This window comes from Camellia sinensis, chromosome 15 (genome assembly GCF_055761805.1).
Source record: "Camellia sinensis isolate YWXY chromosome 15, ASM5576180v1, whole genome shotgun sequence".
NCBI lineage: Eukaryota > Viridiplantae > Streptophyta > Magnoliopsida > Ericales > Theaceae > Camellia > Camellia sinensis.
Window position 1 is genome coordinate 64,696,808 of NC_138975.1, and position 72,089 is coordinate 64,768,896.

Sequence of the window (72,089 nt, forward strand, 5' to 3'; positions counted from 1 at the left end):
TAGTCCAATGTGAAAGTCCTCTAATGAGAGGAGTCAACCTAAATGGTAGTTTAGGACATGAGAGGGATTATGCCTTTGACTAGGAGGAACCCTTAAAGAAGGTTAAAGCCATTTGAGCACAAACCCTACTTCATGCTTAAACACAATCTTAAGATCAAACATCCCTCAAAACAAATTGAAAAGTGAAGAAATGGGGGAGGTTGCAGATGTTTTTAATGCTAAAATGGAATGACAAATAAGACTATCACATGCAAACAACTCATGTACAACATGTTAAGAGCCAAAACAATGAAGCTAGTGAAGGACACAACACTAGAAGCATGCAACACAATGCTCAAATGATCAAACCATCCCAAAACAGAGCTACACTATGCCAAAACAGTGGGCTAATCAGGCTGAAACTAAGGCACAAAAGAGTAGAAGATCATGCTCACAAAATGGCTCACAAGCAATGCATAAAGCACAACTCCCAAAAGCATTTAAAGAGTGATATATGTGAGAGTGTGACAGAGGGATATGCTCTGAAATCACATGCTAAATGATGCCACATCATGCAAATAACTCAAATAAAGCATGCTAAGAGCCTTAAAACACAAAGCCAGTAAGGGCCATTTACACTATAGCTATACAAAGCAAAGCACATATGACCAAAACCACTTGAAACAGAGTTAGAGCATGCTAAATTAAAGCCAAAAACATGCTGGAGTCAAGCTAGCATAAGTTAGAATGATAGGCTAAAACATCAAGCACACTAGGCTAATAAGCAAGATTGCACAACAAGTGTAAGAAGCAAACAAGAGGTGCTCCAACCAGCCAAAAATAGAGTTAAAATATGTTAAAATATGTCCAAAAACATGCTTGGACTAAGCTAACATAAGCCATAAAAAGATGCTACTTTGTAGTGCTAACAAGGCATGGCATAGAGAGACAAGGAGAGAAGGCCACCCCCTCCTATTTTGGACCTCTAAACGAACTTTCCACCACTGAAATCCCTCTGGAATTCAATGGTTTTAAGGCCAAAAAATATGGACTCAAAAGCTTTTAAAAGAAGGCTCAAAAGGTTTACAAGCCAAGGAGCAAATGGAGGGAACCACCCCCTAACCACACAAGGTTCAAACCAACCTTTTAGAACCTTAAAAGCAGAGTATTTTGAAGGTTAAAACCAGCCTCAAAATAGTGTAAAGAGATGGCCAAACACTTAATTAAGACAAGGTTTAAAAGGGGTAAATTCTTACCATTGAAGCACAACAGCAAAACAAATCTTCTTCTGAGCCAAAATCAACTTTAGAAGCTCCAAACAAGCCTTAAGAAACCTTAGCTCCAAGATAGGGGTGTTTGGTTAAGGGGTTGTATGCAAATATGTGAAGAAAAATCACTTCTAAGCACAATATAGCACAATATATATATATATATATATAGAGAGAGAGAGAGAGTTTAGAGAGAGAATTTTCAGCTCTGAAAATTTGTAACCCCTAAAATGGGAGAGAGGCCTCCCCTTATATAGAAAATGCAAGCAAAAGCTTGCTTGAATCCATCCATACACGTGTATGGTGGAGGCTTCCAGTGTTTAACGGCTGGCACACAAAATATCTAAAAAAGCAGAAAAATGGCTGTCGGCCATCATTTGTGGCCGACCGGCCATCAGTGTAGCCGACCGGCCACCGCTGATGGCCGATGGGAATAATCCATGGTCGATGGGTTGTAGGGCTGGCTGGTAGGCTATCCTATCCCCCAGAAGCAAAGCCACAAGTTCTTGGTACACAACCAAGCACATAACAGACAAGTTGAGAGGTCCGAAGGTGAGGCACCCCGCCAAGGACTTCAGGAGTTCAGAATGAACACGAACATGGATGATCATCGAGTGTTCAAACGACGACATCCAAGTCTTGAGGACGGTCAAAAATGGGGTGTCTACATATACATATATGGATACACATATATATACTAACACATATACCAATACATCATATACGGTATACATATACATACAATACACATATATATACAAAATATATACATATATCTCATTCCCCTGTTTTCTCTCTCTCTCTCTCTCTCTCTCTACCCCATTTATCTTCGTCAAGCACCATGTCTGGCTCACGATTTCAACAATCATGGCGTGCCTGACCGATAGCAGCTAGACTGGTCTCGTTTGTCAAAGATTGCCTCAGCAATCCCTCTTCTCTTGGCCTCTTCTTCTTCTCTATTTTCTTTTTAAATCGAGGCCTGCGAGAGAGACAGAACATAAAGTTGCAAGCTTTCTCTACCATTACTCTGCCAATTCTATCTTTAGCGGCATTACTCTCTTCTGTCATGGCCTCATCCCACCGTACTCTTTTCCTCTTCCCAGACCTTAATAACTTCTCGATAGAGATTGCTGACACCAAGTACTCTGAGCCTCAATAGTGTGCTCTTGCCCCTACCCCTGTTTCCAGTTTTCTAACACTGTCAGTTGAGTAAGTGATGGCAGTGCAGTCTGACAATGATGTCAACTCTTATACATTAAAATCATGTGTGGAGATTGCAACCGTAGCCTCTAATTTGTCCCGCTAATTCTATAGCAGCACAAATGAGGTGCATTGACTGAAAGCACAACTTTCGCTTTTCCATAACATGTTTCAAGATGCTCGAAAGGAGATTAACCAAGTGAAAAAACAAAATACAGTGCTAAAATGCCAGACAACCTCCACAGCCCAATTCGAAGCTCCTTGGCGATACTCATTTGATGGACGTCAGAGAGTCATCTCTTTTGGAAGCTTTGCAAATGCTGAAGTAGAGTCTTTAAGAGCTTCCAAGGGGTGAAGATGTGGTGAGGAAACTAATCAAGAATCAAGCAATGAAGCCATTTGCAAATGACATCGGTTTGCAATCGTCGGGCTACCACCAGTGATCCAAGAACATTTCTCAATCTTTCTTTTTATTTTCTCTATTTTTCCTTCTTTTTTTGTTTTATTTTTTTTCTCGTGGATTGTTTCTCGGGAGTGGGCACATAGCTTTAACTCTCTTTTGTACCACTTTGATTAGGGTTGATCCTTGACATTAATAAAAACAAGTCTGTTTTACAAGTTTGAATGGCATGAATGGCACAACACTAAGCATGAAAACCATTTGTTGTAAATTTTGTAATTGAGAATGGTTGCATTTTGATAATTTCTGAACTGAATATTGAGCCTATAACTGACCAAAACAAAAAATAAAACTTAATGAAAGGAAAACAAAGTAAAAACCAACCTAAACACACCCCTTTAAGCTTCCTGGAATAAAATGGGCACAAAACAAAATATCACCAGTCGACCGCCCGACTGAGACAACTACTGTGCATTTTCTGGCGAGTGCCCGACTTTAAATAAAAAGTACAAGTTAATGTGACCTTGGTAATGAGGACTCGAGAGTGCGTGGAAAAGACAGAAAACCTGACTTGACTGTGCCCCTAGTTCATCGTTTTGAATTTTTTCCTTTTGGTTTAAAAAGAGTTTAATCAACATAAGAGTTTGCTTAGCATGCTTGCTCCACATCTCCATTTTGAAATCATGTACGTCAGATTGTGAGCACTAAAAACTTTCTCTTTCTAGTCCAAAAATGGTTTAGGTTTTGTAAAATTAGAATAATTGTTGAGAAAATTAGTCAACTTCATTAAAAGTCCTTAAAATCTATTTTTGCAAATGACCACTATTTGACCAACATGAAACAAACCCTTGAGATGCACAGTTGAATCTATCTTGTAACTGAACCTGTCATGAAGGAGAAATAGGACAACTAAATCAAACGGGATGAGCCAATCAAACATAAATAGGATAGCCAAGTCGAATAAAGATACACCAACCAGATATGGACAGGATAAGTGGGTTGATAAATGAATAGGGCTGAACTTCAAGATGAAGTTGCCTACGTATCCCAAAGATAGGAATCAGGCTTAATGTAGTTCCTGGGGTAAGGCTCACTCAGGAATTAATAGTCTCGTTTTGTGCTCTAGCTTTTACCAAAGTCGCCCTTCCTGGTTTACGACCTTGCGAGCTTTTTTTTTCTTTTTTCTTTTTCATTTTTATGCTCTAACTTTTGCCTCAGCCGCCCTTTTGGGTTTTCGACCCAGCAAGCCTCTCAAGGATAGTACTTCTTCATCTTGTCCATGTTGATTGGTTGTGAGAATGAGAATGATTGCTCCACCTAGCTAGATTGACTTGATGATGTAGGGGCGCATCTAATTGGGCCTCAACTTGCCCCTAGGGTCATAGATAGGAGCTCGATTGTCCTTCAGCACCAAGTCCCCTTCTCTCAAATTCCTGGATTTGACTTTTTTCTTGAATGCTCTGGCAATCTTGCGTTGATACCCCTGGACGTGGTATAATGCCTTTAATCTTTGCTCGAACAGCATTGGTTCCTCAAATTGGTTCTGTTCCGAATCAACTTCTAGTATCTGAAATTCAGCCATAATTCTTAACAAGGGCACTTCTATCTTAATTGGTAAAATAGTTTCTATTCCATATACCAATGAGTACGGGGTTGCCCTGTAGACGTTCGAATTGATGTCCTATATTCCTAAAGTGCAAAAGGCAGTTTTACTAGCCAATCTCTCTAGGTTTCCACCATCTTACGCAAAATGGTCTTGATGTTCTTATTTGCAACTTCAACGGCTCCATTGGTTTGTTGCCCGTAAGTTGATGACTTGTGAAAAGCCACGTTATATTTCTCAAGTAGAACTGCTACTTCTCCTCTGAAGTGTGAGCCATTGTCTGAAATTACTTTGTTCGTCACCTTATATCTGCAAATGATGTTATTCCTGATGAATTTGGCCGTATGCGATGCTTTTAACACTGAAAATGACTATGCTTCGACCCACTTGGTGAAATAATCAATGACAACCAAGATGAACTGACGCCCATTTGAACCCTTCGTCGTGACTGCCAAGGCGAAGTCATGTTGTAGAGTTTTGATGGAGGGATATTAATGTAATTGGGGTGGATTTGACATTTGTGGCATCTCCTAACAAATTCAATACAATCTCTCTCCATGGTTAACCAGTAGGACCCCTGTCTAAGGATCTTTCTAGCCAGCATTATACCGTTCATATAGGCTCCACACTCTTCTCCATGGATGGCTTCCATGATACGCTTTGTCTTTTCTCCCTCTACACACAGCTTATGCATTCCCAAATGACCTATTTTGTATAGCTTATCTCCACAGATGATTAACTAAGTGGCCAGATGTTGTATCCCCCTTTTGTCCTTCGCATTTGTCTCTTGTCGGTATATACTGCTTCCCAAAAAGTTCCAAATATCAAAGTATCAGGGGTTTTCATCTTGGACCTCTTCTATTGCAACTACTATTTCATATACGGGCATATATCTTTTTTCTATCAGAATTGTACGCATCTTAACCCCAACTGGTATATCTATCATGGAGGCTAGGGTTGCCAACGCATCGGTAAATCGGTTGTTCTCTCTCACCAGGTGTGCAAATGTCAGTCTTCCGAACCTCGGGATCAACATGTCCATGGTTTGATGATGGACTTTCATTTTCTCCTATTTAACCTTCTAGTCTCCATTGGCTTCAGAGACGACCAAGTTCGAATTCCTAATCACATCCAACCTTATTACCCTCATTTCTAGAGCTACTTCCAGTCCGGTAATGAGCGTCTCATACTCTATTTTGTTGTTGGATACCCTGAATTAGAGTTTGAAAGCTAGTGGGATATGGGAATCATCTGGCGCTATGAGCAACACACCTATCCCATAGCCAAACTGATTGGATGCTCCATCAAAGTACAACTTCCAAGTGTCTTCTTCCATCTGCATGACCTCCTCATTTGGGAATGAATAATCCATATCTTCTTATCCTTCAATCAAGTGATCAACCAAAAATTTCACCACAGCCCTTCCTTTAACAAATTTGTGAACGATGTACTTGAGGTCAAATTTAGAAAGCAAAAACAGCCAATGAGGTAGCCTATCGATAAGCGCTGGTTTCTCAAAGAGATATTTGATGGGGTCTAATCTTAAAACCATAATTACCAAGTGAGCTAACAAGTAGTGTTTCAACTTCCTGGTGGCCCAAACCAAAGCAAAGCAAGCCTTTTTCGAGGAAGTGCAGGAAGTCTCGCATTCAAGCTTCTTACTCAAGTAGTAGATGGCCTTCTCCACTTTCTTGTCTGACTCTTGTGCAAACATACATCCCATGATTGATTCAGCCACTGATAAATATAAAATCAGCGATTTTCCTGGCTTAGGTGGCGATAACATAGGCAGATTTTGCAAATACTGCTTAACTTGCTTGAAGGCGAACTAACATCAATCATCCTATTGGAACTTCTTTCATTTCTTCGACAGACCAAATAGTGGTTCACAGGTCAAGGTTAATTTAGAAATAAACCTCCTTATGAATTGCACTTTGCCCAAAAAGCCACACACCTCCTTTTCAATCATTGGTGGCAATATTTCTAAGATGACCTTAACTTTAGATGGATCAACTTCAATTCCCCGTTGTGTGATCATAAATCCTAGCATCTTGCCTACAGTTACCCCAAAGGTGCATTTCTATGGATTTAGCCTTAGTCTATATTCCCTAATTCTCTTAAAGAATTTCTTCAATGCATTATAATGGCCTTCTCGATCTTTGGACTACATACACCTTTACTTCCTTGTGGATCATATCATGCAACAGCGTGGTGGCATCTCGCTGATAAGTGGCCCTGACATTTGTCAAACCAAATGGCATGACCTTATAACAATACGTCCCTTATGATGTAGTAAATGCAATGTTTTCTTTGTCCTCTGGAGCCATAAGGATCTGGTTATATCTCGAAAAACCGTCCATGAATGACAGTGAGGCATGCCCTTCAGTGAAGTCTACCAATTCATCAATATGTGGCAAGTAATCTTTCAGACTAGCCTTATTCAAATCTCGAAAGTCAACACAAACCCTTATTCTGCCGTCTTTCTTCATGACTGGCACAATGTTGGCTAACCAAGTTGGATACTTGGATACAAGCAAGAACCCGACATTGATTTGTTCAGTAACATCTTCTTTGATTTTCATGCCCAATCCAAATGAATGCTATGAAGCTTTTGTTTGACAAGTTGGGCATCAGGATTAATAGGGATCCAATGTTGTACAATCTCAGGATCAATCCAGGCATATCCTCGTAGGACCACACAAAAACATCTTTGAATTCTTTTAATAAAGTAGCTAATTGCTCGCGTTTCTTTGAAGATAAAGTGGAAATTTGGACTAAGCGAGGATCTTTCTCAGTACCCACATTTACGGAAACAATTTTGTCGATTAGCGGCTTAGCACGCCTTTCTTCCTCCTAATTGATTAAATTTTTCAAAGCCCAAGAAATTTTTTCCTCTTCGTTTTCATCAAAATTTGGAAAATTATGATCAATGTTATGAACTATAGGCACAGAGAAGTAAGCAGAAATCATAACATCTTCATTTAGAATCTCAGGCTCACTAGTTGACACAGACTCAAAAGAAGAAGAAAAAACAAAAGAAGACTCTAATATCTTAGACAAACTCAAATTTGACTCCAAACCAACAAGGCCAGCAGACTCAGACACAATAACCCATTCAGAATTCTCAATAAAACGTTTTTCAACATGCCAATTTGCTTACGTGCCATTCACTGCATCCATGATGAAGCTTGAGCAATCAACAGGTGGTCCTTCGCTAATCACAAAAATAGTCATATCTCCCAAGTTCATTAGTTTAGTACTAGTATCAGACTCTTTCAGCAAATCAAACAGTGTCAGACCCAGGATGTCCTCTGTACCGCCTTCAAAATTGAGATCACTGTCTTGACTGATGTCGATGCTTGGATCTGCCTGCTCCTCGTCGCTATTAGAAAGCTGATGATTGAAGAAGATTTCAAACTTGGAATATCTCTTCTTTTATTCTTGGTCAATCCATGGCTCCGAAAACCCCTACAAAGGGAAATCCTCTCATTCCTAGATAAAGCGCCCGTTCAAGGTTCCAAGACTTGGCTTATGGACCAACTCAAAATGTTGCCCAGTTCCCTTTGCCTTGATCTTCCCCTTAATCTCTTCATTTTTCCTTTTCCAATCATCTGCTGTAGGTGCATACCCTAGTCCGAATGCATACGGGTTTTGCTGTACTTCACCGGCTGTAGCAATACCTTTCCTGCCACTCTGTCCTAACCCCATCCCAAGAATGTAACCTAATTTTCTCATGAAGTAGATTGATTGGGCACTGATGTATACACCTTCATTTTCTACCATGAGTGTTTGAACTAGCTGGGCCTCTACCAATGTAAAACCTGAGAGGAATAAATCCTCCTCCCCATGTTATATTTCTAGCAATGTCGTTGTGACTTATGGGGGAGGATGAATGGATGTGTTTCCAAAGACAGTGGCAATTCCTCCGTCATATGGGTATTTTACTAGTTGATGTATCATGGATAATACAACATTCATCCGATGGAGCCACTATTATTTGCACTTTGACTATCCCTATAACTTCTTGGCTAGTATTATCATAAGCCTGGATCAACTGAGTAGTGTGTGTAAAATCTGTCGGCTTTAGCCCTATCGTATAAGTAGTGCGCGAAGGGTAGACATTGATAGCTAATCCAATGTTAATCAGAACGATCGAGATCCATTTCTTTCTACACTCTAGTGACACATATAAAGGCTTATTATGTCCTAATCCTTCAGGTGGTAGCTCTTTGTTAGAGAAGATCATCACGGGAGCAGTTTCTCTTAGGATATTAGCGACACAAGTTATTCTAGAGTTGTGTCAATTGACAGCTTAGCCTTACTTAAGGCTAACAACATCACTTGTCGGTGTTCCCAGGAAGCTATGAGAAACCCCCAAATGGAGATGTTTGCCTGGATCATTTTTCACTATTTTAGAACCAGGTTTTCTTCCACTTATTTCTCTTTCTCAATTTCTTTGTCTTTGCTTGAAGGCTCTCCTTGGTCTAGGCGTGGAGGCTTGAAGTAGCTCCCACTCCTTATCAAATGATCAATTTCTTCTAAGTACGAAGTCTCGTCAGGCACATTGCTTACCCATTCATCGTCACTGTGGGCAAGCTATAGGTCATTATCATCCCATTATTCGCCTTCGTTGACTAAAACAATTATCAGGCTTTGGTCGAATCATTCTAATAGTATACTCTGGTTGGCTTTCTGGTTCTTTTTCTTTCTCTCTAGAACTCGTTCCTTTAGTACTGTCATCAGATTTTCCAGTGTCAATTTTTGGTTCATCGTCTTTTGTCTCAGTTTCTTCATCAAAGACTTCACTACTACTTGATCAACCATGACTGGCATTGGAATTTCTCAAATCCCACCATCCTATCTGTACATTCCAAAGGTCTAATTCTTCAAAGAATTGGAAATTGGCCAAGTCTTCCACTAGGTCGACTAAGTCATCCAACCCCTGTTCAAGTACATCGTTTCTGACAACATTGATAGAAAATGAGTCAAGCAAAACAACCTCAGGCTTCAATTGACCAATGGGTGTAATATATTGGCTAGGATCATAGTCTTCCTCCAATAGTTTTACAGCCTCAATCAAAAGTACTTCGGTTGTTTCCTCTTTAGCTTTTACCACTACCACTATAGGGTTCTTGGATTTTGGTTAGGTTGGAGGTACATCCATCATGCACATATTAGTGCTCTCAGGAATGTGTACCTCGAGTTTAGGTAGATGAGAGGGTGTGATATAGATACTAGGGTCAAAGGTGGGTGATAGTGTATGGATAAAGTTGAGATGAGGAGTTAGTGAGGCTCTGTTGTGGGGTGGCAATGGGTTGGTAGTGACATTGGGTTTTGGAAGTTATGGGGGAGCTATGACTTTATTGTTAATGAGATCTTGAATCTCATGACAAAGACAGAAACAATAGTCGGTATTGTGTCTAGGCTATCGGTGGAAGACACAGTATTTGGTAGGGTATTGTTTGGCTGGGAGAGGATCTGAAAGAGGTCGAGGGTCACGAGGTTTGAGATACCCTCTTTCTACCAAGATCTTCATGGCTTCAGTAAGGGACATATGGAATGGGTTGAAGGTTCTGGTTGAGGCTTGGGTTGAGTTTGTTGTTTGTGGATCGGCATTAGCAAAGTGGTCGGCTATTTTGGTGGTGGTGGTAGTGACTGAGTTGGCCTCAGAAGATTTATGTGCCATGTTTTTACTGGTTGTAGTGTTTGGATTGTAGCTAAAGGTCTTCGTATTGGCTTTTTATCATCCACTATAATTCCCTCCTTGATGGCGTCTTCTATCTAGACTCCCATTTCATGCAGTTCTTTGAAAGTAAACAATAGAAGGACTATCATTTTTTGCAACATTTTTCCATACATATTTCTTACTACTATGCAGATTTGATCTTTCTTTGGTGGTCTGTTAGTAATCATCGCCGCCTTGGCCCTCCATTTGGCAATGAAGGCTACAAATCCTTCATTAGGTTCCTGTTGGGTTACTTCTAACTCTTAAGTGGTTAGTTCAATCTAGGTGTTGTATGCATATTCGATAACAAAAGCCTCGACCAATTCTTCCCAACTTCATTTCACCGAATCTTCTAATTTAGCATACCAAATGGCAGCTACACTAGATAAATTTCTTCTAAACAAGGAAAGTTTTTGAGGCCAAGTCAAGCCCATTGGTTTTAGGACATAAAAAACAAGGCGAATATGGACCATAGGGTCATGAGCTCCATCAAACCTGTCAATGTGTGGCATTTTAAACCGTTCTAGCAATTTGGTAGTTGTTTCCATATAACCATCTTCAATGTAAGGGATAGAGCTGATTCTCTACGAACTTTTAAACAATTCTCTAACTTGTTCAATTTTAGCATAGTCGGATCAATCTCATTTATTTCCAAGAGAAAGCGCCCTCCCGTTGGTTGTGGAAGTGGAAAAGGTCCTCCTGATGATTATGCAGGAACCCTCAAGTCTTCTAGTAAGTTGGATTCAGGAATTTCCTAAGCTGGTGGAGGTCGGATTGGATGAGCCATTGGAGGTGGTTGAGTAGCGGATGCCCCAGATTGGCGTTGCAATTCAGTAAGAGCAGCACCATGGGTGGCCACTATATTGGCCATAGCATCCAAACTTCGTTGAAGGGCCAACAACATGTCTACTATATTTTTTGAAACCTGGGCCATCACTAATGCTCATGAACTGAGTAGGGATGATCTAGCTGGTGAAGAAAGGTTACTCTAAACAGTTAATGAGGCTTTTGCTTTTCTTCTTCGTGTAACCAGTGGCAAAGAAACTAACACTGGCTATCCTTGAACCAAATCTGTAGTTTTATGGAGTCTACCAGCGTGAGTCCATAGAACTTGGGGGATATTTGTCTGTTCTGAAGTTATGGTGCCCAACTACCTCGCAAATATAAAACGAAACCCCCAATCAAATTTCATCAGCATTTCGGCTCAACCGATTACTGCTAATTCATGCTGAAAAGCTGAACTCAACCCCACCAACCGAAATTCTTGAACCATTCAACTGAATTTGAGAGAACCCCTGTATAGATCCTATACATTGCATATAGCAGAAAAGAGAACAAACACCTCTATCAAGGCTGGGGTTACCCTCTCCTAGATTTGAAATGATCTAGGGCTTCACTAGTCAAACAAGTGGTATCATACATCTTAGAAATGGAAGAGCATCCTGTCTTAATTTTGGAAGGTACTATAGCTTGCTAGATGTACAAGGTTGGCTCTACTCTAAGGGATGAAGTCAAGGTGACGTTACCAAAGAGTCCTTTAGGTCATAACCAATGAAGATCATAGGAAGTCAGAATAGTCAATATAACCTCTCTTCGAAGTCTGAGAACCTTAGATAGCAGAGCAACCTTTTTGACAGATCTCAAAAGGTTATAACACAAGGCCTTCAAAGTAACGTGAAGATAGGTATAGTGTCACAAAAAGCTTGCCTGTGCTCCCGCCAATATCTGGGCAACACTAGGACTTTAAGGACACCAATGCATGCAATGCAATGAACATATAAGTGAAAATAAAAGTAATATCATGGAGTTCGAATCAAGATATCATAAAATCCCTAGCAGAGTCGCTAAAAACTGTAAGATGCCCAGGGGGTACTAGTGCGCGTTAAATAGTTCGGACTCTCAACTTCTTTGATCTAGTCTCACAAGTGCAATATGAAACATAGATGAGAGTCCATATTTGGCAACTTTTATGGAAACTCCATTTTAATACAAAATCTTTGCCAAAAATGGACTATATCACCAGATCTTAGAGTCACCACCTAACACTTTTAGGAAAATTAGGAAACCCATGACTCGTGCCAAAGCCACTATTCGTTGTAACGAAGGATGCTTGGCTCGGAACCTTAAGTATGAAATGAGAAGGTCATTAATTGAGCACCCCTACTCACCCTGATCAAAGAATCGGCCTATATTAAACCATGATATGAGTTTTATCAACTTTATATGTTCATATTCTTGATATTAAATAAATCCTACAATTTACTATGTGAAGCATACAAGTATAGACTTTGCTGCCCACTTTAAAACAACTTGATTTCATGTAGTTTGAAAGAGTTTGGGAGATGTACAACTCAAAGAAATTGAGTTTACAAACATAAAAATCAACATCATTCCAAATTAATTGACACAACCTCCATTCATTGGCTTTCATATAGTTATATCAAGTAAGCAGGTAGCCTCATGGTAGGATGCTAAACATAGTAAGAAAAACACACACAAACAAGATGTTAAAGGATAAAAACTTACATGTTAACAGACATCCCGTGAATAGCTACAAAACAAAGTTAGCGAAATATGCATGATCTTATATACAAAATCCTAATGCAATTCACTCATGAAATGCAACTAAAGATTCGACTTCTAATATATGACATGTGAATTATCTCAAGAACATGAGGTAGTGCACATAATCGCATAGAAATTGATTAAATCCACAAATGCAAACTTAGGTGAATCAAGATGCATGAAACATGGATGCAAAGCATGGATTTGATGAAAAACAAAATATGATGCTCGTGCACAAATAAGGAAAGCAAGTAAAAGAATGTGATAGAAAGAAACGGAGCGGGAAATTTTTACAACACTTGAAAGAATAATTACAAACCAAATGAGAGAGAGAGAGAGAGAGAGAGAGAGAGAAAGAGAGAGAGAGAGAGAATATTACAACAAAATGGAAACCTCACAAAACTCTTAAACGAAAATAAAAACAATAGCTTTATGCGCCTCAGACACCATGGGAAGTTAGTATGCTCAACGCCCAAAGACTACTCCATTCAATCCAAAAGAAGTTAGCCAGCCGACCGGCCAACTAGGCTTAACAAAACCTGTCATGTTGCAACACTAAGAAAAGAACAAACAAGGAATATATAGGTGGCTTAATTTAACCACTCCCGGTAAGATCACAATAAAACTAATGTGAAACTAAAACAAGAAAACAAATATAGGATATAAAGTGAAAGAAAAGGAAGAATTGAAAACTAATTACTTCCAGCTAGATTATAACAAAACGATATGAAATGAAAGAAAGAAAACAAACACTAGATAGAAAATGCAAAGAAAATAAAAGAATTGAAAATTCACCTTCCAAAGGAAGACTAAACTTCTTGATTTCCAAGCTTCCTCTTGATTACCCTCAAGGTTATGAATTGTGTTCTTAATCCTCAATTCAAAAATTTGGAATGTGAGCTAGAACGGTGGTTTCGGGTAAGTGTAGGAAATGAGTGCTCGATTCATTAACTTTGCAAAGACTACCCTCTCTTTGATCAAAGCTCTAGAATTTAACTATAATAACATGACGTGGATGACTTTTGTAATAGGAGATGAGATATGGTGTATGGCTTGAGAAAATGGAAGTTCACAACTAACACTTAATTTTGGCTAACTCTTGAATTCAAAGCTTAAAGTCTCTTTTTCTCTATCACTAGCCTTCTCTACTCAATCTATTCTCTTTCTCCTCTTAACAATCTGATGTATACATATAGGCAATACAAGTGGAGAAATGGTGGCAGACAAGAATGGAGCATTAATGAAGATAATGGAGCAAATGGAGCATTAATGAAGATAATGAAGTAGATGGAGCACTAATAGAGCTAATGTAAGACAAAAGTGAAGCATTACCTTTAATGGATTAAGCACTAGGAAATGAAGGATGAGTATACATGTATTCAATGCATAATGGGTCAGAAAAATGATTTGTGAAGTGCCTCACCCGAACCAACACAGAAACCGGTGCAATCTGTCTCTAGGGTAGTCGACCAGCCGAACGACCAAGCAGTCGACCGGCCAAAGAGGAAGTTTGCTGTTTTGCTTCGGTTCAATCCAACTTCGCTTCGATTGTTCGACGGTGCTTAAACACTTGGCCAGAGTAGGCTTAGGGTTAGAAACAAAGCTCAAATTCTCTCTTTTTTTTACTAAGGATTTTGTAGGAAACACATTCTGGTTGTTATCAACTGGTAATCAAAAGAAAGTGCGCAAGTCTTAGGGCCGGCCAAAATGGGCTATCTACAAAAGCCGACTTTAAGAAGAGGAAGAAGAAGAAGAAGAAGAAGAGGACAAATGGAAGGGCAGTGGGATACGATCGAGGTCATATGTATCGACGCCACTGTCGTTGAATTTTTGAATTTAGACCCGACGCTCGATGCTTTAGCATAGGGAAAGGCCAAGAAAAGCAGAAGAAAGAGAAGCAAAAAAAAAAAAAATGATGCTTGTGCTTCAACGGAGCAAAAAAATAAAAAAATAAAATAAGATGGAAATAAAATATAAAAATAAAATAAAAAATTCCAAAAATATAAAAAAATAAGATACAAATAATAAAATAATTTAAAATATATATATTTGTGTTTATTTTCTCGCCCTTTTGCAGGTTCCATTTCTTTTAAGTTAGGGGGTATCCTTCTCCTACTTCTTGGTGTGATGTATTTTATTTTGTTGTGTTTTCTGTCCCTTTCACCATTCTTGTCAGTCCTTTGTGGTTTGTGTCATTGAGGACAATGTCATTTAAGTTAGCGGGAAAGGGTTTGGTTTATGTTTCTTTTGTTTTATTTTCGGTTGTGTTTTTTATTAACAAAAAATTATTTTAAAAAATGTATTTTTTGTATTTATTTTTTGTCTTTGTGACAAGAAGATGTCAAAGAACTTGATAGAGAGTTAGTTAGAAAATAATCATGGTTCACATTGATGGTTAATTGCTAGTTTTGGAATCTGTATTTTTCATTCGTTTCCTTATGGTGTTTGGACACTAATTTTAGTGAAGGCTAGTGACGCGAGGACCCTAGAAATCCAAGAGTCAAAAGCCAAGCCTCTTCATGGAAAAAGTTCTCCACCCAAGAAGAGGAGAACGAAGAGAATATCTTACTGTTTGCAAGGTAGAATTCCACGTGACCAAACAAATCTAATTTCAAAAGAAATCAATGAATGGACTAAAACAAGGCAGAGTAAAACCCATGAATGTGGGTTTGAGATGTTCCTTTCCGATCTACTTTTAAGCTACAAGGTTAGGGTGTGGGAGATCATAGGAAATTGGATTATGGATAAAGGAACGTACCATTGTTGCCAAATCATTTTCAGTGTTCCTATTTACCGTAGACATTATTAAGGGTTGCTTGGTTTAAAAAATATATATATAATTTTGTTGATTTTGAATTGTATATTTGTGTTTTGTTTTTAATCTTTTCGCATGTAAAATGATATAAGCACTTATATGGTGAAAAATTTAAACAAACCTTACTCTGGGAATAGCTGAGTAAAGCAAAAGTAATTTTGTTTGAGAAGTGTTACGGTAAGGATACAATTGACAATTTTCATTGAGGTACTTTATCACAATAAGCCTTGGTATTTTGCTCTAAAAGACCATTTTCTTTCTTTCTTTCTTTCTTTCTTTCTTTCTTTCTTTTTTTTTTTTGCAATTTTTATTATTATTATTATTATTATTATTTTGTTTCTTGTGTTGTTATTTATAAAAAAATAAAAAATAAAAATATTTTTGTTATTTTTCTTGTGTGTATAAAATTTTTGTGTTTTCTTTTATAAAAAATATTTATATAATTTTTTTTTGGAGCAATGATTGTATTGTTCCTTCCTCATTCTGTGCTAGAGATTATTAATTTAGTTGTAATTTTGTTCCATTAGAATTATAATTTTGTCTTAGTTCGTTACACTATTTCTCATTATAATACTCATTTATTTCACGTGCACGTTACTACATAGATATTACTTGACTGATTTGGGATCACAATCTTTGAAAATCTTGATGTCTAATGCTGAGACTATAACCCGTGTGAGATTTTGAGACTATCATTCTTTTTGGAGGGTTATTTCATATTTGCTCTTAATTTTCTTTGGCAGCTCATTATGTCATTGTTACGTCTCATTATTCTTTCAATTGGTCAAAAACATTGAAATCATCATTTTTATGCCATTTTGTCCTTGTAATATATGGATCATGCTATATTTTGAGAAATGATTTTAGGCCATCTTTCTTTGTTTGAGTCTTATTGTTAAAATAATAATAATAATAAAATAAATAAATAAATAAATCTTGTTTCAATTACCACTTGTTAGCCCATTGAGCCTATACAGAAAACATTTTTATTCATTTAGCCATTTCTTCCGGTGTCTCAAGAATGAATTCCATCTGCTATTTTGGAAGGAAGTTATCTTGTGAATGGAACAAGAAAACTGTAAAATAATAATAATAATAATGTATTTACTTCTATGTTTGAAAAAAAAAATGATGAAAAAAAAATAGCATGGAGAGTGTTTAAAATTGGTTGCAAATCATTAAAAGAAAAAAGTGAAAAGGGCAGGTTATGTATGTTGCATATGTTTAAATTCGTTTCTTGGATATCTATTTTTCACCTTTACCCAATTCTATAAATAAAGAAGTCGTGGGTTAGTGAAGCAGTGATTAGGCTGGAGATGTGGATGATCGTAAAAGTACTACCAGTTTTGTGTTTTATCTTAGAGATACAACTTTTACTAGTCCTCAAAGAAACAACCGATAGTAACTCTATTGACATGTGAAGCAGAGTGTAGCTAGTGCTACAGGAGAATGTCATGCTCTCTAGTTAAAAAATTTGTTGAAAGAAGTTCAAGAACCACGACAAAAACCCACCGAGATATATGCAGATAACAAGTCAGCAATCCAGTTAGGAAAGAATCCATTTTTCCATGATAGAAGCAAGCATATCAACAGAAGATTTCATTTCATACATGAATGCATAAGAAAACAAGAAATCTAATTGATACTCACAAATAGTGAAGATCAAGTTGCAGATGTGAGAACCCGAATATAAAAATTAAGTAAATAATTAAATAATAATATTACAATCTCAAATATTTTTGTGGTGAATTCTAAGGTGCAAATTAAATATTATTGGAGGATGTTTTAATTAATTTTAAACTTAAAATAAATTTGTGGTGAAAGCATTTAATTTAGAGGCAAGATTTATTATAAAAAATATATATATAGAGAGAGAGAGGAGGGTGTGACTTGAACTCTAGACCACAAGGTTAATATATAAGACTCCTACCATTTGAGTTACATATAACTTATACATATATTTTGTATATTTATTTATTTATTTGACCTATGTGTGCCTACTACTAGTATAAAATAAAATAAACACAAACCCTACTCTATTATTTGTTCACCACATAGGGCAACAACACAGCAGTCACGGGAGAAGGTTTGAGAGAAGGAAAAAAAAGAAGAAGATGTTGCAATCAAAGAACTTTTGGGTGTGTTGTGTTGTGTGTGATCATCAAAGGTTAGCCCTCTTAGGTTTTCTTCTCTTCTTTCTTTGTTCTATCCTTATTCTATAATTATTTTATTCATTCATGGAGAGGTTGTAGGTTTATGTATTGTGTATATAGATATCCTATTAAGAAACTTGAGGAGCTAAATTTATGTGTAAAGATTGGGTGTAATTTTCAGTCCAAAAAAAAAATTCTGCACAGAATTGCAAACTTTAAAAATCAAGAAACCATATCAAACGGATGAATTTTAATCTTAAATTTTTACAGTAGATCAATTACACATTGAATTGCATATCTGAATTTTTTCATAATTTTTGGGAGTCGAAATCCATATAAATTGAGGTATTCAAATCTGTCCAGGAAACCAGTCCGAAACAGTAAATTCGGGATTGTTGTTCTCTTTGGGTATAAATCCAAAAATTATCAAATTAGTGTCATTAGAACCGGTTACGAGACTAGTTTCGTATGTTTTTGGCCTTGCATTGATTGCTCGTGTATATTAATAGAACCGTCAATTTCTTTAAAGTGCTGCAGAAAACAACCTGTTTGGATATAATTAATTGTAGGAAATTATTTTGATAAGCAAATCAAGTGAAACCAATTGGGTTTGAAACTTAGGATATATTAGATCATATCTGGAGGTTATTAGAATTTTTCGAATAGAGTGGAGTGGGTTTTGAAATTTTCAAAGTTAGCAAATAGGTTGGGAAGGCTTGTTTGAAATTCTGTTTTATCTTAAAGTTATTTTTAGTTAAGTTTCGATCGGAACCTATGTCTTGGGTGATTTTAGACCTTGAAGAACATGAACTTAGGTAATATTTAAGAGTAACGGTGAGTTGGGTTGAGCCGTGTTAGTGCGCTTTAGTTTGGGGTTACTCAGTTCGTATTCTTTAGTATTTTTAAATTAGCAGTGACGTGTAGTTTTCATATTGGTTCAGGGCACTAGTTGGACTTTCATACTCTATTCGAGGATTATATTATTTCGTTTCCAGGTGAGTAGTTTCATGCTACGTATTTTTATAAATGTTCCCCTACCCCGAACTGTTGGAAAAATTAAATTGTTGTTTTATGATTAAACTGTTTTGATAAATTATTATATTATCAATTGAATCAAATTATTTCTGAAACATGTGTGAACTTGGCATACTGTAAACTATTTGTTTTGGTCTCATGTTTATAATGATGAACTACCATGTTTTGCGAAACTGATGTGTATTGATTATTGGGACCATGTGTGTATTTAGTCCAGGGAAATTATTCCACTGTGTGTGGTGACTCTGGCCACTAGGGAACAGATCCGGGTTGGGCCGTGATGACTCTAGTGCTCAACGATTGTAAGGAACAGACCTTTAAAAACAACTAGGTGACCTTCAATCGGATCGTCTTTGAGAAAAGGCCCAGGTGCCACCCTGAGGATGACTCTTAGTTCGGTATTGGATCCAACGGGGCTTATAGCCTGAGAAATGTGTGGCAGATTATTTGTTTTTATTGGTACCCAGAAAATTATTGGTGTTCATGTTATAATCTGTTTTAAGTGGAAAATGTTGTTTATCATGTTCTTGCGAGACATGAGTATTTTAAGTGTTGAACTGTGGAACCATCTTTTTGAAACAGATTGTATTTACCAAACTGTATGCCAATCTAGTTTCTGTGATATATATCTTATTTTGGAATTGAACCCTGTTTTCAAAACTGTATTTACTATCCATGTTGCTACTCACTGAGCTATCAGCTGACTTAGTTGTTTACCATTTCCAGGTGTTAGAAGGACTTAGAGTGGACTCATGGCGTAGCGGGGACTCAATTGCATGGACCTCTAGGGCATTCCTTTAGTTTAGAGTGTTATGTCAAATTTGTGCATATTTATATTTATTCTTATCGAAGTTCATTTAGGATTATTTTTTTTATATGTGGGTTGTTTATATCCCATAAGTTTGGATGGTTTGTGATTACGGTTGATTTTGCCGTTTATAATTGTGACATGTCTGGATTGAGTTTTGGTTATTTATTATTGGACTATTGTTCAGTTGTTCAATATGATTGGATTTCGTGTTTAGGCTTACGTGTGCCTTGGGCTAAGTCCCTGTGGGCCACGGCCGGTCATGCTCGGATTTGGGGTGTGACAATTATGGTATCAGAGCTATAGATTTATCAAGTTACATACCTTGCATTTCATCATTTAGACGAGGTCCGAGTCCCTATAGTCCTTAGTAGTGTTTGGTTAAGTTAGTTTTGTTTAAGCTTGTGTTAAATCGTTCTTGATTTCATTTTGAAGGTTAAGAGTTGGCACCTAGATATCTACACTGATTGTCTATTCCTGGTGAGCCTTTGATGTTTGTATTACAGTGTGTAATCCATTAGGAGAAACAGTAGTGTTGGGAGATGTCTGTAGATCTTGTGAGATAAAGATGGATGGTTGGATTTTTGCAGTGGATTTGATTTCTTTAGAGATAAAGGATTTTTATGTGATTTTGGGGATGGATTGGTTGACAAAGCATCATGTCTCTGTTGATTATTTTAGAAAGAGGGTAGTTTTTGCTATGTTGGGACAACTTGAGTTTTTCTTTCAGGGCGATAGGAAATGGTCTCCTATCTGTTTTACTTCTTTCCTTTAGGCTAATCGAATGTTAAGTAAAGGGTGTCATGATTATTTAGCTTGTGTGGTGAGTATCGAACAACCAGAGTAGAAGTTAGAGGAGTTTCCTGTAGTAAGTGATGTGTTGATGTTTTTCTAAAGGATCTACCTGGTCTTCCTCCAGACCGTGAGGTCAAATTTTCCGTTGACTTGACCCCTAATACAACACCTATCTCTAAAGCACCCTATAGAATGGCACCATTGGAGTTGAGGGAGTTACAAACTCAGTTATAGGAGTTGTTAGACAAATGTTTAATTAAGGCTAGTGTTTTACCTTGGGGAGCACCTGTGTTGTTTGTGAAGAAGAATGATGGGTCTATGAGGTTGTGTATTGATTATAGAGAACCAAACAAAGTCAAAGTGAAGAATATGTATCCTTTGCCACGTATTGATGACCTATTTGACCAATTGTAGGGAGTTCAAGTATTCTCTAACATTGACTTGAGGTTAGGCTATCACTAGTTGAAAGTAAGGGATGAGGACTTTCCTAAGACTGCTTTTAGAAACCGTTATGGGCATTATGAGTTTTTGGCGATGCCTTTTGGTCTCACAAATGCAACAGCCGCATTCATGGATTTAATGAACATAGTATTTAAACCCCAACTACATAAATTTGTGGTAGTGTTTATTGATGACATCCTAATTTAATCGAGTAAGGAGGAGCATGAGCAGCATTTGAGGGTAGTACTGCAGATCCTTAGGGAGAAGAGATTGTGTGCAAAATTTAAGAAGTGTTAATTCTAGTTGAGCAGTGTATCCTTTTTGGGTCATGTAGTGAGTGAAGATGGGGTATTTGTGGATAGCATGAAAGTGGAAGCAATTATTGATTGGCCACGACTTACTTCTGTGACAGAGGTACGTAGCTTTCTAGGGCTTGCTGGATATTATAGACAGTTTGTGGAGGGATTCTCCCGTATGGCTTTGCCATTTATAAATCTCACTAGGAAAGAGGTAAGTTTGAGTGGAATGATAATTGTGAGTGTAGCTTCCAAGAGTTTAAACAAAGGTTGATATCAGCTCCAATCCTTGTCTTACTTACAGGTGGTGGTAGTTTTGTGATTTATAGTGATTCACGATAGGGTTTAGGATGTGTGCTCATGCAACATGGGAAGGTGATTGCTTATGCGTCATGATAGTGGAAAGTACATGAGAGAAATTATCGTAGCAGTGATTTTCGCTCTTAAGATTTGGCGACATTATTTATGGAGAGTCATGTGAGATTTACATTGATCATAAGAGTTTGAAGTATATTTTCACACAGAAGGAATTAAATTTGAGGCAAAAATATATATATATATATATATATGGCATGAGTTGTTAAAAGATTACAATGTGAATATTTTGTATCATCCGAGAAAGGCAAATGTGGTGGTAGATGCCTTGAGTAGGAAAGTAGTAGTCGAAGATGTAGCTGCTTTGTCTATTGAGAGTTGTTTGGTGAAAGACATGAGATGTTTGAGGCTTGAGGTTGTTACGCCTGGTGATAGGGCTTATTGTAGTCAATTGAAAGTTCAGCTGACCTTGAGAGAACAGATTCGTATAGCACCGGAGATTGACCCCCAGTGTGAGCGTATTAAAGGAAAGATGGCAGAGGGTAAGCATATAGACTTTGTGGTTAGTGATGATGGGTTGCTTAGATTCCGTGGCTGAATTTGTGTTCCTGCTGGTGGTGATTTGAGGAAGGAGATTATGGTAGAGGCACATAGTTCTAGTTATAGTTATAGCATTCATCTTGGAAGTACTAAGATGTATCGGGATCTTTATGAACATTTTTGGTGGAATGGTATAAAGGGAGATATTGTAGAATTTGTGGCTCAATGTTTGGTGTGTCAACAAGTTAAAGTAGAATATTAGAAACCTGCGGGCAAACTACAACCCTTGCCTATACCAGAGTGGAAGTGGGATCATGATACCATGGACTTTGTGTGTGGTTTACCTCGTACTAGTAGTAATCACGATGCAGTTTGGGTAGTTGTTGATAGATTAACCAAGTCAGCACATTTTATTGCAATATGGATGACCTATTCTCTAGCTCAATTTGCACAGTTGTATGTGAAGGAGATTGTTAGATTGCATGGTGCATCTGTGTCAATAGTGTCAGATCGGGACCCTCGTTTTGTGTCTACGTTTTGGGGTGCGTTACAGTCAGCTATTGGTACTTGGTTAAATTTTAGTTCAGCTTATCACCCTTAGATAGATGGGGTATCAGAGAGGACTATTCAAATCCTTGAGGATATGTTGAGGGCTTATGCTTTGGAGTGGAGAGGTAATTGGGATGATTATTTGCTGCTCATGGAGTATGCGTATAATAATAGTTATCATTCTAGTTTGGGAGTAACTCCTTATGAGGCTTTGTATGTGAGGAAGTGTAGGGCTCCTTGTGCTGGTATGAGGTTGGTAAGAGGCAAATGTTGGGACTTGATTTGGTGGAGGATGCTACACAGAAAATTATAATCATTAGAGAGAGATTATTGACTGCTCAGAGTAAACAAAAAAGTTATGCTGATCATCATAGGAGAGATTTAGAGTTTCATGTGGGGGATATGGTATTCTTGAAAGTATCACCATGGAAAGGAGTCATCAGGTTTGGAAAGGAATGAAAGTTGAGTTCTAGATACGTTGGACCATTTGAGGTATTAGAAAAGGTTAGTGAGGTTGTGTACCGTGTTGTTTTACCCCCTAGGTTGGCAGGAGTGCATAATGTGTTTTACGCGTCTATGCTGAGGAAATATGTGCACAGTCCGTCGTATGTGATAGATTATGAGCCGCTTTAGATTAGAGAGGATTTTTCGTATGAGGAGATGCCTGTTCAGATTTTGTATTCAGAAGAGAAAATGTTGCGTACAAATGCCATTAAATTGGTTAAGGTACTGTGGCGTAATCATCTAGTTGAAGAGGCAACTTGGGAACGCGAGGATGAGATGCGCAAGAAGTACCCACATCTATTCTCATGATTTACTCAGGTTAGTTTCGAGGACAAAACTTTTTTTTAGGAGGGGAGAATGTGAGAACCCGAATATAAAAATTAAGTAAATAATTAAATAATAATATTACAATCTCAAATATTTTTGTGGTGAATTCTAAGGTGCAAATTAAATATTATTGGAGGATGTTTTAATTAATTTTAAACTTAAAATAAATTTGTGGTGAAAGCATTTAATTTAGAGGCAAGATTTATTATAAAAAATATATATATAGAGAGAGAGAGGAGGGTGTGACTTGAACTCTAGACCACAAGGTTAATATATAAGACTCCTACCATTTGAGTTACATATAACTTATACATATATTTTGTATATTTATTTATTTATTTGACCTATGTGTGCCTACTACTAGTATAAAATAAAATAAACACAAACCCTACTCTATTATTTGTTCACCACATAGGGCAACAACACAGCAGTCACGGGAGAAGGTTTGAGAGAAGGAAAAAAAAGAAGAAGATGTTGCAATCAAAGAACTTTTGGGTGTGTTGTGTTGTGTGTGATCATCAAAGGTTAGCCCTCTTAGGTTTTCTTCTCTTCTTTCTTTGTTCTATCCTTATTCTATAATTATTTTATTCATTCATGGAGAGGTTGTAGGTTTATGTATTGTGTATATAGATATCCTATTAAGAAACTTGAGGAGCTAAATTTATGTGTAAAGATTGGGTGTAATTTTCAGTCCAAAAAAAAAATTCTGCACAGAATTGCAAACTTTAAAAATCAAGAAACCATATCAAACGGATGAATTTTAATCTTAAATTTTTACAGTAGATCAATTACACATTGAATTGCATATCTGAATTTTTTCATAATTTTTGGGAGTCGAAATCCATATAAATTGAGGTATTCAAATCTGTCCAGGAAACCAGTCCGAAACAGTAAATTCGGGATTGTTGTTCTCTTTGGGTATAAATCCAAAAATTATCAAATTAGTGTCATTAGAACCGGTTACGAGACTAGTTTCGTATGTTTTTGGCCTTGCATTGATTGCTCGTGTATATTAATAGAACCGTCAATTTCTTTAAAGTGCTGCAGAAAACAACCTGTTTGGATATAATTAATTGTAGGAAATTATTTTGATAAGCAAATCAAGTGAAACCAATTGGGTTTGAAACTTAGGATATATTAGATCATATCTGGAGGTTATTAGAATTTTTCGAATAGAGTGGAGTGGGTTTTGAAATTTTCAAAGTTAGCAAATAGGTTGGGAAGGCTTGTTTGAAATTCTGTTTTATCTTAAAGTTATTTTTAGTTAAGTTTCGATCGGAACCTATGTCTTGGGTGATTTTAGACCTTGAAGAACATGAACTTAGGTAATATTTAAGAGTAACGGTGAGTTGGGTTGAGCCGTGTTAGTGCGCTTTAGTTTGGGGTTACTCAGTTCGTATTCTTTAGTATTTTTAAATTAGCAGTGACGTGTAGTTTTCATATTGGTTCAGGGCACTAGTTGGACTTTCATACTCTATTCGAGGATTATATTATTTCGTTTCCAGGTGAGTAGTTTCATGCTACGTATTTTTATAAATGTTCCCCTACCCCGAACTGTTGGAAAAATTAAATTGTTGTTTTATGATTAAACTGTTTTGATAAATTATTATATTATCAATTGAATCAAATTATTTCTGAAACATGTGTGAACTTGGCATACTGTAAACTATTTGTTTTGGTCTCATGTTTATAATGATGAACTACCATGTTTTGCGAAACTGATGTGTATTGATTATTGGGACCATGTGTGTATTTAGTCCAGGGAAATTATTCCACTGTGTGTGGTGACTCTGGCCACTAGGGAACAGATCCGGGTTGGGCCGTGATGACTCTAGTGCTCAACGATTGTAAGGAACAGACCTTTAAAAACAACTAGGTGACCTTCAATCGGATCGTCTTTGAGAAAAGGCCCAGGTGCCACCCTGAGGATGACTCTTAGTTCGGTATTGGATCCAACGGGGCTTATAGCCTGAGAAATGTGTGGCAGATTATTTGTTTTTATTGGTACCCAGAAAATTATTGGTGTTCATGTTATAATCTGTTTTAAGTGGAAAATGTTGTTTATCATGTTCTTGCGAGACATGAGTATTTTAAGTGTTGAACTGTGGAACCATCTTTTTGAAACAGATTGTATTTACCAAACTGTATGCCAATCTAGTTTCTGTGATATATATCTTATTTTGGAATTGAACCCTGTTTTCAAAACTGTATTTACTATCCATGTTGCTACTCACTGAGCTATCAGCTGACTTAGTTGTTTACCATTTCCAGGTGTTAGAAGGACTTAGAGTGGACTCATGGCGTAGCGGGGACTCAATTGCATGGACCTCTAGGGCATTCCTTTAGTTTAGAGTGTTATGTCAAATTTGTGCATATTTATATTTATTCTTATCGAAGTTCATTTAGGATTATTTTTTTTATATGTGGGTTGTTTATATCCCATAAGTTTGGATGGTTTGTGATTACGGTTGATTTTGCCGTTTATAATTGTGACATGTCTGGATTGAGTTTTGGTTATTTATTATTGGACTATTGTTCAGTTGTTCAATATGATTGGATTTCGTGTTTAGGCTTACGTGTGCCTTGGGCTAAGTCCCTGTGGGCCACGGCCGGTCATGCTCGGATTTGGGGTGTGACAGCAGACATATTTACAAAGCCCCTCGAAATAACAAAATTTCTGAAGCTACGAAAAATACTCAGAGTTACCTTATTTGGTGATTCAAGTTTAAGGGGGGGAGGGGATGTTGGAAAGTAACTTGAAGTCTCCAAAAGCAGCTTAAAGATGGAAGAATGAGATGAAAAAGCATCAAGAATACTCTTGGAAAAGCTTGAATATGGTAGAAGAGAACTAACCAAAAGTTTGATGATTAAGATGAAACTTCATGGAAGCTACCGTCGACTATGAGTTGTAACTAGGGAAGAACCTTAGCTCTTAAGCTATGGAATTCAACACACGGTTTGTACACGGAAACAAACCTATAAATAGATGATGATTATTTGTTATATAGAAATAATCAATCAGAATAAATAAAAACCCATAAGAGGTTTCTAATGGTGGGCTTCTATATATTTTGTATGAAGTTTTGATGTCTCACACAACACAAATGAATGAATTTATTTTTACAAAATAACAATACAAATCTGTGGGTTTTTATCTCCCACCTCTCTATCTCTCAAACCTCTTATGGGTTTTTATTTATTCTGATTGATTATATCTATACAACAAACTATCATCATCTATGGGCATAGAGTAATATGTATAATGGAAAGTCTAGACATATCCGTCGTAGACATAATTCCATACGACAACTACTCTCTAATGGAGTTGTCTCTCTAGACTATGTAAAGTCTAAGAACAACATTGTGGATCCGCTAACCAAAGGGTTAACTCGAGAGCTAGTAGAAACGTCATCAAGAGGAATGGGGTTAAGGCCCTTAGTTAATATTACTAAAACGGAAAACCCAACTCAGTTGAATGGAGATCCCAAGATCTAGATTCAAAGGGACAACCTAATTGTGTGTAACGGGTGAGTCACTGAAAAGGTAAATCCTCTTACCCATTCCTTTATTCAGTGATACCTATTTATAGGTTTGTTTCCCTGTACAAACCGTGTGCTAAATTCCATAGCTTAAGTGGTAAGCTTCTTACCTAGTTCCAACTCATGGTCAGTGGTAGCTTCCATAAAGCTTCATCTTCTTCTTTAAACTTCTGGTAAGTTGTCTTTTACTATTTTCAAGAAGCTTCTCGAGAATACTTGAGGATTCATGTTTACTCTCCAACATTCCCCCTTAAACTTGAATCACCAAATAAGGTAACTCTGAGCATTTTTCGTAGCTTCACAAATGTTGTTTTGAGGGGCTTCGTAAATATGTCTGCAACTTGATCTTTACTCTTTGGGTGTATTAATTGGATTTCTTCTTTACTTATGCATTCTCATATGAAATGAAATCTTGTACCAAAATGCTTGCTTTTATCATGGAAGACTGGACTCTTTTCTAACTAGATTGCCAACTTGTTATCCGCATATATCTCTGCGGCTTCTTGTTGCGGTTCTTGAACTTTTTTCAACAAATTTCTCAACCAAATAGCATGACACGCTCCTGCGGCAATAGCTACACTCTTCTTCACATGTCGATAGAGTTACTATCGGTTGTTTCTTTGAGGACTGCGTAAAAGCTATATCTTCGTGATAAAACACAAACCCGGTAGTACTTTTACGATTATCCACATCTCCAGCCCAATCACTGTCACTATATCCTACTAATTTGAATTCATCCGTAGATGAGTAAAACAATCCGTACTCTATTGTGCCTTTCACATACCATAGGATTCTTTGGGCTGCTTTCAGATGTGGCGTCTTGGGTTACTCCATTAACAACTAAGCCTACTGCGAACAATATATCAGGCATGGCTGTGAGATATCTTTTGGCTTCCAACTAGACTTTTGAAATACATTGGGTTACCCTTATCTCCTTCATCATACTTGGACACCTTGTTGCTTCTATTTGTTGGTGTATCAACAACTTAACAATTTTCCATGCTAAACTTCTTTATGACTTCTTTGCATACTTAGTTTGTGATACAAAAATTCCTTCATTACTTTGCTTGATTTCTATCCCCAAGAAAATTGCCATGAGTCCGATGTCTGTCAACTCAAACTCTCGTGTCATGGATACTTTGAAATCTCGACTCATGATGAGATTATTGCCTGTGAATATTAGATCATTGATGTAAAGACAAACAAATAGCAAATCTCCCCCCTTGTTTGCCTTGAAGTATAGAGAATGTTCATATAGGCATTTAACAAACCCATTTCCAACAAAATACCTGTCAATTGTTGTATTCCATGCCCTTGGTACTTGCTTCAAGCCATAAAGCACTTGCTTTAACTTATATACTTTATCTTGTTCGTCTGACTTCACATAGCCTAATAGCTGTTCAACTTACACTTCTTCTTTAAGATAACCATTTAAGAATGTTGATTTGACATCCATTTGGTATATTTTTCATTTTTTCTAAGCTGCTAAAGAGATGAAAACTCGTATCGTTTCTAGGCGTGCTATTGGAGCAAAAACTTCATCATAGTCTATGACATATTGTTGTTTGTAGCCTTTCATGACCAATCTTACTTTATATTGTTTAACATCCCTTTTAGCATTTCTTTTTGCCTTATACACCCATTTGACAACCAATTGCTTTGTGACTTTTTGGTAAGAACATAAGTTCCCAGGCACTACAGGTGCATTTGTTACCCCAAATGGTATGACTAAAAATTCATAATGTCCATATCTAGTTCGGAAAAGCGGTTTTCTCTATGTCTTCCACTTTGATTTTTAGCTGGTGATACCAAGATCTAAGGTCAATTTTAGAAAACACTTGTGCTCCCTGTAATTGGTCAAATAAGTCATCTATTTGGGGTAATGGGTATTTGTTCTTCACGGTTACTTTATTCAATTCATGGTAGTCTATACATAACCTCAAAGACCCATCCTTCTTCTTCACAAATAAGATTTGAGCACCCCAAGGTGATGTGCTTGGACAGATAAATTTCTTGTCGAAGAGTTCCTGGAGTTGAACTTTCAACTCCTTGAGTTCCGAAGCTGACATTCTATAAGGGATCTTGGAGATAGGTTGTGTTCTAGGTACTACATCAATTGTAAACTCAATCTCCTTATCAATTAAGTCCCCGGGCAGGTCATTAGGAAACACAACAGAAAAGTCACAAACTATAGGAATAGTCTATACACTGGTACCATTCGAAGATGCAGTCATTACATAGTACAAGTAGCCCCGACAACCTTTTCTCAGCAGTTTCTTGGCTTTAATAAATAAAACCAAGTACGGTGGAGGAACCACGCCATTTACAGTAAAAACAAATTCGGGCATACCAGGTGGTTTAAACACAACAGATTTACTCACATAGTCAATGGTGGTGCAGTATTTAGTCAGCCAATTCATACCCAGAATACAATCAAAGTGATCAATGCACAAGGGTAGTAAATCAACATACAATGTCATTTCACCAATTACAATATCACATGGTGGATAAACATAAGCACACATCATAGAACCCCCAGTCGGTGTAGACATAGATAACAAATAATTCATAGGTTCTAACAGTCTAGTTAATTTTTGAGAAAAAGCATGCGATACAAATGAATGCGTAGAACCGGAATTAATCAGCACATAAGCATTCTGAGCACAAATAGAAATTGTACTTGACACCACAGACTTAGTGTTCTGTATATCATCAGGGACCAGAGAAAATACCCTTCCTTGTCTTAGTGTTTCGTTCCTGGTGTTACCCCTGGCATTAGTTCTTGTATTGGTTCTCGTTACATGAGCAAATTTGGTGAACTTGCTGTTGGATGGTTTGCATTATCGAACCTCATTGGGCAATCTCTAAGCATGTGGCCGGTCTTTCCACACCAGAAGCATGCACCCGATGCACGATGGCACACGCCTGTATGCTTTCTTCTGCATTCAGTACAAGTTGGCTTAGACCCACTACTTTGGCTCGAACTACTTGAAGTTCCAATATTTTTCTTTTTGTGTGCAAAGAATGAATGGCCCTTCCGAAAATTGGATCCAGATCTTTTGCTTCGCTATTAAATTGTTGGTGTCTTAGCTTGGTTCTTTGCCACCAAAATGGCTTCTGCCATTAATGCCCTATTGAGCACATTCATATACGTAGGTAGGTTGAGGACTCCTACTGATCTAATATCTCAAAATCCAAACCACTTTCAAATTTCTATGCTTTCTTATAGTCAGTATCCACCATATATGGGGAAAACTGAGCCAATTCAGTAAATTTGGCTTGATACTTAGCCACTGACAATTTGCCTTGTTTGAGTTCTTGAAATTCAGATACTTTCCGATCTCTGAAGCATTGGGGAAAATACTTCTCATAAAAGTTCTCATGGAATTGAGCCCACGTCATGTTTTCATTTGGCATTTCAAATTAGTAACCACCATCTCTGGGCTTCATCTTTTAATGTATAAGTGGCCAAGAGAACTTTTTACGTTTCGGAGCAAGGAAATACTTCGAACAATTTTTCCATTTCCAGTAGCCATGTTTTTTCCTTCAGCGGTTTAATACCACCCACGAAGGTTGGTGGTTTCATCTTCATGAACTTCTAAGTCAGGTTGATTACATCACCGTAATCTGGCTCATATTGTGTTGGTGGAGGTGGGGGAGGCAAGGGTTGCTGCCTCTGTTGTTGTGTCATAGCTTTGGTCAATGCTACAAGCATCTGTTCCATTCGGCTCATGCGAGCCTTGAGGATTCACTTGTATCATTACTTCTTGCATTCTCCATAGTGCTATAGGGAAAAAGGTAATAATAAATAAAGGAATAATTTTGTTCAGTTCTTTCAAGTTCATTTATTCAGGCTCAACTTCAGTTTTCATGTTTATAGAGATTATCACACACTCACACAGGCAGATAAAATGTCCCTAACTTCTTACTAGGACACACTAAGCTCATATGGACTCATGTGTGTGGTACGACACGTGCTCTAATACCATTCTGTCATGACCCAAACCTGCCCCTATAGGTTTAGTGTCGTAACCAGCCAGTAATCCTTGGATTACCAACGGCCTCTTAACAGAATAACATATAGTTAGGGGCTGCGGAAGCAAATATATAAAATATACATTGTCTATTGAGCTGTGAAAACGTACATGATAATTTTAAACCTTAAAACTAAAATACAGTATTTATATGTTATTTCATGTACATACAACAGAAGACCTTTTTGTAAGTCAAAAGAAATTAAGTCTTATACATCCACAATAAAAAAAAACACAACCTCTAAACATGACTTGACTAGGAACCTCCTCGGGAGGCACAAAGGCTGGCTAATCAAAAACTGAGTCGCCAAGTCCTCAACTCTGAGCCTGGTCACGTGCCTGATCACCTACATATATAAAACAAATAGTGAGAGGGAGCATAGTGAATAATAACAGAGTAAAGGGTTAAATGAATGATGTCCCATAATTAAGTCCGTGCATAGAACCATTCAATGCATATATATATAATTCAGGAATCATGCTTGATCATTCATAGTTCATCCGTTAGCTCTAACAGATCATATACAGAACATCATAGATCATACTTGTCAGTTCCATAGAGGAACCTCCTGCCAAGTACGAATAACTTGCCAGTTCCATAAAGGAACCTTCGGACTGGGTACAAATAACTTTCCAGTTCCATGAAAGAACCTCCAGCCGGGTATAGATAACGTGCCAATTCTATTAAGGAACCTCTGGTCCGGGTACATATAACATAGTTGAATCATAGCAATAATGTCATATATATATATATATATATCAGAGATGAACAATCATTCATACTGCATAAGCATAGCATTCATAGGACAAATCTTATTCCATATACAGGAAATAATTTAACTTGAACATAGCTTTACTAAGTCATAACTCACTGATAATCGGTGGCTCTGAATAGATGAGTAGAGTAGGCAATTCACTTAACTTGAGGCGCGTGATCTACATAGCATGACAGATACATACATTGAAACACATGCTCGGATTATACGTAACTTATTTCATTTGTCCTTAGTGTGTTTCTATCCCTCATCCTCATTATATTGTTTTAATCTTGGCCTAGGAATGCCTAGGATGGAATGAGGATGCTAAAATGTATTTGAAAACATTTTTCAAAATTTACTGAAAACAAAGTCCATGCTTGAGTGTGTCTTTCCTCGCTCGAGCGGATATGCAAAATGTGAGAGTCTGCTCGAGCGTAACTTCCTTCACTCAAGCTGTTTGCAAACTTTGAAAAAGTACTAGTTGCTTGATTTTCACGCTCGACAGACAATCGATCCCTGCTCGAGCATGAGACTCAAACCTTCACTCGAGCATCACTTTCATCGCTCGAGCGATCTGTAAAAACACATGAACTTCTGGGAGCATGCATTTCATGCTTGAGCAGACTTCTGGTCGCTCGAACGGAAGTGCAAGATTACAGGGTTACCGCTCGAGCGCAGAATCCAATGCTCGAGTGGAAGTGCAAAATCTGGAATTTCCATATTGCACTCCCCAGCTCCAAGCTCGAATTCTACACCCCAAAACTCATCTTCTTGGGCCAAAATTCTGGAGAACATCTAGAAACTTGTAAAATATCATGGTTTAAAGATCATTTCATGACATCAAGGCCCAAAAGTAGGTCAAACATGCAACAATTCAACTTGAAATGTAAAAACATGGTATGAATATGACATGCATGTGTTCACTTGAGTTTATGGCTTCTAAAACATGATCAAATGTGATCCATTGATGAGAAATATTATGAATTATTCAACTTATGCTAGAATTACAGCATGCATGGAGAAAATCTTTGAAAACAACTTCAAAATGCTACAAATATGCATGCATGTATGGAATGACTTATCTTTCTTCAATTCTAGCTCAATCCTTACATGAATTCATCTAATTCACTTGTTTTCATACATTATTCAACTACATTACAAGGCCAAAGACTAAAGCACTTACCTAGAGTCTAGATTGCATAAGTGAGGAAGCTTCAATTCCCAAATTCTTTGCAAATCTCCAATAATTCCTAGCAATTCTCCCCTATCCCAACTTTTGCTCCCAAATTTCTTCTCTCTCTCTCTCTCTCTCTCTCTCTCTCTCTCTCGCTTTTTTTTTCTTGTGTTTGTGAGCTCAAATGTATTGAAATGAAGAAAAGAAAAGGGTGAAGGCATATAAGAAGCCTTATATAGGCTCACTTAATGATAATTAATTAAGGTTAATTAAGTGGGCATTAATTTAATGTAATTTAATCGTTCTAAATCAAATTTTGATTAAACCTACCATAATGTTCTACAAATTTCAAATAACACATAAATCAAGTCAATTTTTGAATCGGATGTCGATAAGGCCTTCAATTCACAAACCGAACAAAAACATGAACAGACCTTTCTAAGTTAAACATATATAAACACAAAATAATGCAATGCACATGTAATTAACTCAGGATTTCTTCATAATTACTTATTAGGCATACTTAAGCATGAATTAGCGCTAATCATGGGTCGGGGTTATGTAGACACCCCATTTTTTACGGCCCTTTAAGATTTGGATGTTCTTGTAGGTATATCTGATGACGAGTCTGATTGCTCGCCGAACACTATAAGTCTCTATCGGAATGCCACAGCTTTGAGTATTTCAAACCTTGCATCCATTTTGTCTCATCTTTGGACCATGCTTGGGTCTTTTCAGCCTGAAGTTCCTGATGGCTTGCCGGCTATCCTTGGAGGCTACCAGCCACCACTTCTCCTTTGCCGGCCATTGATGTGCATTGTCTGTCATCAATGAAGCCTTGTCGGCCACCACTAATGGCCACCTGGCCACCTGGCCACCTTTGTTTGCTGCAGATATTTTGTGATATTTTGTGCCAATTGTTTGCACACATTCATGCATCTTCCAACACGTGTGTAGTCAGATGTTTGTGAGGAAAATTTGTGTTTTTCTATATATAGGACCCCTCTCTCTCATGTGAAGGGGTTAGAAAAATTGGAGACATAAAAAATTTCTCTCTCCTTTTGCAAAATTGTGTGTGTTTGGCTAATTTCTCTACACTTTTGCCTACTTCTCCTAAACCAAATCCTCTCACCTTTGAGTTGAGGTTCCTTGGGGCCTTCTTGGAGCTCTTGAAGGTGGTTTTGGCTTGAACTTATGCCTAAAGTTTTCTTTGCTTTAAGAGGTAGAATACTAGTCTTGTTATCTTGTTTTCAATACTTGTTTTTCTATCTTTTTCAATTGTTTTTGAGGTAGGTTTTGAACCGTAAAAGGTTCTATTTTTGTGGCTTAAAAATGGTGGTTTGACCCCCTTTTTTGGTTAGGGGGTGGTTCACCCTTCTTGTTCCTTAGTTTGTAAAGTCTTTTGTGCCTTTGATCATCACTTTCAAACCAACTTTTTTGGGCCTTTTAACCACTGAATTTCAGAGGTTTTCCAATGACAAAAATCTCATTTTGAAGTCCAAAATTGGAGGGGTTAGCCTCCCCTCCTTGTGTCTTGTTTGCGTGCTTAGTTAGCCTTACATGTTAGCATGTTTTAGCCTCTGAAATAGCCTGCTTTAGCTCTATTTTGGGCTATTTGGTTCATTTGAACTTTGTTTTGTGTAGTTGTAGTGTAAATCCTTGCACTAGCTTGTTGATTTAAGGCTTTAAACATCATTGGCTACATGTTTTTAGTGTTTTTATCACTCAATTTCAGCATCTAAATCTCTACATCCTCCCTCTTTGCTTCACTTTTTCCTTTGCTTTTAAGGGTTATTTCAAACTTGGGATCCTTTAAGGTTGAGATTGAGGTCATGCTCAATGGTTTAATCCTCTTTGAGGGTTCATTATCAAAGGCATGATCTCTCTTGCCTTACACTACCCCTTGGTTGACACTTCCTTCACCTTAGAGGATACTCACCAATGGACAATTTAATTAAGGAATGATTTGGTAATTAAAACGTGTAAACAAAATTGACAAGTAAAAGTGGCAAGATAAGCATGCCCTTATGTTGCATTGCATGTGTTCAAATCAGACGTTAATTTGAACACAAGGAAAATGGGACATTTCATACTCAAAAGTGATGAAATGTGCCACTTTCCTAGGTCTCCATTGCCCTTGATCATGCATGATAGGGTGGTGGTCTTGTTGGTCATATTTGTGCATTTATCGAAATTGTACGAATTGGATCTTTGGCCATCATGCAATGAACTTGCTTGATTGGTGGTTTTGGATCTAAATGTGCCACTCCTTTGAGATATTGAGATGATAAGGAGGGATGCAGTATAAACAAATCCTTGGAAAAATCCCTTTTTTGCTCTGTTTGTGCTCTATTGCAGCATGGTGATCTAATGCATCAGTGGCCGACAGTGCACCACTTATGGCTGTCAGTGCATCATTTTTGGCCGGCAGAGGGCCAGCAGGTCACTGATGTAAACCTCAACAAAGATTTGGTAAGGTGGAGCAGAAAGGTTCTAGAAATGCTCAACCCTGCAAACAGAGGCTTTTGAGAGCAAAACAGAGGTCTTTTCGGGCCAAAACCAAGCATGTGCATCTTCCACTTTCCGAGGCAGAGCAGTGGCAGCATAGTTTAATGTTTTACATGCTTAGTTCATGTATATTTATGTTAACTAATTAGTTTGGTAGTTAGCTAAAGTGTTGTAATAATTAGTAATTAGCTTAGCTAGTTATTCTTTTGATTTGTAATAATTAGTCTAATTAGCTTAATTAGATTAGTTTAATCGGCTAGCTAGTTACCTCTTATTCATTCGGTCCCTCCTTCGCGAAGGCGTAATATTGTAATAAGTGTGCGTGCGCGTGTGTATGTTTTCCAACCCCACGTCTTTCTCCCTTTTATTTAATCGCTTTCGATGGTTATATTAGGCCATATTTTAACTTAGCATATCGCATGCTTGCATCCATTCATTTGTCTTGCATGTACTGAGGCTCGGTGCATCATTCAAACTGCATTGTTATTTTGATATATTCTTTGAATACGTGTTTAATCGTATGTTGTTCTAATTGATCTATATGTCGTATTACTAGCCAAGCCTATTAATTGCATATTGCATGTGTTGCATTAGACAGTTAACATAGTTAGGATCACGCATCCTTCTAACTAGTTTCTATTTTGGCTCAAAGTACTAGGTGGGTTTTTACGCTTTAGCATACTTGCATAAGTGTGAATGTTGCCATGTCTAGCATGCTTACCATGAGGCTATGTGCTTAAATGCTAAACTACTTGAATGCCTGTGGATGAAGGCTTGTTGTTTGAATTGGAACAATTCAACGAATGTGCGTCTTAAGCCCACTTTGTTGAGTGGCAAATCATGTTTTAAGCCCACTATGTTTGGTGGAAAACCCGCATCTTTAAGCCCACTTGAGGTGACAAATTCAAACAATTTTTTGTAAACAAACATGAATTGGATTGTTCCAAATTGAGTAAACTACTCTATATTTGCTTATGCGCATCACATAGTAAAGCTAGCTTAATAATCAGAATAAGAACACAATGTTTATAAAAGATGGAATCATGATTAGTAGAGGTCGATCTTTGATCGGGCGAGTAGAGGTACTCAATTCATGACCTTCCCTCTTTGTACCCAAGTTCTTGAGTCAAGGCAACTTTGGTGATGACGAACACGTGGCCTTTGGCACGAGTCAGGGTTTCCTAAATTTTTCCAAAATAAAATATTTAGGCGGTGACTTTGTATCTAAAAAAGCAGTCCAATTTTGGCATTATTTGATTTAAAATCGATTTTCCAAAAAGATTTGCCGGATTTGGACTCTTTGGTGTTTATCAATTTCACATTAAACTTGTAAGACTAGATTCCGAACAGCGGGAGTCCGAACTGTGAGGCCTTCTTTTCAAACCTTTCGAAAGGGGGCCTGGAAAAAGGCGAGTCCACAGGTTGTTACAGGGATGAAAAGAGACATAGCCTTGTTTGTATCAAGGTGTCTTACTTGTTAACAAGTGAAGGCTAAGCATCAGAGGCCAGCGGGTTTGTTGCAACCCTTGCCTATAGCCGAGTGGAAGTAGGAGCATGTCACTATGGATTTTGTTGTGGGTCTTTCGAGAACTTAACTGGGTAATGATGTCGTATGGGTGATAGTCGACTAGTTAACTAAGTCAACACACTTGTACCAACAAAAGAAAATAGAAAATCAAAAGAGAAAATCCTCCTGCGTGAGTCATCCTTTGCTGACTCCACAAAAACTTGGTATTTCTCCACAGGTTTACTAGGGCTAGGGCTGGATGTCCCGCTACTCACCTACATTCATATATATAATGGAGTGAGCTAACATCCAGTGAATAACATCAGAGTAAAGGGGTTACGTGAATGAGTTCTAGTAAATGATGTAAGCATTTCTATATCATAAGCAATACATAACGGAACGACCTTGGGTCGAACAGATAACAGAACAACCTTGGGTCCAACGTATAACAGATGTACATAATAGAATTGATCATATCATAATAGAACGACCTCGGGTCCAATCATTTATAACTATATATCGACCATTCGGTCAACTCATAACAGATAGTCAGACTTATTAGATGTTCAAAACGACCTTGGGTCCAATCTTGTCAAATGTACAGAACAACCTTGGGTCCAATTCAAATATATAGAATGACCTTGGATCCATTATATAAATTCGTATTCATCAAACACATTGTAGATATTATGTTAATTAGACAGATAGAAACTCAATCACACTTGCAAAGTCACAGTTTCGGAAAAGCTTACCACATTAGGACATTTAGAAAATAGAGTCAGTAAGAAAATATCTTTACTAAGATATTACTCATAATAATTCAGTTGTTGACTCATCCTCGTGGATGATCCTACACAATTCGTAAGCTGTAGACATCCCCGAACGTCCCCGGAGGGAGAACCCCCGTTCTGCTCATATTGGGCTCACTACAGTTCGGACTCTTGAATTGTCACGGTTCTTAATCTAAAACCAAAGAGTCCAAATCCGGTAAATCGTTTTGAGAAAACTGATTTTTAGAAAAGAAATGCCAAGCATGGACTGCTTTGCCAGATACAGAGTCGCCATCTAAATATTTTGTTTTGGGAAATTTAGGAAACCCTGACTCGGTGCCAAAGGCCACGTGTCCGTCATCACCAAAGTTGCCTCGGCTCGGGAACTTGGGTATGATTGGGAAAGGTCATCTATGAGCACCCCCTCTCGCCCGATCCGAAGATCGGCCTCTACTAATCATGATATCTCGTTTTTGAAAACACATGCGTTCTTATTCCAGTTGATTGGCCTAGAATTACTATGTGATGCGCACATCAAAACAAGTATAGACTAGATCGCCTAAATCGGAACAAAGCATTGCATATCCGTTCATTTTGGAAATGGTTTGAGGTTTGCTACTCGCGAGTAGGCTAAAACACGGATTTCAGCGAGTTGTTCCAACTCAAACAATCCAACCTTCACCAACAGGCATTCAGGAAATTTATATCACATAAGCATTTAGCCACATGGTAAGCATGCTGTTATGTTAACATTCACACTCATGCGAGATGCTAAAGCATAAATACTTACAGCGTACTCCGAGCCAACACAGTGAACTAGTTAGTAATTATATGCGTGATCCTAATTCATGTTAAGTGGCTAATGCAACGCATGCAGAGTGTCACTACAATAGGCTCGACTATTTTAAGATGGCATATAATGATACTACAACTAACACGTATTCAATTTGGAATTGAAGTACAAATGCAGTTAGAATGATGCGCCGAGCCCGGTGCATGCAAAACGAATGAATGGATGAAAACATGCTATCATACTGTATGCTAATTGAAACATGCCCTAGACTAGCCATCGAAGGTAGTAAATAAAAGGGAAGAAAGACGTGGGGTTGGAAGACATACACATACTCACGCACACTTATTACACAATTGCCCTCGCTCGGAGGGACCAAAAGAATAACACAAATCAATTAACCTACAAGTTCATTAAATATTACAGACCACTTAACTAGTTAAGGAAATTAACTAAGCTAAGAAAGCAGTAAAGGTCTTGGGAGAAGGGTCCAATGCACGCGTGCTCGGGTTTGCTCAGAAATCCATCGCCATGCACAAACTGCCTCTGTTTACCCTGCTCAGCTCTTCTGAAAATTGCACAACTCCCAAGGAGCGCTCTATGGATATTGAGGAGCATCACCAACCAAGTGGGATCATCACCGACCATTTTGAAGTGGTCATCGACCATCCATTGAGCTCTCGGCTAAATATATTTGGTCGGTCGGCAGTATAAATGGCCGACCGGCCAAAACTTCCTGCAGAAACCTGTTTGACAGCAGCAGAGGGCAGACAAGTCATGGTAATGCATTTTCAAAGCAATGTTTGCACCACCACCCTCCTTATCATGTTCATGACTCAAAGGAGGATGGTCCTCGACCCTCGGACCACCAATCGCACATTTCGATGCGTGATGGCCCAAGAGCCAAGTTGTGCAATTTCAATGGGATGAAATGCATACAAACAAACAAGAGGCCCAACCTCTATCATGGTGATTCAAGCGGCAAGGCATGCATGCCAAATGCAACCTAAGCATGTGAGCTAAGTATGCAACATGAGCATGGAGGCAAGTATGCAAACATGCAATATGTACTAGGCACACAACCTAATGCAAGGCATGGAACCAAGTCCAAGGACTTAAACTATGGTCATGTGACACATGAAGCAAATGACCAAAGTGAAACAAAACAGCCCCAAATCATGCCAAAACGAGGTCAAAGACACACCTAGATGGCATCTAAATGGCCTATACATGGAAGCATACAAAAGGGACCAAACATGGAGCATAAGACACCAACCTCTTAAAGCATTAAAGGAGCATCAAATGAAAGCATACAAGCATGCTATAAGGACTGAAATGGCATGATAAGTGGTTCTAAACCACTGAAACAAAGCAAGAAAAGCATGCTAGGGGGGTCAACACTCAAGGCCTACAAGTGAGATTGCATGGTAGCTATACAAAGCAAAGCATGGATGACCCAAATGACCAAAAACAGACCTTAAGCACACTAAAACATGCATAAAAGCTTCACAAAGCTAAGCCAAAACAAGTAAGCATAGTGGTCTAAATGCTAGATACATGTTAAGGCAATTTCATAGCATTACAAGACAAGTATGCAAAGCAAGCATGGTGTGTCTAAACCAACTTACAACAGTGCTATATCATGGTAAAATAAGCACAAATACTACTTAAGACATGGCCAATATGAACTTAAACAAGGTGCTCACACATGAGGCTAAAATGACAAGTTTTGAAGGCAACAAGGAGTGGGGATGGCCCTCTCCTTCTTAGGACCTCAAACCACCATCCTCACCACTGAAATCCCTCAAGATTTCAGTGGTGAGGAGGCCCAAACAAGGTGGTCCCGGAGCTCACCAAAAATGCACAAAAAAGAGGCCAAACAAGGCCTAAGATTGGGTAAACGACCCCAAACACAAAAGTGACCTTAATGAAGTATCTTAAACACAAAAAGAATAGAACTTTTTTATGTTATACACAAAGCTCAAAATAGCAAAAAAGATAGGCTAAAAGTGTGTGCAAAAACGGGGAATAAAGAGGGAAAAGGAGTTACCTTTGTAGCCAAAAGGGGACAGCAGCCTCTTGGTCCAAAAAAACAGTCTCTTAGCCTCTGATGATGGAGGTGTTGTGCTAGGAGGTGCAGTTCAAATGGCCAAGAACTAGACCCTTTTGCACTCTCTAACCCACACAAATGTAGAGAGAAAGAGATATAGAGAGGGAGTGATATATATATGATATATATCAGATTTTTCTAACCCTTCAAAGGGGAGGAGAGGCCCTCTTTTTATAGAGAAACCAAGGGGCAAAGCTTCTCTTAGAAGCTTTGAGCAAAGAGGCCAAGCTTCTCTTAGAAGCTTGGAGCAAAAGGGCCAAGCTTCTTGGAGAAGCTAGGCAAAGGGGTCAAGAGGTTCAAGCTTCTTCAAGAAGCTAAAAAAGGATCGAGCTTCTTGGAAAAGCTAAAAGAGGGTCAAGCTTCTTGGAGAAGCTAAAAAGGGTCAAAAGGTTCAAGCTTCTTGGAGAAGCTAAAAAAGGGTCAAGCTTCTTGGAGAAGCTAAAAAGGGTGAAAAGGTTCAAGCTTTTTTAAGAAGCTAAAAAAGGGTTCAAAAGGTCAAGCTTCCTCAAAAAGCTAAAACCAAGAGTTCAAAAGGTTCAATCTTCCTCAAGAAGCTAAAACAGGGGGTTCAAAAGGTTCAAACCCCCCTCAAGAAAAGGTCTCGGCCAGAAAAAAGTGGCTAATCGCCCAACAAAGTTGGCCGACCGACCACAAAATGTGCCGACCGATCATCAACAGTGCCAACCGGCCATCACTAGTGGCTGGTGGAAAGGAAACAAGGCCGGTGGCCTCAAGCCATGGCCGGTGAGGTGTGGGGATGGCCTACAAGCTATTTCTCATCCTCAGAAGCAAAACAATAAGTGTTTGATGTAAAACCAAACACAAAACAAACAAGTCGAGAGGTCATGAGGCAAGGCGCGTAGTCGAAACCTCCGAGAACTCAAGACGAACACAAATAGGGATGATCATCGAGTGTTCAAACAATGACGTCCAAGTCTTGAGGACGGTCAAAAATGGGGTGTCTACATAAGTGTACACACATTGGATTACATTGCTTAACCGGATTACTCTTTAACTTATTCAATTCTTTAGCCTTCATTCTAACTCTTTAATTCATTTAGGATGTTCAATTCATGCCTAAGAATGCCCATAAAGGATTGAGAATGCCAGAATGAGTAAAACATGGCTTTTCAGAATATGCTGAAACAGGGCAGTTCACTTGAGCACAACATTAGTCGCTCAAGTGGTCCACATGGTCTGCAAAAGTACTGGATGATCCGAATCTAGGCTTGATGTTCGCTCCAACCAAGGTGAAAAATAAATGATGGTTGCTCAAGTGGTGACTTGGTTGCTGAAACCAATTACAAATGTCTGCAAAAATACTGAATGCATGAAATGTGCGCTCGAGTGACAACTTGTTCGCTCGAGCGGTGAGGCAGAATTCTGGAATTTCCATAATAGCGTTAAACTTCAAAACTCATAGTTTCAAATCATGATTTTGTATGGCTCATTCAAAACTTCTCAAACACTTAAAACTCTTCTGTAAACATGGATTCAAGACCACTTCTCAGGCCTCGTGGCCAATCTTCATGAATTCAACTCAAATGATTATGCATGTATGATTAAACTTTAAATTCCTTTCCAAGTTTACAAAAACATAAAATCTAACTTCAAACTCTTATGAATCATGAGTGCATGTATACGATAGTTTCAAAACTCAACATGGATGACATGAATCATGCTCAAACTTATGAAACTCTACCAAATTATGCATTCATGTATGAATTAACCTCCAATTCTTTATCCGAAGCTCAATTCCTACATTTAAACACATAATCTTCTTGAATTCACATATGAAATAACTTAGTTTCATAAATTGAAAGCTAATCACTTACCTAAAGTCTTTAATCAAGCAAATTCTAGCAAGAACTTGAGTTGTTCTACCCAATCCTCCAATTTCCTTGTCAAATACCAAGTCTACTAGCCTCCTCTCTCTCTCTAAGTTGCTATCATTCTCTCTCTAATGTTTCCAGCAGATTTCTTGAGCTCAAAATGAGCTATTTCTCTCATCTCTTAACTTCTATAGTTGTGATTAGCTTAAGGCCTTGATAAAGATTTAAGTTAATTAATTATATTTAGGTTAACTTAATCAAAACTTAATATTTCTAAACTGAATCAAATTTTAATCAAACTTCTAATTAGGCTCTAAGAATTTTGTCATTCACAAAAATTTAACCAATTCTGATTTATGATGCCATTAAGGACTTCAATTTCATATTATAACAAAAATCATAACAGATATTCCTACAATCAACAGACAAGAAGTCAAAAACCACATTAATCACATAATTAAGATTCAAATTCACACCTAGCACATAAGCACATGTATAATTAAAGAATTAAAAGCATAATACATAACGGGGTTGTCACAATAGTTCTTTTTGAGGTTGACCTAGGCAACCCTAAGAGAAGCAGGGACATTTTCGGCCAATAACTAAGTCATGCTTTGGTTAAGGCTGGTTTGTTCCTCCATTAAGAGAGTTTGTCGGGCATCAGTTGCGGCAAGTTCTGCTTACAATTGAGCTATTTGTGCAATAATGAAAGTTTTCTTCTCATCGATGGAGGCATTCTCCTTGAAGATGGCCTGGGTTCTAGCAGTAGCATTGGCTAAGGTGTGTGAGGTTTGTCTTAGATTGGCCATTTGTGCATTAACAGCCTCAGTTTTAGTTTGGAATTGGGCTATGGAAATAAGGTGATTAGGCAGGTTGGCTATGAAATCTTGAAGGATTTGGAGATGATTCGGGTCTAAAAGTCTTTCATCAACCCTGTAAAGGGTAAGGTCTTCAAAATGATGGCTTAGCAATAGAAAGAATTGGTTGACCTCTTGTTGCTCAAAAAGGGTAAGTTGGTTGAATTTTTCTTCATAAGTAGTGCTAGCTACTGACAATTAGAAAACATTGGCTTGTTGGAGCAAGTCTGGAGTCAAGTCCATGGGAAATAAGGTCTTAACCTATGCAAAGGATAAGTTTAGATCCAGAAAAGCATGATTAGATATGAGGGTTAAAAGGAAAATTACATCAACGCTGGCAAAAGATGTGGAAATGCTTCTGGTAGGGCTAGTATAAGAAGTCTGAATGCCACCTCAGTAGTGCTTAGAAGAGGTGTGGCCTTGGTAGCTTAAGCAAGAGGAATGGCCTCAGTAGCTTTTAGTGAAGTTGTTTACTCTCGTACTTCCATAAGATTGTTAGGGCAAGGGTTTTAAACCCTTGTTTCAGTAGTACTTGAAAGAATGGAGAAAGGCTCAAAAGCTGAAAGCCTTTTTTTTAGAATTGCAAAGGTAGAGTCTGGAGAAGCCATTAGTGGAAGTGTGAGAAAAGGGATGTCACCTAGATGGTTTCTAGGGTCATACAAGACAGAGAAGAGATACCTAGTGAAGGGGTTGTAAATACCTTCAGAAGGGGTAGTTGTGCTATTTTGTGGACCAGTGTCATGATCAGTCTGGAGGAGGTTGGCCTCTGGGCTAGAAGAGGTTCTGTTGATTAATTATAAAATGGTCCTTGGAAAAGAAAAGTGAGGAAAGAGAAGATGAAAGAATGGATGACAGAAAAAGGGGAAAAATAGAGAAAGATTACCTTGGGGTAGTGAAGCCGGCTTGTTTTCTCTAGTCTCAAGAGTCTGTTTGGTGATAGGATTAGTGTGCTCAAGGGTGAACTCTTGGTTTTTCTTTTGGAATTCATTATTGAGCCTTCCCTCTTCAGTAGAAGACTTTGCTTTTTCAGCTCCAAATTCAGGGATATTGCTTGGGTTAGGAGCATAATCGTTAGCTCTAGACCCCTATCCTTCAAATACTTTAGGTCTTGAAGATGAAGCCCATCATGTTGGTGGAATCTCTATTGATGGAGTAAAGGGCCTGAATCACTGTTACTAGAGAAATCATAACTGGTATAGTGTATTGCTACAACTTCATCATCACTAAATGGGATAGCTTGCAGTGGAGGTACATGTATAATAATGGCAGCATAGGTTGGAGGTTTAGCAATTATTTCTGCAATAGTTAGGGTGAAGACATCTTCTTGTTTTATCATTTGTTTATCAACAGTGTGCTAAGGATCAGAATCCTTTGAATGGTTGTTGGTATCCTCAGCCACCTGGAGTTTTCTTCTTTTTTGTTGTTACTGAAAGAGGGAGAAAGGAGAAATTGATGAGGAAAGCAAAAAGGGAAAAGAGCAGAGCAAGAAATGGTTTGTGTGAATAGAGAAGAAGACAAACCTGGGTTGCTTTGACTTTTGTAGCTGAGTCTTTAAAATATGAGTTGATTAGCATGTTGTCTTCATCAGAAAAAGGACCAGCTGGAATGGTCTCAGTAGGTTGTGGTTAGAGTTGAGGCTCATAGACCAACCTTTGCTCTACTAGGTTGAGATCTTCAAGGATAAGTCTGTGTTCCTCCATAGTCAAGTTGTCTGTCTCAAAACCTTGCTCCTCATCTATTCCTATGCTGGTAGGATCTTGTTTTTCCTTTGATTTTATCTCTGAGAAAGGCTTTCCACCTTCAGACTTAGATTGTTTCTCAAAAGGGGGAAGATTCTTTTTATCCTTTCTGCCAAGATCTACATCATAAGCTATGAAGGTAGAGGGCATGAGGGGGTCATCCATAGGATTTCTTCTTTTCCTTGGCCTTTTGGTATAAACCTTAGGAACTTTGCCTTTTGCCTTGCTAAAGGCAAACAATGGGTGAGAGACGTTGAAAGTGGCAGCCTGAGCCTTTTAAAAAAAATCAACTATTGATAATCAGAAGTTAGTAACAAGAAAAAGGGGGCAACAAAAATAAAAATAGAGAAAAATAGGCCAATATGAGAGTGAATGTCTTATGAGTTTGCCTCTGTCGATGAGAGAGGGAGAGGCTGGCAAGATACTCATCTAGTGATTTGCAGAAGATGGTGGCACTGAAAATGGTCCGCCAGGTCTCAAACCTCTTAGTAATACATAAGGTAGCTTCAAAAACAAAAAGCTAGGTTTCTGAAGGAGCTTTTGGTTCTCAGCCAAAATGGCATAGACATAAGGTTATTTAGTAAATTGGACTCTAATGTTTACGTACTCATGAATAGTGGGGTAAATACAAGGAAGTGAGATGTCTTGAATGAGCCCAAATTGTCTGGCCCATTGGCAAGGGTTGTATCTTTCAAAACTACAATTTGACTTTTTGTTGCTAGAAATAGATCCCCCAACTAAGATGTACCTAGAGGTAAGACAAATTTGGTTGTTTGCTTCTGCCTGAAGTCATCATCAAGAGTGGTTCGATCATCATACAAGAATTTCAAAGAAGCAGAAGTGAAAAGGAAAGATTAAAAGGGAAAGAAAGGAGTTCTATTAACGGTAAATCCCCCACCCCCCCAAAAAAAAAAATGAAGAAGTATTGAGCAAAGATCGCACTGGGAGAAGGTCTAGGTGAAAGAAAAAAACTCAACATAGATCTCACATCTAGCAATATAGTCTATCCTTTTTCTAGACTTGATTTTTGAAAAATAAGCAAGAAGCCAAACATGAAAGAGCTAGAAAGGGCCCCTACACTATGACTGATTCTTTTGCTATGTAAGGAAAATAGGCCTCTCTACATGGTGGCCAAAAGGAAGGGTGCAAAAATTAATTGCCTGCCCTCTTGGAGAAGGAGAGCAAGGGTGAGGTATTCCTTTGTGATCCTAAAGCCGGCAACACAAAAAAGGGATTGGCATAACGAACAGCAAAAAAAAAAAAAAAAGGTAGTCTTTTTAGTAATTGTGGGAATTCTAGTTTTCTGGGAAGTTTGTGATAAATTTGGCGTAATTGTTGGTCTTAACCCCATGCTTAACATCAGGAGAATCAAGGAGGGCATGGATATCTTGGCCATAAGCAGGAAGGCCAGTAAGATGTATGATGTCATGAAAGGTGGGAGAAATCATACCAAACCGGAGCATCATGGAATTACAGAAGGTGGACCAAAAGCAAATAGCAGAACCAATGAGCCATGGGTCTATCTCAAAGGATATATAGACAGCTGAATGGCTTGGTAAATACCCAGTATGTGCCATAGATCTCTTTCGAATATGGTCATTCTCTTTACCTAGGTTACCCATGTGTTAGTTGGTTTAGGCCATGATTTTGGGCGTGATGACTAGTTAAGCCATAAGAGTAAAGGTTGATCCAAAAGGAGAGTCTCGCCATTAATAATGGGATAGTAAGGAAAGAGGCTATATGGAAAAGTGGTTTGGACAAAGGACCCAAGCGTTTCACTACCTATGGCAAGGGTAGAAGTAATTTGAGTGTCGTATTTGCTCTTTCAAGAAGTTGGATGGCCTCATGAGGAAATCGACGAGGGAGATCTTCAACTTGGTCAAAAGCCATGGATTGAGAGTTAGAGTTTTTGACAGAGGTTGTAGAGACTGAGAAGTTTGACAAATTAAAGAATAGAGAGAGTAGAGGGAACGTTCAAATTCCTTTAAATACCTTCGTGCAGGGCCCAAATCTATTGAAGGTTTTGGGCCTAGAAGTTGTTGAAAGAATGGGGCCTTCGATTTGGACTTTATATTTTGTTTTTTTGTTTTAATTTAAAAGAGGGGCCTCAGTGGGACCCTAACTCAAAGAGAAAATAAGGAAAATCATTCAAGGCAAAACACCTTTTACCTTGAATGAGGGGACCATTGCTGGCACTAAAAATTTCAATTTTTTTCCATCGACAAGTTGATGACGTGGCACAATGAGGTGGCATGATGACATAGTTGTTGGAGGAAAGAGAAAGCCACAGAGGAAAGAGAGAAATTATTCAATACTCCTGAAGTATCACGTGTCTGTACTGTCTAATCAATTATCATTCAATATCCCCCTCATGTTTCCCAATCACCCAATACAATACCCCACATGCCCACCTTCTCCACCAGCCATAATAATATGGAATATCTCATATCCATACTCCGGGATTACTGAATAATTACCCAAAATAAAAAAGGCAGTTAGCAGTTTCTAAGAATCAAGGAATGGGAACTAAGTGAACAGGAAATCTGTCAAATAGTTCCTAAGATGAAGGGATACAGATGCAAAGAGATAGAAGATCAAGGAAGATCATGGGAAATTGCTGCATTGAAGAATTGTCAAGCGAGTATAAAAGGATGACTTCAGGAGGGACTTAGGCATCAGTCAAACCACTCACTCATCGTGATATTAGTTTCTAATTAGGAGTAGTCAAATTATCAACTCTAAAAGTAGATTAGTGATAATTTTTTCCAACTCCCATTTCTTCTCTTCTGCCGATCGATGTATTTTTCAGTGCCTTGTTCTTGTTTAAGTTCATATAACTTGTAGAAAGTGACAATTTATTTGAATAATACATATTATGTTCTTTTTTCTTCTTTATTTAATTGCTTCCAAAGAAATATTTAATCTATTTAAGGCATAAAATTCAACCACAAGTTTGGTCTTTTGTGTTTGTGGGAAAATTAATTTAGGTTTGTTGATTAATCACATTCAATGAGGTTTAAATCCAATTTTTACTAACATTCCATCAAACTCAATTCTTGGCTAGTTACTTTAGTTGAACAACAAACCACTAATTACATGTAATTAGGGAAAAAGGATTCAACAAATGATTTTAGGTAATGAAATATTTATATATTATATTATATTATAGTTATTATAATTTATTTATTATTTAATCAATTAAACTAATGCAATTGTAATACATGAAATAAAAAAAACACAATTTGATAAGTTAAGAAAAATTATTTATAAAGAAAATTTGAATATATATATATATATATATATATATATATATATATAAACCTGAATCAAAATGATATAATTGTGTTATTTTTGAAAATATAAGTTAGAATAATATGTATTTTAAATTGAGATGAACGGAGCATAAGGTATTGCATCACTTTGTATGTAAATTCAATATAATTTTTTTTTAGGATAAATTACATTGACTTCCATGAAGTTTGGACACAATAAACCATATGCTTTGAGATAATTAAATGAGAGAATTACTACCAAATGGGGCAAAAGAAAAAAAAAATTACAAAAAACATGGAGGGGTGCAACAAATTTTCACTTACACTCCACCATAGGGTCACTTGCACCCCCATGTGTTTATAATATATATATTTTTTTACTCTCCACTAGACCGTACTTTTCCCTAATTAAATCAACCTCTTCATTTGTAACCTTAAAGGGATCGGAACAAATTTAGGTTGTGTTAAGACTCAAAGATAAATAAAATAAATAGTTTAATATAAAAAAGATGACAACAATCATTTTTTTATCCATAAGACTAATATATTATGGAGAAAAATCAATTAAATGTTACGTAAAATAAAACCTTAAAGCAGTCGAATATAGTATGCAAACTATTATGAAATTTATTGCATTTTCTTCAAAATTTAAGAGATGTCAATGTAATTTATCTAATATTTTATTTATATATCATTACTCTAGACAAATGTGATCATTCATTATTTTAATTCTCTTAAATATTAAATTTGGAATTGGAATAAATAGATAAAAATAGAATAAAGTAAAAATAAAGAGTTTATTGGAGAATTTATTTAAAAACATGATTAGTTAAAATAATTTTTTTTTAAAAAAAAAACGGACTTTTAATTAAAAATTTGACTATTTTGATAGAGATGTCTTGAGCCTATGGCTGAAATTAAGAACCACTCTCCATTCATTAATGATAACAGCTAATGAAAAACAAAACAGTAAAGATGGGTTTGTTTGGATGGACTAGATAAGGGAGGATTGTAATCTATCAGATTATTAGTCTTGTGAAACATTGTCCTCGGACTATTTGGTTGGACTGGATTTGTATCCTATGTTTATTTAGTCAAAAGATTAGATGTTTGGATTGGACTATTCTATTAAATCCTCTATTTGTTTGGGATATTATGGAGAAGGATAAATAGTCAAAAGATTATTTTTCCCTTTTGAATTATTTACTAAATAATAGGAATATTAAATTTGAATTATAAATTTTATTTTATTTTTTTACTAGAACTTTTAAAAAATTAAATAAATAGAATATTAATAAAAATTACATAAATTTAATAAATAAATTAAGTATATTTGATCCAAAAAAAAATTAAGTATAGATAATTTAATAAATAAATTTTATTTTAAAAAAGATATTAGATAGTGGTGGTTCAAAAACATAATTTCATTACCTAATCTCATGGGATAAGTTATCCCATGATTTGTATCCCACTCCCCACCTCCCCACGTAGGATACAACAGTCCAACAGATTTGGAATTAAAAGTACGGATGGACTATTAGTTCAATGCAAAAATTTTCAATCAAACAACGGACTATTAGTCCGGATGAACTATTAGTCCATCCGATGGGCCAATCCTTTTAAACAAACACCATTGAAGTGTTGTTGGGAGGCAAGCTTGGAAGCCAACATGACTCAAAGAAAACACAATCCTTACCGAAGTGTTGTTGGGAAGCAAGCTTGGAATCCAACATGACTCAAAGAAAACACAACCCTTACCGATGAACCCGTCAAAATAGAGAATTCCATTGTGCACACTTTATATCATATTGAATGATTTCCCATATCATATGTACATTTAATTACATCTTTTTTCTTTTTCTTTAGTTATGATTGATTTTTTTCTTTAATTATGACATTATTTTGAGATATTTGGTTATGACTTTTTTATGACTCACAAAGTATGAAATTATATCATTTTCTTCTATAGTTATAAGGTGTATATAGTACATACATTTTAAGGGGTATATACTATACTCTTTTCTTGTCAAAATAATGACAACGATATGAAAAGATGTATTCTTAAGTCAAACATGACTAAAAATTATGAACAACTCACATTTGTTAAATTTGAAATTTGTAACATTGTTAGTTTTGTCAAAAATCACAATATTATGATTTATGCGACCTAAGGTCTACGATGGGTTAATGGTTCATATTAAAAGCCAATTTTGATGGAGTGGTTTACAAGAAATTGTAAATATTATTTCTATTTTATAAAACAACAGTTGAGGAGCATTTGGATGTGATCACAATAAAAATGAAGAAATAATTATAATTATAATTATAAAAAATGACCAATCGACCGTAATGTTAATGACCTCTATTATATGTTTCAATTCATACATGAATATATATATGAGAGGGTAATTTATAAATAAATTGGGCCAAGCTAAGGAAGAGGCTTCTTTAGAAGTTGGGCCGCACGTCGGACCGAGGCATTAGATGCTGTAGCTCGGTCTAAACACTTACGAGCTTGGGCCAGGACAAGTTTGGGTCGAGCTATGGTTCGAGGTGTTTGGGCTTCACAAATTGGACCTCACCCTTGTTAGCTTGGTTGGGGCTGCTGCGGTTAGCTCGATCTAAACAGCCAAACCGGGGTATAAGTGAACAGGGACTGAGCTAGGCGTTGCATATGAAAGCACCAGATTGAGTATGTTAAAGGGCCTAGTGTTAGCTCATTCATACTGTTATTCAACCATGGTAAAACCATCTCACTTGGTTTATGCAGTGAAGAGGGTGTTGAAGTATAAGCATTATCTTTCAGGAGTGTGATTCCTAGGAGGGCTCTACATTGAGGAATAGGAGTCCTACTAGGATTGTGTCAGGCAAAAACTATAAAAGCTCACAAAAGAACTTATGTAGAGGTATCCCAATTCTTACTCTAGAATACACAGAGCTTATCGTCTATTGCCTATTTGCTGATTTAGGCATCAGAGGGGTTTCCGACACACACCCGCTGGCTAGCTCATGTTTGTGTTTTCAGGAAGTAAAGCGACGACGTTTGGAGGAGAGCAAACTTGATCAACAGGATTATACGAGAAGATTATTTCGTGCTAGTACAATTGGCGCCGTCTATGGGAAAACACAAAGAACAAAACCTTTTGATCGAGTTTTCCTCTTTAGTTGAAATTAATGGCGCATAATGAAGACTTGCCGCAATCTACCATTGATAGGCAAACCCCAGAGGGGGGTGGGAGGCGCGAAGGTTTACCTTCCATTCCTCCTATGGCAGATTTAGAACCCCAGCGGTGAAACTCCAGGAGGGACACAAGGAAGAGACGGGGCTCAAGCCCCCGTCGTTCTCAGAGTCCTGAAAGACAAAGAAGAAGGTTGGATCCTCAAGTTTTGGAGGATCGCGTAAGGGAGCAAGACGAGTTAATAAGGAAGATGGCGGCAGACATGGAGATAATGAAGCACCAGATAAAAGGGAAGGGGGTGGCGACCGGAGAGGGACGCAAAGATAACACGCCCCCTCGCCACCCTGAGGATCGTGATAGACATACCACGCCATCACAAGCAGAAAGTAGGAGCCTTAGAACAGGCGACACTTAATCAAGGACTTCCAGGACTCGTCACTCCAGGTCTGAGAGAATGAGGACTGAAAGGTGATATACGAAGGGAAGCACCTATCGCCCCTCGCACACGCATCAGACGACATCAAGGCACTCGGAGTTGCCTAGGTCGGCGGACTTACGAACAGTGCTTGAAGAGAAGGCCCGATGGAAAGAGGACACCCAGGCCCGCAACCCTCACAGAATTTCAACAGTACAACGGTTGGCCCCTAGAACACGTGGGAGTGTCGAGGTAGGGATGCCGATGCCAATGTCGCGCCTTGCCCACGAAACAGTAGATAAAGTATTGGCAAGATTACAGAGCTCACCGTTCGTTCTGGCAATAGAGAACACACCACTACCTTCAGGCTTCCATCAGCCCAAGTTCAATTTTATGAAGGGAAGTTAGACCCCTACATGCACTTAAGCCACTTTCGCCACGTTATGGTAGTATACTACCAGAATGAGGCTCTAATGTGCATGTTGTTCCCATCCAGCCCTAGGTCTAACCTGGTTTGAAAGGCTGCCCAAGGGCAGCATCACCTCGTAGGCACAATTAGCAGAAGCGTTCGTGACCAGATTCAAGATGAATACCAAAACACCAGTGGAGATCGATCAGCTACTCTCCATTGACATGGGCGAAAGGGAGACATTGAGGTCTTACAACAGTCGCTGTTGGGAGACCTTCAACCAGATTGGGGATTGCCCCACAAACCTCACCATTACACAATACAAACGGGGTCTACCAGTCGGCAACAAACTGAGGGACTCAATAACAATGATGCCACCCCTCACAATGGAGGCCCTAATGGAGAGGGTACATCAACATATCCAAGTAGAGGAAGATAGTGCCCGTGCTAAGGCAAAATCTGGCACAACAGCATTGCCAGATAAAAAGACTACAACAAACGTTAACATGATAGAACAACTTAGCAGGAATGGGCGAAGCAGGCGAGCCAACAAAGAGGACCCAAAAAAAAAGAAGTTAAGGGTCTGCACTGCCATCACCATCGTATTCAATAAACCTATCTACTAGATTCTCAGCGAGATACGTAATGAACCCTACTTTCGGTGGCCGGAAAAGTTGGGAGAGGCACAAAGGGGTTACGACGAGAGGTCCCGTTGCACCTTCCATGATGAGAAGGGGCACCGCACTGAAAACTGGACACCCTTGAGGCAACATCTAGAAGAGTTGGTGGTTACAAGACACCTGGACCAGTATATAGAAGGGGGGACGCAACCAGCACCACAGGACCCTAACAAACCAAACAGGATGCCAGTTGGCGGTCCGCCTTAAGGCGTAATCAACGTGATACATGGAATCATCGAACCTGAGCGGGTATGTGAGCTAAGGGGAATGATCAAAAAGGCTGAGCACTTAAGAAAGGTATTAAGTGCACAACCTACTGTCAAAAAAGGAAGAACAGAGGCCTCCAACGTTACATCTTTCTCAGATAACGACGTAGCAAGGCTATATTGCCTTCACAATGACGCACTGGTGGCAACTTTGTGCGTCAAGAATTTTGACATCAGACGGATCCTGATTGACTAAGGAAGCTCATGCGAGATAAGGTACTATGAAACCTTCAAACAACTAAAATTGGAGGACAAAGACTTGGCACCTGCAACATCTCCCCTCGTCGGTTTCAACTCAATGCTAGAATGGCCAGTCAGCAAGATCATCCTACCAGTCAAAGCATGATCCGTAACAAAATAGGTGGTATTCTGGGTATTAAAGGTCCCTTCCACCTACAACATAATCCTAGGGAGAACATGGTTACATGTCATGCGATTGGTAGCGTCAACCTACCATCAAGCATTGCGGTTCCCCAATGAAGTCGAAGTAATTGAAGAAGTCTTGGGAGACCAAATTATGTCGAAACAGTGCTTCGTCACAGTAAATGGTTGTCGGGCTGCAAAAGGCTATGTACAAATGGTGGAAGAGCCAGAAAACAATGAACAGTTTGCGGACATAGGCAAAGCAGCAGAGCAGAAGGCAGTGGATGACTTGGTTAAGGTAAGGATAGATGAACAAAACCCAGAAAAGTTCTTTTTGCTAGGCTCGTCTTTGTCCAGCACTGAGAGAACCGAGCTAATGGAATTCTTAATCTCAAATATCAAAGTGTTCGCCTAGACGCCATACGACATGCCTGGCATTGACCCTAAGTTCATCTGCCACCAACTTAATGTCCACCCAAATGCCAGACCAGTCATACAGCGCACTCGCAGATCGGCACTCCACCACGCGGAGATATTGACGGAGGAAGTAGGAAACTTGGTGGAGGCAGGAGCCATCAGAGAAGTGCACTATCCAAGGTGGATCTCTAATACTGTGGTAATGCCAAAGAAAAATGGCAAATGGCGTGTTTGCGTGGACTACAAAACAGTCAACAAGGCATGCCCAAAGGACAGTTTCCCCCTACCATGAATAGACCAACTGGTGGACCTAACGGCAGGACATAACCGACTTAGCTTTCTTGATGCGTATAGAGGTTACCATCAGATCACTATGTATGAGCCAGACCAGGAGGTCACATCGTTTACGATGCCAAGAGGACTATACTGTTATAAGGTCATGCCCTTTGGCCTAAAGAACGCAGGGACTACATTCCAACGGATGATCACCAAGATGTTTGAACCATTGTTTGGAATAACAATGGAAGCTTACATAGATGACATAGTGGTCAAAAGCAAGGATGAGAAAGACCACCTCTGGGACCTAGGTGAAATGTTCCAAATCTTGAAGAAGAACAAGTTACACCTGAACGCATCCAAGTGTGCATTTGGTGTAGGATCAGGCAAATTCTTAGGCTTCTTGGTAACCAACCGAGGTATCGAAGCTGACCCTTCTCAAATCGAAGCTGACCAAGAACTTAAGAGGCCTAACACAGTCAAAGAGGTACAGCATCTCACTGGCCTAGTAGCCGCACCCAACCGGTTCATAAGTCGGTCGTCTGAAAGATGTTGACCATTCTTCCAAACTTTGAAAGCCAAATTTGAGTGTGATGAAGAATGTGGCCGTGCCTTAAAGAGCCTGAAGGACTACATGACCTCTCCTCAATATTAGTAACCCCAGTGTGTAGACACCCCATTTTGACCAATCTTAAGACTCAGACGTCATCGATTGAGCACTCGGTGATTGTGCTTGTTTGTGCTCGTTTCGAGTTTCCGGAGTTTTCGGCTGAGTGCCTTGCCTCCGAGCCTCTGAACTCTTTCTGTTGGCTTGGTTTGTAGACCATGCCTTGTTTGCCTTCCCTCGAGGGAGAGAGAGGTCTGTAGACCAATGTTTTTGGTCGTAGACCATTTTTCTCTCCTGTAGGCTCATTTCTGATTTTCGGAGCGTTCGACTGCACGCCTTGTCTCGAGACCGCTTAACGTTCTCCTTTTGGCCTGGTTTTTGGACCATGCCTTGTTGCCTTGGTCTAGAGGGACATAGAGGTCTTGTAGACCACTTTTTGTGGCCCTAGACTACTTTTCCCTCTCGTAGACCACTTTTGGTGCCCATAGACTAGTTTTCGAGGTTTTCGGCTGCGTGCCTTAACCCGCAAACTTTTGTCTTGCATCCTTTTTGGTTTGTTTTTGGCACAAACCTTGTTTTCCTTGCTTGGAGGGTGGAATAGGGGTTGTAGACTAGTTTCTCTCCCTAAAAACCACTTTTCCTACCTGCCAGCCAGTTTTCTAGTCGGCCAACTAGTCTTGGTGGTCTTTGGACCACCAAAAGTGGTTGGCAACCATGCCACCACCTTGCTTTCTTGGTATAGACCACCTCTCCCCTCTTGCCGACCACTTGGTCTCTTTGCAAACCACTTTTGGTGGTCGGTCGACCAGTGTAAGTAGCTGGCCGACCAGCTTTCCTGCACCTTTCTGAAGATATTTTCTTGCCAGCTGTGCCAGTTGTTGGGCACAGCAAGCATCCTCCATACACGTGTATGGAGGGATTTATTCAAGCCTAAAGCTTGTTAAACAAGCTTGATCCTTGTTTTTCTATAAGAGGGAGCCTCCTCCCTCTTGCCTTAGGGTCAAAAAAGTTGCATTGAGCTATACATATATCATCTATCTCTATATCTCTCTTTTGTTCCATATTTGTGCTTGAAAGTGCATTTTCTTCACACGTTCGCACACAAACACATAGTGAAACACCATACTCTTATTGCTGAGGTACCTGAGGGTCTTGTTTGAACTCAAGGGTTGGTTTTTAGCCAAGAAAAGTTGCTGGAGTTGCAGGTTTGAAGTTGTTCTACAAGGGTAAGTCTCTAACCCCTTTAAAGCTTTGTTTTGATTAAGCTTTTGGCCTTATTTACATGCTGATTTAGGCCTAAATTTAAACTACAAAAAGTTCTGATTTTAAGTTTTTAACATGTTTGTTTAAGGTCTCTTTGGTGTTGGGGGTAGTCTACCCCCCTCTTGTGCCTTGTTTGGCCTTGTTTTGTGCTATCCTTTTAAGCTATTGGGACCACCTCTTGTTGGCCTTCTCACCACTGAAACTCAGAGGAATTTCAGTGGTGGAAAGTGTGTTTTGAGGTCCCAAATAGGAGGGGGTCATCCCCTCTCCTTGTGTCTTGGTTGCTTGCCTTGTTGGCTCATCAAAGTAGCATGTTTGTTAAGCTTGTTTTGGCTCTAACTCAGCATGTTTTAGGCATCATTTCAGCATGCTATAGCTCTGTCTAGGGTTGGTTTGATAGCCTCATGCATGCTCCTTGCACTTGTAGTGCAATCCTATTCACTAGCTTAACGTGGATCATGTTTTAAGTCATCATTCTATCATGATTTTGGCTCAACTCCAGCAAGCTTTTGGCCATGTTTTACCATGCCTAAGCTCTTATTTATGTTTTTTTTTTTGTTCATGCATGCCTTGCTTTGTATAGCTATAGTGCATTCTAGCTCACTAACTTTGAGTTTTCAAGCCACTAGCATGCATTGCTTGGGCTTTTTGCATGATTTTGCATCATTTGTTTTGTGATTTCAGAGCATGTTTCATTGTCATGCCCTCACATCTCTCACTCATTCAATGCTTTGGAGGGTTGGGTCTTTATGCCTTAAATGTGAGCCATTATGCATGCCATCTTGCCTAGCTTATTGGGTAATCAATTCAATGTGTATTTGGTCCTATTTGGCCATGATATAACTCTGATTTTTGTTGGTGAGGTCATCTCATGCTTGGTTTTGGTAGGTGTAGCGTAATCCTCCTTATTGGCCTTGCATGCTCCATGCTTCATGCCTTCATGCTAGCTTTTTTTTGGCTCTGGTCGATACATGTTTTAGCATCACTTTGACATGCTCTAGGACTATTTTGGGTTGTCTTGACCATATGGTTCATGTATTGCATAGCTGTAGTGCAATTGGCCTTGCTAGCCTTGAGTTTTGAGCACCATAGCATGCTTCATTTGTGACATGTGTATGATTTGGCATCATTTAACATGTCATTTTAGAGCATATAGCATGGCCATATTCTCACTTCTTTCATTCTTTGAATGCTTTTAAGGGTTATGCATTGTTGCCTTGTTTGTGGCCTAATGTGTATGCATGCATGCCTAGACTTTTGAGCTCCCATCTCAGCATGTTTTGGTCTCTATTTTGACCTATTTGAGCTCTGTCCATGGCTGGTTCAGTCATTTGTGCTATGTGTTGCATGCCTCTTGTGTAGTCCCTCTTGGTGGCCTTGTGCCTTAGGCCCTCACGCATGCTATGTTTACGTTGTTTGAATGATTTGGCATCATTTCGCACCTGATTTCAGAGCATGTAGTGTTGTCACACTTCTATGTTTTTCACTTCTTCATCATGTTTGAGAGTTGTGTTCTTATGCTTAGTTGATGGGTCCTCAAATGAGCATGTGTTCTTGGCCCTTTTGTGCCTTAGTTTTGATGCATTTTGGCCACTGTTTTGGGCATGATTAAGGTTAGTCCATAGTTGGTTTAAGTCCATATAGCATGTTGTTTGCATGTTGTTACATTGCATTGTGTTCGCATGTTGTTTGCATGTTGTTACATTGCATTGTTGTTTGCGTGCTTATGTTGCATTGCATTGCATTATGTTTGCATGCCATTAGCATTACTAGGTTTATTATGTTGCATTAGCATTGTTCACATGCCATTAGCATAGATAAGTTGATCATGTTGCATTGCATTGTGTTTGCATGCTCATGTTGCATTAGCATTGTTTGCATGCCATTAGCATTGATAGGTTGATCATGTTGCATTACATTTGTGTTTGGATAGGGTGTTAGTCCAAACATGAGAAACGAGGGATGTTTCATACTTGAAGTGATGAAGCGTGCCTCATTTCTCGGTCGCCGATCCTCTTGGTCATGCATGATAGAGGTTAAGGCCCTTATGTGTTATGTGTGCATTCATTGACATTGATTTGTGCAATCTTGGCTTCTCGGCCATTGTGCATTGCGATGCTCGGTTAGTGGCCTAAGAGTTGAGAACCGCACTCCCTTGAGCTTAAGAAATGATAGGGAGGGTGGTTGTGCACACATACCTTGCAAATACATTGTTGTGCCCCATCTTGTTCTCTATTGCAGCAAAATGGAGTATGGCAGGATTTTCTGGTCGGCCGACCAGTAAAAGTGGCTAGCCGACCAGTTTTTCTGGTCTGCAGCAAACTTGGTTGGTCTGCAGGTGGTCTACACCACCAATATGTGGTCGGCAATGCTCCTGGAGGTGCCAATGATAGAGTAGAAGCTATCTGGAGCTTTGTGCAAAGTTCTGAGATCAAATGAAAACAGAGGCAAGTTGGGGCATCGCGATGGATTTCCGAACGAGGCGACCGAGCATGCATGCACTTCTCGCATTGAGGACTTCTTCTTACTGCTTTACTTAGCTTCTTTACTTAGCTAGCTAATGCTTTGGTTTTGTACTTGAGTTGTTAATGCAATTAGCTATTTGTTTCAATTTGGATTGTAATATTTAATTAGCTAGAATTAGTTAATTAGTTTACTTGTAATAATTAGTTTAATTAGCTTAGGTTAGCTAGTTAGCTTATTATTCGGACTCTCCGTCGAGAGGGCACAACTGTTGTAATAAGTGTGCGTGTGTGTGATGCATGTCTTCCAACCCCCATTTCTTTCTCCATTTTATTTACCTGCTTTCGATGGTTAGTTTTAGGGCATATTTCAATTAGCATCCTTATGCTTCGCATGCGTGCATCATTCATCTGTCTTGCATGTACTAGGCTCGGCGCATCATTCAAACTACATAGTATTTCAATTCCAATTTGAATACATGTTATCAAGTTGCATTCACATGACATCTTAGAATAGCCGAGCCTATTTTAACTGCATTTTACATGTGTTGCATTAGGCATCTAGCATAGTTAGGATTCATGCATGATTTCTAATTACCTTCTTTCTTTAGCTCGGAGTACACTGTGAGTGTTTATGCTTTAGAATCCATGCTTGAGATGTGTATGTTGCCATGTTTAGCATGCTTGCCATGAGGCTAACTGCTTAAATGTATAACTGCTTGAATGCCGGTAGATGAAGGCTTCATTGCTTGAATTGGAACAATTCATCAAAATGTGAGTTTTAAGCCCACTTGAAGTGGCAAATCATGTTTTCTAAAGCCCACTTGAGGGTAACAAATCCGCGTCTTAGACTACTTGCGAGTAGCACCTTCAAACCATTTTCAAACAAACAAACATGAGATGTTTTGTTCCAAATTGAGTGATCTAGTCTATACTTGTATGTTATGCGCATCACATAGTAATTCTAGATTAATACACCGGAATAAGAACACGTGTTTTCAAAAACAATATATCATGTTAGCAGAGGCCGATCTTTGATAGGGCGAGCGGGGGTGCTCATTTCAAGACCTTCCCCTCTGGTACCCAAGTTCCCGAGCCGAGGCAACTTTGGTGATGACGGACATGTGGCCTTAGGCATGAGTCAGGGTTTCCTAAATTCCTCAAAACAAAATATTTAGGTGGCGACTCTGAAATCTGGCAAAGCAGTCCATGTTTGGCGTTTTTGATTAAAATCGATTTTCTAAAACGATTTGCCGAATTTGGACTCTTTGGTGATTTATCAGTCTTACATTGCACTTTGTGAGATTAGATTCAGAACTATGACAGGAGTCCAAACTTTAGTAGCTAGAACCACAATTCACGCCCTCGCGCACGGAGTGGAGTTCCGGGCGGTCTACACAGTGCTAGGAAAAGAACTCTTTTTGTACTTGACAGTCTCACAACATGCAGTCAGCGCAGTGTTGGTCAGAGCGGAAGGAATCCAACACCTGCCCATATTTTATGTTAGAAAAACCTTGCTGGATGCTGAAACAAGGTACCTACCATTGGAAAAGCTGGCCTTGGCTTTGATGATGGCCTCACGGAAGCTGTCGCATTACTTTCATGCCCACACCATAATTGTCCTAACAGCCTTCCCATTAAAAACCTTGTTTGAGAGGGCGGACTTTTCGGGACGAATTCTGAAATGGGCAGTAGAGCTGGGACAATTTGATATCAAGTTTCAACTCAGAACCGCAATAAAAGCCCAAGCTTTGGCAGACTTTGTGGCTGAGTTCACACCAGGAAGTCATCACATCTGCCCAGTTGACTTGACTAATACAACCGAAATGGGGATGCAAAGTACCACAGGAGTTGCGCAACCCCAAAAACAAGTTGTCGAGCTACTTCCCAAGCCATACAGGATTGAAGACAGGAAGGAAGGGGTTGTAGACGCGCCCGAACGTCCCGGGAAAATCCCCGTTTTGTTCATTGGGCTTACTACAGTTCGGACTCGAATGTCATGGTTCTGAATCTAATCTCGCAGAGTGCAATACAAGACCGATAAATCACCAAATAGTCCAAATCTGGAAAATCGTTTTGGAAAACTGATTTTTTATAAAGTAGTGCCAAACATGGACTGTTTTGCCAGATACAGAGTCGCCACCTAAATATTTTATTTTTGAAGAAATTTAGGAAACCCTGACTCGTTGCCTAAGGCCACATGTCCGTCGTCACCAAAGTTGCCTCGGCTCGGGAACTTGGGTACGAGAGGGGAAGGTCATGCAATGAGCACCCCCGCTCGCCCGATCAAAGATCGGCCTGCACTAAGCATGATATCTTGTTTTTGAAAACACATGAGTTCTTATTCCGGTTAATTAGCTAGAATTACTATGTGATGCGCACAACACACAAGTATAGACTAGATCGCCTAATTTGGAACAAAGCATCGCATATCTGTTTGTTTGGAAATGGTTTGAAGTTTGCTACTCGCAAGTAGGCTAAAACATGGATTTCAATGAATCGTTCCAATTCAAGTAATCCAACCTTCACCGACAGGCATTCAGGCAGTTGTATCACATAAGCAATTAGCCTCATGGCAAGCATGTTGTCATGTTAACATTCACACACATGCGAGATGCTAAAGCGTAAACACTTATAGTGTACTCCGAGCAAAAACAATTGCTAGTTAGTAATCAATGCATGATCCAAGCTTATGTTAAGATGGCTAATGCAACACATGCAAAATCCAACTAGAAATAGGCTCAGCTATTCTAAAATGGCCTATGAGATGCAACTTGATAATCATGTATTCAAGTAAGAATTGAAATATTATGCAGTTAGTACGATGCGTCGAGCTCGGTGCATGTAATACGAATGAATGTATGCAAACATGCTATCATAAGTATGCTAATTGAAACATGACCTAGAACTAACCACTGAAAGAAGGTAAGTAAAAGGGAGAAAGACGTGGGGTTGGAAGACATTCACACACTCACGTACACTTATTACAAAATTCGCCTTCTCGACGGAGGGTCCGAATAAATAATACAAGCCAACTAATTAACTAACTAACAAGCTAATTATTGATTACATAACCAAATTGAAACAAATAACTATTCTAAGCTATCAAAAGCATTGAAATGGCCTCGTGATGAGGGATGCATGTGCGCTCGGTCGGCTTCTCTCGAAAATTCGTTGCCATGCATCATGTTGCCTCTGTTTGCACTATTATATACCTTTGAAAACTGTGCCAACTTCTATGATGCTTCTAAACCACCTCATGGACACTTTCAGAGGTCATCAGCCAAGAGAGGTGGCCATCGGCTAGTGGATAATGGTCATCAACCAAATATGAGACTATCGGCCAACAATTGTTGGTCGATCGACACTGAATATAGTCGATCGGCCATTTCTTCCTGCGGACTGCTCCTTTTGCTGCAGCAAAGGAAAAACAGAGGTATGGCAATACATTTGCAAGAAAATGTTTGCAACTACACCCCTTATCGTATTTGAGACTCAAAGGTGTGCAGTGCTCGAACCCCGGGCCACCAATCACGCATCTCGATGCATGATGGCCAAATGAGCCAAGTGTTCAATTCAATGTAAAATGAATGCACAAAAGCACATAAATGCCAAGAACTCTATCATGTTTGATCAAGAGCATCGGCGGCCGAGGATTGAGGCACGTTTCATTACTTCAAGTATGAAACGTCCCTCATTCCTCGCGTTTGGTTTGACAACCCAAACCAAACACAATGCAATGCATGCAATAAGGAGAAGCTATGCAATGCAACACATGCATGCCAAATGCAATATGACTCAAACACTCACACAAGTATAAGGTAACAAGCATGCCAAATGCAATGCGACCTAAACAAGCATGTGACAAAATGCAAGCTAGCAAGCATGTAACATGCAAGCTAATCCTATGAACATGCATGGCATGCAAAGATGGACAAGCATGCAAGCATGATGTAAAGTAGCAACTTTGAACAACATGGCAAATGGACTTAAACTAAAGACGGACAGACCTCAGCCATGCCCAAAATCAGTGGCCAAAAGTGCTGAAATGATGGTATGAAAAGCATAAAAAGGCATGACAAGCATGCATGCCAATTGGTTCAAGGACTAAAGCATAAAGATGCAACTCTTAAGCACACTTAAAGAGTGACAAGCATGGATGTATGACAATACTACATGCTCTAAAATGATGTGAGGAATGATACAAAATCAACCAATCAAAGCAAGTATGACATGCAAGAAAGCTCAAGGCTTAAGGCTAGCTAAGGAGCTTGTACTAAGGCCACATGAATCAAGCCCCAAAGAGCGAAGGACAACCAAAACAGTCTTATATCATGCTAAAAGGAGTTTAAAACATGCAAGGGCTAAAGCTAAAACAAGCCAACATGAAGGGCCTAGGGCAAGATGCAAGTAAGGCCAACAAAGGGGATCACACTACACCCATTACAACCAAACATGGCATGACTTAACCAATGAAAAATAGAGATATGGCATGTCAAAATAAGCCCAGAAACACACTGAAATGGCATCCCAAAGGCCTAAGGATGGAGGTATGCATAATGGTCCAATCTTAAGGCACAAAACATCAACCTCCCAATGCATGGAAAAGGTGACAAATGTGAATGCCCACACTATATGGACTGAAATCACATATGGAATGATGTGAAATCATGAAAAAGGTCCAAGCGATGCATGCTAATGACTTGGACACTTAAAGCCAACAAGCTAGATTGAACCAAGGCTATACAAAGCATGGCATATATGATCAAAACAACACCAAAAAGAGCTTAAACATGGTAAAACATGACTAAAAGTTCCATTGAGTCGAGCCAAAATATGCAAGCATGATGGTCTAAATGCATGATGCATATTAAGGCAAATAAGAGGATTGCAAGACAAGTGTATGATACATGTAAGAGGCTATCAAACCAACTTAAAATAGAGGTATAGCATGGCCAAGTAACACCAAATACGCACTGAAATGAAGCTAGAACATGCTAAGCAAACATGCTACCATTATGAGCCATTAACATAAGCAAAAGAGAGACAAGGAGAGAGGGGTGTCCCTCTCCTATCCAAGACTCTAAAACCACCTTTCCACGACTGAAAATCCTTTGGATTTCAATGGTAGAAAGGTCATGCAACAAGAACAAAGGCCAAAAGAGATGGCTCAAAACAAGGTCAAACAAGGCCCAAGAGGGGTTAGACTACCCCCAACCAAAAAGTGACCTTAAACAATCATCTAAAACACACAAAATCAGAACTTTTTTCAGTTTATAGTTAAGCTTAAAACAATATGCAAGAAGGTCTAAAAGCTTAAGCCAAAATGGGGGATTAAAAGGTAGTTTGGTCACCCTTGTAGAACCTCTTCAAGAACACACCTCCAGCAGGTTTTTTGAGTTCAAACCAACCCAAGAACACCAAAACCAACCCTTAAGGATCTCAACTACCAAAGGAAGGTGTATTACTAGGTGTTGTAGTGCAAAAGTGAAGACAAAACACCCTTTTAGGCACAAACACACACAAATATAGAGAGAGAGAGAGAGGAAGGAATGAGAAGAGAGAGGGATACATATTTTCTATCTCAATTTTTTGAACCCCTGAGAAGGGAGGAGGAGCTCCCTTCTTATAGGAATTCAAATCCAAAGCTTCTTGGAGAAGCTAGCACAAGGTGCAAATCCCACCATACACGTGTATGGAGGATGGGAATTAGGCATGCTTGCTATGACAGCTAGCATAAAATATCTACAAAAAGCAGATGGAAAGGTCTCGGCTCAAAAATATGACCGATCGATCACACAAAGTGCCGATTGACCAAAAAAAGGTGCCGGTCGGCCACCACTTTTGGCCGATGGAAAGAAAACAAGGCTGATGGCGTCATGCCTTGGCTGATGGGTTGAGGGGATGGTCAACAAGCCACCCTCTTCCCTCAGAAGCAAAACCACAAGTCCTTGGTCCACAACCAAGCACAAAATAGACAAGCTGAGAGATCCTAAGGCAAGGCGCATAGCCGAGACCTTCAGGAACTCAAAACGAACACGAGCATGGATGATCATCGAGTGTTCAAACGATGATGCCCAAGTCTTGAGGACAGTAAAAAATGGGGTGTCTACAGTTGCCCCTCTTTGATAGAACTCGAAAGTCATAAGATGACGGGAGTGAATGTCAAAGCCCAGAGACGACCCATTTTTGACGAGGCCGAAGTCTTAGACAAGCATACAAGATAACAAAGATATGCACCCGCAGGCAGGGGCAAGATACAAATGACATGCAAGATGTCGAGCATAACTTATGATCATGCAAAGATAGCTGTAACGAAGCATAACATGCAACCGTTTAAGCAAGTGAATAAGAACCAAACTACATTACATGCAGAAAGGATGTAAGAGAATTATGCAATTCTCGATATGTCCCACGCGGAGTACATACAATATCGTCAGGTTCGTCTGGTCGCGCCAGCTTCAAATGAACCGTACATACAATGTTGTGCCTGCAAGAGAAAGAAACTTAACAGGTATGATATCGTTAGAAACATGCATAGTAATGCAAGTGAAACAAGCGCATAACAATACGAGCAATGTGCATAACAAAGCAGGCGAAACGTGTGTGACAACGCAAGTCGAGTGGTGCATAACAATGCAATTTGAAATAAGCATGACAATGCAAGTAAAACATGCATAACAACGCAGGTAAGGGGTGCATGACAATGCAACCTAAGTGTACGCATAACAATGCGAGCAAAGAGTGCGTGATAACGCAAGTAAGGTGTGCATGACAATGCAACTAGTGTGCGTGACAACACAAGATAGAGAGGTGCAAAACAATGCAAGTAACGTGCGTGACAGCGCAAAATACAAAAGTGCGTAACAGCGCAGGTAAAGTGCATGACAGCGCAAGATACAAAAATGCGTAACAATGCAAGCAAAGTGCGTAACAGCGCAAGATATGAAAGTGCGTAACAGCGCAAGTAAAGTGCATGACAGCACAAGATACAAAAGTGCGTAACAGCGTAGGTAAAGTGCATAACAACACAAGATATAAAAGTGCGTAACAGCACAAGTAAAGTGCATAGCAGCGCAAGATACAAAAGTGCGTAGCAACGCAAGATATGAAAGTGCGTAACAGCGCAAGATACAAAAGGACGTAACAACGCAGGTAAAGTGCGTGACAGCGCAAGATACAAAAGTGCATAACAGCGCAAGATATGAAAGTGCGCAACAGTGCAGGTAAAGTGCGTAACAGCGCAAGATATGAAAGTGCATAACAGCGCAAGATATGAAAGTGCGTAATAGCGCAAGTAAAGTGCATAACAGCGCAAGATATGAAAGTGCATAACAACGCAAGTAAAGTGCGTAACAGCGCAAGATACAAAAGTGCGTGACAACGCAGGTAAAGTGCGTGACAGGGCAAGATACAAAAGTGCGTAACAGCGCAGGTAAAGTGCGTAACAGCACAAGATATGAAAGTGCGTAACAGCGCAAGCAATGTGCGAAACAATGCGAAAGAGAATGTGCATGACAATGCAAGCATGACGTGCATGACAACGCGAATAGTATGTGCATAACAATGCGAAAGAGATATGCATGACAATGCAAGCATGACGTGTGTGACAACGTGTATAGTATGTGCATAACAATGCGAAAGATATGTGCATGACAATGCAAGCATGACGTGCGTGACAACACGTATAATATGTAATGACCCCAAAATGCGTATAGAAAGTCATCCTTATTTAATTAGGGGTTAATGTGTTTTAATTTCAACTATATCTATCGGAATTAAAGACTTATCTGCTGAGTTATGGTGACCTTTATTGTATCGGCTTGGAATTTTTTTTACCCTCCGCTCGAGCATGAGCTCATTTTTGACATTCTTAATAGTGTATTTGGAATGTTCTTACCTTATTTTGGGGTATTGTTTGAGGTGGTGGTATGATGGTAAAGTAAGATTGGACCAACGAATTTAATTCGAATAATTAACCTACGATCAGCTGCCATTCATTTGTCCTTTTCTTTTTCCACACTTTGAATTTGAATGTGAGGTTAGAACCATTGGAAATCTTATTTCCGGGGCTTCGATTTGGACACAAGAACGACCTAGAACGGAGTCTTGATAAGAGAGTTATACCCGTTTGAAGTTTTCATATCTGTGCTGGAAGCAGAGCCGCACGTGCGGGGAATAGCGCCGCACGTGCGGTCTGTGTGGGACAGCAGCTCTAAAAACGGGATTTTTGGACCATTTATTGCAATTTCTTTTCCTCTCTTCTTCTCCTCTCTTCCATGTCCGAAACCCTAGCTTTCAAAACCTTGATTTCCTCCACTTTTATCAACAAATCCTCCATGGATCGTGTATCAAGGATGGAGAACAAGACAGGATCAACATTTCCAACCGATTGAATTTCAAAATTGAGGTGAAATCTCATCCAAGCTCGCTCCTTTGTTTGTTCTTCGAGGTAGGGGTTCTAGATCTCCTCAATACTTACATCTATGGATAGATTTATGGTAACTTCATTATATTAATGCAAAAATCTTCATTTTTATCATGTAGGGCATATTATGAGATTTGGGGATTTAGAGTTTGAGATGTTGGAAGTTAAATTGGTGGGTTAAAATGATGAATTGTGAATCCCAGATGTAGAATCATTGGGAAAATTAGAATTAAAAGTGCCGATTTAATAAGTGTGAATTTTTGTTAAATATCCTCATTTTTCTTGAAACCCTAGGTTGATTAATGATGATACCCAATGTTTTGGCCCAAATTGAAAGTAGAATAATGAAATTGAGGTGTTGAATTAGATGTGTTCAAGTTTAATTGGAATTTGGAAATATTTGGAAATTATATTTAAAATTTGCGAATGAACTTTGTTATAAATGTTGGAATTCATGCTATCATGGAAAGGAAAAATTAGGGGAATAATTTAGTAAGGATATGGATGACATGAACTCGGTTTTGAAATGTTAAAATGAGATTCAAGGGTTTATTTTGTATTATGTTGAATTGTAAATGGTGTTAATGAACTAAATGATGTTGTACTATGATGAATTATGTTTGAATTACGTGACTTGTGTAGGATTAGCTACAAGGACGGACCACGCACCTGAACACTGTGAGTAGTAGTACGCTTTACCACCGCTAATGCTTGCCATTAGTATTCTGTTAATTCCGTTACTTATGTATGTAAATGATTCAAGGAAGATAAATGTTATATGTATATAAATGATTCAAGGAAGATAAATGTTATATGTATGTAAATGATTCAAGGAAGATAAATGTTATATGCATACAAATGATTCAAGGAAGATAAATGTTATGTGTTTGTGTAAATGATTCAAGGAAAGTACATAAGTAAGAGAAAGAATGAAACAACCTTCCTATGATTCTGGAATTGTGTAAGACTCTGAAATAAGTTTGCTATGATAATGTTTGGGCTAAATGCCAACAAGTTTAATGCCAATATATATAAGAGCTAAAGGCCAACAAGTCTAAATAATCAAGAAATGCTCTAGTTATGATATGTTACGTTTGAATTAATGAATTCATGATATCCTTAGCACATGGCCCTTACCCGGGGGTAATAATACCGTGGTTCAAATAATTAAGTTACAATTGTATGTACGTTACAAGTTCAAGTATATTACAAGTATAAGCATGTTACGAGTTCACGTATGTTATAAATTTAAGTATGTTACAAGTTTGAGTACGATACAAGCTTAAGTATGTTACAAGCTATGTTACAAGTTTACGTATGCACAAGTTCAAGTGTGTTTCAGGTATGTTTCAAGTATGTTACGAGTTCACGTATGTTTCAGGTATGTTTCAAGTATATGTTACAAGGGCTTTAATGCCAATATGTTTACAAGGGCTTCATGCCATTTTCAAGGGCTTTAATGCCAATATGTTTACAAGGGCTTCATGCCATTTTCAAGGGCCTTAGTGCCATATGTTACAAGGGCTTTATGCCACAAGTTACAAGGGCCTCGTGCCACACGTTTCAAGGGCCTCGTGCCACCATGTTTCAAAGGCTTTATAGCCATTATGTTTATGTTGCAGGATTGGGCCTAAGGCCGTTATGTACTTTGCACAGATTCAGACTAACTATGTGAACTCTGCACCTTTTTATTCATTGATATGAATTATGTTTCAAGTTAAGCATTGGTTTATTTATGTATTACTATTCACTGAGCCCGGCTCACCCTCTGTTATGTCTGTTTCTGTAGGTCACCAATCAGGCGGTCAGTCCTAGCCAAGACGCCGCTTCCTTTTGTCAACCTTCATATGTTCAGGCACTGTTTAAGTCATTTAATTTCTTAAGTTGTCAAGATGTTGGTTTGCTTATGAGTGTCCATCTAAGGTTGTTGTATATACCTTTCATGTTTGTTTTTGTATACGCCCGACTTTAGGGCTGGAACTGTAAATGTGTATGTACATACTCTGGGATATAGTTTGGAACTTTATTTATCCGGTATGATGCATGTGATGAATGAGATCCTGGCATGTAGGAGTAGCTCAATGGAGTTTAATTGTTCATTATTATTTATCTATTTATTTTTTGTGCTTCCGATAAGGCCCCGTATGTTATATTACCAGGTTACATGTCCGTCTCTAAAAAGGTCATGCCCAAACTTTTAGGGGCAGGTTTGGGGTGTGACATAGTATGTGCATAACAATGCGAGACGAGGCACACTCAATGCAAGAGTGAAAAAGATATATAACAAGCGCGCTTATTATAAACGTGACGAAACATCGTGAAGTGACATATTCAAGGCGATTTTCGAATCTCGTAACATACAAAAGGATACGAAAAAAAGGATACGCCTCGCGCATATCGAATGCCGCATACGGAAGACACGGTTCGAGGTCAACACGAAGGCCGATTTAAGCTTTCAAATTGTATTTTCTTGCACTTCCTTGAGAGATAAGGGTACCAATCAACATAACTGGCCCAAACAAGAACATTGGAGGTGCATTGACCTCAAGGGGAGGCCATCAGCCACCCATCGGCCAGAAATGGCAAATAGACCAAAAATGGCAAATCCGGGGCAGTTTTGACATTTTGCCTTGGGTCTTTTAAATATAGGGTTCCAAACCCTATATTCTCACTTCCTCTTGGTCGAAAAACATTTCCCCACCTGTCTAGGTTATTTTCCTCGCTTCGATCCTTGTTTTTCTTGCGTTTTCGAGCCTTTCTCATCGTTCGATTCGCGAAACTCTCTTCGTTTTACACACTTTGGACCGAACAAAACTCGATTTCGGTGTCCCTTTCTTGGTTTCCACCACTTGGGGTTTGTTTCTCCCGAGTTTATCTTGGTCTTTGTGCTTTTTTCCACACTCCGACCTTTTCTCCCCTTTTTCTCCCCTCGGGGTTGACCTTTGGGTTGACTTTTGGCCTTCTTGGCCATTTTTCGCATCCTCGACCATTTTCGCACTCTTCTTGAGATGGTAGATGATATTCCACGGGGTGGGACTCCCCTAGAGATGGACGTGGATCTTGAGGTTGTGCTCTTGCCTCTTTGCGTCTGACCATTCGATCCGGCGACCTACAAGCCGGCGGTACACGTGTTGCCTCCCGATGGCATCCGCCACTTCAGGAGTTATGTGCGGGGCACGCCATTGGAGCTCTTGTTGCTCGAGCCAGAGTCACATATATCTTACGGCGCCGCTGAGGTATACTCCTTCTCTGCTTCATTTTCTGCAATGTAGAACATCTAACTGCGATACTCGATTCTATTCTTTAACTGCTTAACCCAAATACATTGATATGTCATATGCTTAGTTCACCGTGAGCACACCCACACCCGATATCTGTACAAACTTGAACACGTGCACACACACTGCATTTTCAACTGAATAACCCAAACACACTGATACAACATATGCCGTAGTTTATCATGAGCACACCCGCACCCGATATCTGTACAAACTTGAACACGTGCACACACACTGCATTTTCAACTGAATAACCTGAAGACACGGATACATCATATGCCATAGTTTACCATGAGCACACCCGCACCCGATATCTGTACAAACTTGAACACGTGCACAGATACTGCACTTTCAACTGAATAACCCGAACACACTGATACATCATATGCCGTAGTTTATCATGTGCACACCCGCATCCAATACCTGTGTAATCTTGAACACATGCACACACACTGCATTTTCAACTGAATGCATTCAAAAACTGTATTTCTAACATTGCTTCACAACTGCTTGTTTTGAACACAGGGAGATTCCCATGCCTTCCGGGGGTATGGAAACACCGTTGCCCGTGGTTGGTACATGGAGCTGCCCGATGCAGTTCGTCAGATTGTTGATAAGGCCGGCCTCGGCATTTTCTGCAGGGGACTCTCGCGTCTCACTGCGAGTAGGCCCCTTCTGGGCGTACTAGTGGAGAAGTGGTGGGACACCACCGACTCCTTCCACCTTTCTGCTATAGAAGAGATGACGATGACCCCCTCCAACTTCTCGATGCTCACCGGCATCGAGGTAGGGGGTGATCCGATCCCCTTCGATACTGATATGGATGAATGGGATACCGCCTAGATCTACCTGCTCAGCGCTTGACCACCTCTCTCCCGTCCAAGATTCGTGAGGTACTCTTGGTTCGAGGACCACTTCAGGATTCAGGCGCCTATGACCTGGGAGGAGGTAGAGCAGTATGCTCACGGCTTCATCATGTTCCTGTTGAGGACCACCCTCGTCGCCGACTGGGCGAACACTGTCGCCCTTTATCTACTGAGCGCATTGGTAGATGTGATGAGGATCCGCCGCTATGAATGGGGTGGTGTGGGCTTGGCCACACTTTATAGATATATAAGCTCATCATCCCGCCGCAGTGGACACTTACTTCGAGGCTACTGGCGAGCCTGGGAGGTACACCTTCCTTTTCTGTTTTACAGTTTTGCTTTTACACTATCTGTACACTGCATATGTTGCACACACTGAACAATACACTGCACAATGTTCTCTAATTTCTGCTTTATTCTGCATTTTGCTTTATCTAATAAGCATACTCATATTTACCCTATTACACTCTGTAGTTATGGGTGTACGCCTACTTCCCGAGGCTTGCCTCAGTGCCAGATGTGGTGACGCCCCTCATGGTTCCATACTCTCACCGATACAATGTGAGGTGTGAGCGAAGGCCTAGGGAGTCTTTCCTATTCTTCCGCCGGTACTTCAACACCATTACCGCCGCAGAGGTATTTCAAACCTTTCAGTTCATTTAAGCTTCGCCTTATATTGTACTTTTGATAACAGATAACAAACTGTATGTCCTGTCATTTGCAGATCACCTGGTAGCCTTGAGCGGTGTTGCTTGATACAGTGAGAGACGGATACATGGGTGCTCGGGAGACTGTCCGATTTCAAGTTCTGCTGGAGGGCTCGGTCTGTCAGGCTTGGTATCTGGGCGAGTGCTTCCTGCGCCAGACCTTGGGCTTACCAGAGCAGATAGTCCCGGCGCCGCCTTCTTCCCACATAAGGCACACTGAGAGATATACCCTAGAGGAGATGATGGACTACACGATCGGCTGGGA

The 72,089-nt window shown here is 39.0% G+C and overlaps 2 long non-coding RNA genes across 2 annotated transcripts; both read left to right on the top strand.

Annotated features, from left to right (window-relative positions):
• The first annotated feature begins 17,608 nt into the window (after positions 1-17,608).
• Positions 17,609-19,747, top strand: LOC145813515 (uncharacterized). Its single transcript, XR_014356631.1, has 3 exons — positions 17,609-17,722; positions 18,650-18,703; positions 19,470-19,747. It is a non-coding gene; the product is annotated as an uncharacterized LOC145813515 (long non-coding RNA).
• A 3,981-nt stretch (positions 19,748-23,728) lies between these two features.
• On the top strand, positions 23,729-25,867 carry LOC145813516 (uncharacterized). Its single transcript, XR_014356632.1, has 3 exons — positions 23,729-23,842; positions 24,770-24,823; positions 25,590-25,867. It is a non-coding gene; the product is annotated as an uncharacterized LOC145813516 (long non-coding RNA).
• Positions 25,868-72,089: the final 46,222 nt, after the last annotated feature.